A 60,948-nucleotide genomic window follows, 5' to 3' on the forward strand; every position below is an offset into this window, starting at 1 on the left:
CCATTATGACCAACTGGGATAACAGCAATGGCTTAGAAAACCTTAAGCAACCACCTGAGATAGCATAGCAATGACCTAGCAACATCTTAACAACCACTTTAAATACCATAGCAATCCCTTAGCAACCTTCTGGAATGCAAGAGCTTAGCAATAGGTTAAAATATTACCAAGCCAACTTAAAAAGTTTGTTCAAAAACATTTTCATTCTAGTTTAGTTTTAAACATCTGCAGGCCTCCTAGTGGCCATTCTATTGGCATGGAAACTGACTCATTGGATATTTTTATTAATTTATTTAATTATTTTACAATTGTAATTAAAAACACTAATTCATTTCTGAACAGCAGACCTCCAAAACACACTGAAATTGCATTTTTATGGCTATTTTGAAAAGGGTTCATTAACAGGATGTCCAGTCTGAAATCCAGAGAAAAATCCATGCTGTATAACTTACTAGAAAGAGGTGGGGTCAGACTCTTCTTCCTACGAGAGTGTGATGGATCTGCACCACAAACACAAAGTACATGTTCATTTTCACTTTGCTGATATTATGTATCACAACACAACATAATGTACAGCTTTTTTTCCATCAGCCTAAATACATTAGAATATACAGCAACATATAAAACAGGAAATTATTCAACATGTGCCTCAATGCAACATCTGTTAGTGACAGGCAGTACAACTGATGTATATTGCATGTGCAATTTCTGAGCAAACCAAGCTACAACAATAATACTGAGTGTATTATGGTATATTTTGCTGTTGGATGTAATTCATATGCTAAGTGTAAGTGCTGAGAGGGACAGTTCCTTGTATGTACAACATACTTTGCCCAAAAAATGTATTTACATATTATATATTCGGCTCTTTGTCGTTGTTTCTTGAAGCTGCACAACCTGTTACTGTACCTCAGCTCTTTTCACTCATTATTACCTTGCACTGAATTTCAATTTTCATTTTAAATTTTCAGTTTGTCCTCCTGACCACTTTCAACATTATTTTACATCAAGTTCACTGTTACACAAATTAAATCTGCCAGCATTTTCATTCTGTCCTTTTTCACACCAATAGTACAAAGCTGAAATATTTGATTTACCCTCAAGTCTTAAAATGTAACACGTGTGTTAGTCTCAGACTGTATAACACTTTAAAGATTTATTCTAAACCAAGTTGCATAGTTTCACATTTTTCTTATGTTTAAGCTAATTTGGTGTCTGTTAGTATCTAATATTCTGCTAAACACACTGTTTTAAGATTGATGTGGACATCCGCTGAAAAAAATGAAGAGCATACATAATTTAGACTGGAGTCTGAGGCCCATTCCCATTTCACCCCTCGCCCATACCACTTAGCCCTTAGCCCTCTGTTTTGTCCGTTCACGTCTAGGGTCCCGGGTTTTGTTGAGATAGAGGGGTAGGGCGATGTGTTAGGGCTACACGGCCCTCCAAACGGGAGGTTTTTCAGAGGCTCACTCTGAAAGAAAAACCAGCAATATGGTTGCGCAAGTGACCAAAGAACCCCACAAATGTGAGAATTTTCCCCGTTAAAAAACACGATAACTACTGTATTAGCTTAGTTTGATGTTGTTTTAATGTATTGTGGTCATTTTCGTCATAATAAGCATTAAAACATCGCTAAACGTCAAACATTGCTAATGTCTTGGTAGCTAGCTAGCTAACTTTCCCATTCCACCTTAAATAGTCCAGCAGTTCTGACGCCTGAAGCGGCAGAGCGTAACTGCTTAACCGTTTAAGGTGGAACGGGAAAAGTCGAACAAGAAGCTGGTGAACTGACTTCAGCTTCATATAATCAAAGAATTATCGGTGGGTGATCATATATAATTGTCTTATACCCCTCATCGAAAGGATAAGAAATCCGAAATGTAAAGGTTGCTGAACTTTTCCCTTCTTATCCCTGAATTCGGGCCGTGTCGCCTAACAGAGCACTGCTAGCAGCCTGTTAATGAAGTAATTTTTTATTTATTTACTTTTTTTTATTATTTGAGGGTTCTCCCATTTTTTAGGGCAAGACTTCAACTGGAGAACTTGTAGAGAGGAGAATTCCCGCTCTGCAATGTTTTCCGGTTTTCTCAAATGCTATAGAGCGTCTCGAGGGAGCCCAAAAGGAATGTGTTGATATGGAGCATCTGAGAAAAATCATAGGTTATAAACGCTTAAACACTTTTAACATAAAAGACTGCAATCCTTTCCTGAACACTGAACAGCATAAGACATTTTAACACCGCTGTTATGTTTTAAGAGCTTTTAAACTCGAGTTATAGGAGTTTAAAACGGTGCCTTACGTAGGTCCATGACGTCGGTGAGCGCGAACAGCCAATGAGCTGCTCCGCTCGCCCATCAATCATCACGCCCTAGCAGTAAAGCCCGCCTCCTGCTGCCTGAAACCCGTTTGCTGAAGAAAAAAGGAAATAAATAGGCGAGTTTGTAGTGAAACACATCCTTCTACTCTATGAAATTAAAGAAACGTTCTGGGCGAGTGATTAGGAACTATTTTAACTTTTCGTTTTCAGCCGTTGAGCTCCATTCACTCCCATTCATTGGAGACTTTCCCTCCCGCGGAATAGGAAAAGGGAGCGGCCAGGCTCCTCCGCTCTGATTTCAACCACCACCCCAAGTGGTGAGGGTGGCCCTCGAAAACAAGCGGTAGGGTAAAAAGAGGAAATGTTAAAACACACCACAGCAGCAGAGTCTAGCGCCACTTCTGCTTCACTGCCACAAAAGCTATGACTGTATTTGCAAGTTGTTGCTACTGTTTTAGTCCATAACCGTCAAACTACACATCACATTAAACCACGCTTAGTGAACTGTGTGTCGGCTTATAGATGAACGAGTAGTTTGTTTGCGCCGTCAGCAAAACCTGTCGCTCCTCCGTCACCTGTGCGTATTACTGTAACATTTCGACACATCGTTCAATTAAACGGTCGTTTTAACTGGTCTAACGGACACCTTTAGTAATGTAACCGTACAGTAATGTATCCTCACCTATGCACGACGCCATTTCGTGTTGGTAGTCGAATCAAACCGAAACTGAACCACAGGTGTCACCTGAACCCACCTGGACTAAAAGGGCGGGGTCAGCTGATGGACTCCATCACACAGACACACACATCAAATGAGATTCCTGACTGTAGCGTGTAATGCAGGTTCAGCACAGCTTCTGAGGGCTGGTGTTCACTGGCGTGTGAAGCTGAATTCGGCTTCTTATTCGAGTTTTCCGGTCCACCTTAAATGGTGCAGCAGTTCCTTTCTGGCGCATGTGTAGCTGCTGTACACAGAATGGAAGCGCGGCAATATTTAAGGTGGAACGGCAAAGTTTGCTGCAAAGCTGGAGAATAAAATCCCAATTTCTTTTCAGTTTTAATGCCAATATGAAAAAATATTAGATTTTGAGACTAAAGTCAAAAGATTTTAAGCTAGTGGTGAGGTAAGGCATTTGAGTATAAAATGTATTTTTGAGAATAAAGTAGATTTTTTTTTTAGAATAAATTAAAGTTGCAGGAATTAAGTTGCAATTTCAATGACAAAGTAATTTAAGGCGTCTGCCAGTTTAGAGACCCTTACAGAAACTTAAAGTACACAAAGTTGAAGTTATAAACCTTTTGCATGATGTCGCATCAGGGCAACAAACGCTTTACAATGACATTTTACATCTAATGACAATGATTATGGTTAATTAGAAAGAGACGAGTTTGGGTAAGTCAGAGTAAAACATGTAGCTGGTCTCTTACGGGCACATTTAGACCTCTTTTTTACATTCAGTATCAGTTGTTGAGAATTTGCAGAAATATGTTTATTGCCACCGCAACCCTGTTTGGACTAGCGGGCAACGATGATGGTTGGATGGATGTTTATTGCCTAGAAGCAACACTGTGTGACAGTGGACCAGATTTAGCCAGGCACAAGCCAAGTCTTGCCACTTCAAGGAACATGGCTCTGTACCATTTCTTCCCATTGTCACACAATGTTACATCAAGGCAATATACTCCAACAGAAACCCTTGCACACATTATTACTATTATATTTTTTCTGTTTTTTGAATTTAATAAACAGGTCTGAAAAAACGAATCAAGGACCTTTTTATGCGGTAAAAGGTTAAGTAAAGTATATTTCACAAGTATGTTGTAAGTACAGTCATGGCCAAAAGTTTTGAGAATGACAAATATATTTTCACATGATCTGCTGCCCTCTGGTTTTTATGTGTGTTTGTCAGATGTTTATCACATACAGAAATATAATTGCAATCATATTATGAGTAACAAAAGCTTTTATTGACAGTTAGAATGAGTTAATGCAGCAAGTGAATATTTGCAGTGTTGACCCTTCTTATTCAGGACCTCTCCAATTCTCCCTGGCATGCTCTCAATCAACTTCTGGACCAAATCCTGACTGATAGCAGTCCATTCTTGCACAATCAATGCTTGCATTTTGTCAGAATTTGTAGGTTTTTGTTTGTCCACCCGTCTCTTGATTGACCACAAGTTCTCAATGGGACTAAGATCTGGGGAGTTTCCAGGCCATGGACCCAAAATCTCTATGTTTTGTTCCCTGAGCCATTTAGTTATCACCTTTGCTTTATGGCAAGGTGCTCCATCATGCTGGAAAAGGCATTGTTGATCACCAAACTGCTCTTGGGCGGTTGGGAGAAGTTGCTCTCGGAGGACATTCTGGTACCATTCTTTATTCATGGCTGAGTTTTTAGGCAAGACTGTGCGAGAGCCGATTCCCTTGGCTGAGAAGCAACCCCACACATGAATGGTTTCAGGATGCTTTACAGTTGGCATGAGACAAGACTGGTGGTAGCGCTCACCTCGTCTTCTCCGAACAAGCTGTTTTCCAGATGTCCCAAACAATCGGAAAAGGGATTCATCAGAGAAAATGACTTTACCCCAGTCCTCAGCAGTCCACTCCCTTTACCTTTTGCAGAATATCAGTCTGTCCCTGATGTTTTTTCTGGAGAGAAGTGGCTTCTTTGCTGCCCTCCTTGAGACCAGGCCTTGCTCCAAGAGTCTCCGCCTCACAGTGCGTGCAGATGCACTCACAGCTGCCTGCTGCCATTCCTGAGCAAGCTCTGCACTGCTGGTAGCCCGATCCCGTAGCTGAAACACTTTTAAGAGACGGTCCTGGCGCTTGCTGGTCTTTCTTGGGCGCCCTGGAGCCTTTTTGGCAACAATGGAACCTCTCTCCTTGAAGTTCTTGATGATGCGATAGATTGTTGACTGAGGTGCAATCTTTCTAGCTGCGATACTCTTCCCTGTTAGGCCATTTTTGTGCAGTGCAATGATGACTGCACGTGTTTCTTTAGAGATAACCATGGTTAACAGAAGAGAAACAATGATGCCAAGCACCAGCCTCCTTTTAGAGTGTCCAGTGGTGTCATTCTTACTTAATCATGACAGATTGATCTCCAGCCCTGTCCTCATCAACACCCACACCTGTATTAATGGAGCAATCACTGAAACGATGTTAGCTGGTCCTTTTAAGGCAGGGCTGCAATGAAGTTGAAATGTGTTTTGGGGGATAAATTTCATTTTCTAGGCAAATATTGACTTTGCAATTAATTGCTGTTAAGCTGATCACTCTTTATAACATTCCGGAGTATATGCAAATTGCCATTATAAAAACTGAAGCAGTAGACTTTGTAAAAATTAATATTTGTATCATTCTCAAAACTTTTGGCCATGACTGTACACTGAAACCAGTGTATTTATGTTTGAAAATAAAAGTTAAAAAGACGTCCAATAAAGTCACATTAAATACATACTTTTAAAAGTGTTTTAAGGCTGTTTGATCAACGTTAAAATCACATACACAGTACGTTTAATTTGCACTTTAGCTTGTTCAAAAATAAGAACATGTGGCCAAGAGTCACCTAACAAAAATAGTTTTTGAGTTAAGAGACATTGACATGTCATCCAAAATATAATAATAAAATTATATATAAATCTAATATAATAATAAAATCATATAATATAATTATACATATACATAATATAATATACATATACATAATATAATCAATAAAATCATAGTATTTCAGAGAATATTGACTGATTGCTTCCTATCTGCTGCAGTCGTAACAGCCTGCTGATCACAGTAGGTGATTTCAGTGCAGTGTGGTAATGGACTGTAGGTTAGGCTGTCAGTCTGGTTAGCTGTATTACAGTATATGGATAAACAGTGGATTCATGTTAAAGCACAAATTTATATAAAGAGATTTGCAGAATGTTTTTTTTCCTCCAATGTAAACATAAAACAAAACAAACTTGGATAAATGGCCACTTTATTGAAGTGTATATTTCATTATTAATTTCATTGGCAGAGCTCACTTTGTTATTGATATTAATGCTTTTTAATGGAAATCAATTTACTACAAGAAAATAAAATCATGTTTATGTTTCTGAACAAAGAACATAGTTAAAAGTGTCTGGTGTGTCTCCCACAGCTCTCCCAGCGGCATGCTTGAGGTCATCATCCATGCCAACATCCATCTCATGATCTGTGGCTTTGCTGTTTCACTCCAGAACTGCAGCTAATATAAAATACAGGCAAAACTATTTTAATTATAGAATACACAATGCATTAAATCTCAGAACGGCAAAATGCTATTATTACTATTAATCAGTATTCACAGGCCCTCATTGGCCTTATACATATATATATATATATATATATATATATATATATATATATATATTTAACCCCTTTAAATATGAATTATGTTCCAGTGCTGAAAAAAATATGAATGTTATTTTCCTGTCTAAATGTATCAAAAAATGAGGCTCTGTCAAATAATACTAACACTAATAATAATAATAATAATAATAATAATAATAAATGTAAACAATAAAATACAATATATTTATGATTATTCTCAAAAAATAATGTTTATTCCAGTGGATACTGACTGTATTGTATTGTATACTAACAATTGAAGTGTAATGACGACTGTTCTGTCCCAGACACAAGTGAATAGCACCACCTCCTGACAGAAACGAGTACTGCAGCTTTAGTAAAAATGTTGTGCAGTTCATTATTCAGTTCAGCTTGGGCTTGTAAACCATGCAGTTGTGCTACAACACAGATGCTCTGCTTCTTATTTCATTGGACCCCAGGTATTCATGGCTGTAAGTAGTAAAGCAATGCCATATCGACAGCTTACCTTCTTAAAAAGGTGTTTCACTTTGTTAGAGGCTGGACATTTAGGGTTTACCTACTGTTAGCTATATTTGTAGATTTGCCTGTATCTGTGCTATGCTACAAGAAAGCTGGTGTGAAACAGAACACAAACAGATTGATGTATGAGTTATAATAAGTTTTATTTCTGCATCGTATGTCAGTTTACAAAGAGAAAAAAAGGAAAAGAAACGGAGAACCAGTAAAATGACAGAACTCTTTCAAAGGATTGTTCATACGGTCGGCAAAGAATCACAAACATGGGTGAGATGAGAGCAGCATAGTATAAATTAATGAATGGAAATGAGCATTTTAACCTGAAATAATAAATAAAATGTCACAAAAGCGAAAACAATTTAGGTTGGATTATTACACTGAACTGTGCCTTGTATATGACCCAAGATCTGAATGTAAACTATGCTCCCCCACAGTCCAGTAAATCCCTGCTTAAAAAATGAATGCTTATCATGCAGCTCGTTTCATCCGCTGTGGCGACCCCTAAAGGGAGCAGCCGAAAGAAGAACAAGAAGATGCAGCTCATGTCATCTCTGGCATTGTTTGCCAGAAGTTGTCCAGATCTTTTTTCAGACATGTGGGCCATACAAGCATTTTAATATGAGGCCCACTTTTGGCTCACATGCCGTTAGCTAGTGCCGACCATGGGCCAGCAGTGCCATATCTCTGCCAGAAGTGGCCGCACATCCGCACGGGTGGGCAATTTCAGAAAATCGATAGATTATTTGACTACCAAAATAGTCGAAGCCTTAAATCACAGTACCAAGTCTACTTGTCTAGCTTGTGAGTTGGCTAATAACACTGCCTCTCTCACTCCACATAAAAACACAACCACAACATGAAACAAAAGTTGTAAAATGTGTGTAGTACTTTGACTTTGAACTCGCAGATCACGTACCTAATGTAATGAGACGACACTGCTTTAGATTTCACTGCTTTATAACTTATTTTAACTACTTTTAACACTATTTTGGATATCACAGGGTGGAATGTACACTATATATTATAGATTATATAGTTTGTATGAACTATGTAACCTAATTTTTTCAGTAATAAGAAGTAAACACAACCCTGCAACAAACTATTAAAAAGGACTGTTAATGCACACTTTATATTTCGTGAACTAAAACAGAAAAAAGTCAAATGGTACTTGTGTCATTTGCAAATGTCACTAAGTTATTAAGTCAATCCTTAGGAACATCCACTGTGGCAGATATCTGTAACAGATCGATTTAAGCTCAGTGGTTGGATCCAAGGGCAGGTTTAATGGCAAAATAGCTATAATTGAAAATGGCTATAATTGAAACACCAGGAAATACAAGTTCATACAAAAGAAGCCAAATCATATTCCAGAATCACAGACAGATCAGTTGGCTCAGAATTGCAGTTGAAATAACACATGAGACTGCACAGGAAGATACAGATACTGAAGATATTAAATAAAGCTATTACATAAAGCTACTAAATTACTGACATTGGATTACACTTCAGTAGTGGGGACAAGGCGATCTTTGGAGGCATGAATGGCAATCCTCAGGCACAATTGTGACAGAATCTGCTACACCACACAACCCTGGTGCTGCTGCTAGCCGCTGGATCTAGGAGCCAGGTGCCCTAGGCTGGCAAAGTAGACTCAATGAGGGAGCTAAGATGTCCTCAGCAAGAATCCACGACTGTTCCTTGGAACCATACCCCTCTCAGTCTACCAGATCAAACAATCGCACGGCACCTGGAATCCAAATGTGCCCCCAGACAGCATGCGGATGTGGGCCACATCTGGCAGAGATATGGCACTGTTGGCACTGGCAACCTGCATGTAAGCCCATATATTGAAGAGGTGGATTTGGCCCAAAAGTCCCAAAACAGATTTGGTCCACTTTTCTCACAGACATGGCGGTTTCCTACTGGTAACCAGCACGTGAACCCCGTGGCCCCATGCCTCTAGTGGCTATAATAATAATATATTTTCAAACTCCAGTCCTGCTGAATGACAGAATGTGTCATATTGCTTGAGTGGATGCTTTGCCTCTAATAACTAGTTGCATTTCGAAGGTTATTATGACATATTTTTCTCATTAATGATAAATAAATCTATCACCTTCTTCCAGTCCTGCTTATTGTATTATGTAGTGGTGGTTATCTGCCCCATACATGCTCAGATTCATTTGCATATCCTATGAGTCTTCGTGCGGGACCTCTGTCTCTCAGTAAGTGAATGCGTCCAGCACTCAGGTTATTCACTACCAAGTTATATGTGTGGTTTTTAAACTAGCTGAAATGTTGAAATGATTTACCTTTCTGTATGTAAGCCATTTTATCGCCCTTCACTCTAGTTCTCTGGCCTCTTCCTTGAGAATATTATTTTCAGTGTTGAAGCATTCTATCATGACTGTAGCTAGTTGATGAATGTAGACGCTCCTTATTTGAAAGACGAGTTGCTCCTGAAGACATTTCATAGTTTTATGGGGTCAACATAATTGAGAGTTTTGTTGTAGTCAATGAAACAAGTGTTGACGTCATCCAGTGTGTAACAGCAAATATATCCCTTTCCTGAATCCTACTACTGAATCTTGACTATAATTTCAGTTGTGTGTGATATGAAAGAAATCAGATAATACTTTTCACACCCATTCTGGTCTACTATTTTTCTGGTTTCTGAAAAAGCGACATTTTATATGCTAACCAATTCTTTTTTGTCTGTTTCTTTCTTGACCATTAGGTCAAAACTACATGGACACTCAAGTTTAAACCCTATTTTTCTGCAGTGACAACTGTTCTTCTGGCAAAACTTTTCCCTAGATTTTGGAATGTGGCAGCAGGGATTTTGCTGCCTTTCACCCACAAGAGTGAGATCCAAAATGGATGCAGGGCAGTAGGAACTGGCTTAGATTCAACTTGCAAAAGTTTTGGATTTGTCTGAGTTTAGGACTCCTCCATACTAAACTCAATAAACCATTTATTTATAGACTTCACTTTGTGTATATAAATTTGCTTATACTATAACATGAAAGAATCCTTCCCAAACTGCTGCCACAAAGTTGGAAATACATAATTTTCTAGAATCTCACAAAGAGTTCCCTTCGTTGGAACTAAAGCCAGCAGAACTTTAACCGACAAAATAAATTAACAAAATCAAACTACCACTTGTAAATCCAACATATTATTTTGGTTATTTAATAGAGTTGATTTAATCTTACCGAACAGAGGGGTGTGCTATTGCATCATCAACTGAGACAGAGGAGGCTCCACCTAAGAAGAGAGTACCTTCATTTTCCCAACAACAGGTTGAGAAAAAGCTACTATTGAGTTATTTGGTAAGAAAAGCACTGTTTAGCTGTGAAATACTTGAGTAGTTTACATGTTTTAAGTTGTTCATGCAGCAGAATCTACTTGATCTACTTATCCTGCATCTATTGCTAACTCACAAATTCATTTGTTGGCCTAATTTCAGGTTAGAAGGTGAAAAGAAAGTGAGAAGAAAAAAAAAATAGTATGAACTTTGTTTTCTGTGCAAGTTTATTCTTTTTACCAATTGCCTTTTGTGTTGTTAGTTTTTTGTTAACTGTTGAATCCATAATTTTTATGTCGACAGTGCTACCATGGCAAATACACTAGTTTAGCCTACTGAGTACCGAATAAAGGTTTTAAATGTATTCTTGGTCCATCATAGCTACAGTTTCATTTGTGTAGATAAGTTTGTATATAATTGTGGAACTTTGGACTGTTTTTGAAAATGGGAAATCTGTAAGGAGCTAGTATGTGGGGGTACTGCAGTTAGTTGTATACAAATTATTTATTATCACCACCAAGAATTCTTCGGTGAGATTTTTTATTTTTTATTTTTGATCAATTATTTATTTATTTTCATTATTTTCCACTTGTAAGCAATAACATACATTACAGTATAAAATCAAGAATGGGGGTGATTGTGTACACCTCCCACGAACTCCCACCCCCCCTCCCCAAGGCACCCTTCTCCAGTAGCCAGTTAAATCAAAAACAATGTTACATTAAAAACAGTAATCAGAGATACGATTAGACAAGTTCAAAGCAGTGTTGTAAACATGTCAGCAGCATTCTCCCAAGCCATTAGTGTCTTTTCCTTAGCGTCATGAATGCGGGCAGTTGAAAGTTCCAGGTTGACAACGTCAATACAGGAAAGAATCCATTTTCTCCAGTTCAGGGAATGTGGGGGTTGCCAATGCAAAGCCAGTAATTTTTTGGCTGCAGTTGTGCCAGCCATCCAGACTTTCTTTTCTGTGCTGTTCAAATTACAACAGGAGTCATCATTCAGAAGAAAAAGTTGAGGTGACATTGGGATTGTGGTCCCCAAAATTTCTGACAATGTAGAAGAGACTTTAGTCCAAAATTTGTACACCTTGGGGCCATTCCCAGAACATGTGCAGAAAGGTACCATATGCACCATAAGAACAAAATGTACACAAAGGAGAAGGGATAAGGTGCATAAAATAACGCTTACAAGGTGTCAAATAGTATTTAAACACAAAATGATAATGGATTAACTGATGATTTGGATTTTTTGAGGAAGAGATAATATTGTTCCAGACAGTTTGCCAATCAATTTGATCATCAGCAAGTTTGAGTTCTTTTTCCCAGATTGTCTGAATTCCTAATGTTTTGTATGTGGTTTGGAGTAGTGTAATATAGATGGCTGAGACCAAGCCTCGTGTTTCCATATTGCCATAGAAAAAAATGCTGTAAAGGGTGAGGAGACAAAGGAGAATTCCAACGAACCCCATATGTTTTCATGGCGGCACGCAGGCGTAAATAAAGAAAGAAAGAGAAACCAGGTAAATTGTAAAAAGATCGTAAGTCCTGGAATGTCCGGAGACCAGCCTCACCAATGACATCGCCCAGAGTGTTAATTCCATTTTGTTGCCACGCAGGGAAAGAAAAAGGTTTATTGGCGGTAAGGAGTTTATAATTATGAAAAATCGGGGAGTCTTTGTGCCACATGGAGGTGACATTTGTTATTTTTTCTACATCTCTCCACACGGAAAGTAAGTTGCTAATGACTGGTCCATATTTCAATGTACAGTTCTTGAGCGAAATATTAGAGTAAATGAAATCTTGTAGTCTATGGGGAGCGACTATACATTCTTCTACAGGGTGCCATGAAGTCTTTACGTCAGGGTTAAGCCACACCGTTAAAGCTCTGAGGACAAAGGAATAGTAGTATAACTTAAAATTTGGAATTGAGAGGCCACCGTCAGTTTTACAACGTTGTAGATTGAGATATTTGTATCTAGGTCTTTTACCTCTCCACAAATAAAATGAAACAGTAGAATTAAGTTTCTTCCAAAAATTAGTTGGGGGGGTTAAAGGAATCATAGAGGCAATGAAATTAAGTCTGGGAAGAATATTCATTTTAATTACAGAAATACGTGTTTGAAATGTGTCCATTTTTTTAGATCATTACTAACCTGTTCCAATATATGATTGTAATTGAATTGTACAGTCTTATTGAGAGATGGGTAAATTTCTATACCAAGGTATTTGAAATGTTCCACCACAGGGATTGGTGACTGATTATTAAGCTTCCTCATGGGTTCATTCAGAGGGAGAAAAGCAGACTTGGTCTTATTTACTTTGTAGCCAGAATGACTGCCAAATATATCCAAGATAGTTAATAAATGAGGCAGAGTTTGAGGGACATTGTTAACAAAAAGCAAAATATCATCTGCATACAGAGAGATGTAATGCTGGGTATTAAGGATTCCAACAGGAGAGTAGGTGCTGGAGAGGCGAATTTCCTGTGCAAGTGGTTCAAGGGAGAGGGGACAACCCTGCCTAGAGCCTCGTAATATTGGAAAAAATGATGAAAATTTTGCACCAGTTATAACAGTGGCAGAAGGGTTGGAGTACAGAATTTTGATCATGTTTATGATGTTGTGACCAAGGCCCATTATTTCAAGTACACTCCATAGAAAATTCCAATCCAAACGATCAAATGCTTTCTCTGCATTGAGTGAGAGAATAGCACATGGTGTTGCTGAGTTGGGAGTATGGTCCAGCACGTGTAGCAATCGTTGTACATTGTCTGAAGAGAAACGAGATTTAATGAATCCTGTTTGGTCACAATGTATTAATTTAGGCATATAGGCTTCCAGTCTGCCAGCTAATATTTTCGCAAAAAGTTTAACGTCAGCCCCAATTAGCGATAGAGGACGATAACTAGTAGGTAAAGTCAGGTCTTTTCCAGGCTTAAGGAGAAGAGAAATCACAGCTATATTTGCATCCCTATGAAAAGAACCCAATTCAATTGACTTATTAAACATGTCTAATAGAAATGGACCAATTTGTGGGAAAAAGGTTAGATACAATTCTGGGGGGATCCCGTCAAGTCCATGCGCTTTTGATTTTTTCATGGCTTGTAATGTAGTTTTTATTTCCTCCAATGTAAGTGGTTGGCCTAGGGTTTCCGCTTCTTCTGTGGATAAAGAGGGCAAATTTAAATCCCTAAGAAATAATGTGTGATCATCATGATATGGGCCAGGTTGGGAATGGTATAGTTCTTTATAAAACTGTTGGAAGATAAGATTAATTTTGGAAGAATCTGTGATTAAGTCACCCTGTGGAGTTTGTAAAGTATGGATGTCCGAAAAACTTTCATTACTACGTAGTTTAAGAGCAAGTAAATGGCTTGGTCGGCTACTGTGAAAATAATAATACTGTCTTGTTCTATGAATTAAAAATTCAGAGTGTCGTTTAAGAATTGAATTAAGCTCTTTTTTAGCCAGTTCTAATTCAGTTGCAACTGATTTATCAAAATTATGTTGTAAAGAGTGAGATAGGGTAGATATTTTATATTCAAGGTGATTAATTCTAGACAATTTTGTTTTATTTAGGTGAGAAGCAAAAGAAGTAGAATAGCCCCTAATAAAGCCCTTAATCGCTCCCCATAGAAATTGATCATTTTGAACAGAACCATATTTTAAATCTGTAAATTCCTTGAACGAGGCACAAAAATCAGATATAAATTTAGTGTTTTGCAATAATGTAGTGTTAAAACGCCATTTGGTTGCGCGCTGTGATAATTTGAAAAATGTTATCTTTGCAATGTTAGGATGGTGATCTGACAATGAGAGCGGACAAATATCAGCTGAATGTGTCATTTGTAGCAGAGAGGAAGATGTCAAAAGAACATCAATTCTGGAGAATGATTTATGTCTGGCAGAGAAATAAGTATATTCTCTGGAGAATGGATTTAGGGTACGCCATACATCGATCAAAGTGAAATCGGAGATAAGTTCGTTCAGAGCAAGGGTGGATTTGATTTGTATATCAGAGTGATTTGCATTTGAGCGATCTAACGAGTTATTAGGAACAGCATTCATATCTGCACCAATAAGTAACGGAGAATCGAATTTAGAGAGATATTTAGATAGAGCTACAAAAAACTCAGAGTCAAACACAGCTGGGGCATAAACTGAAACAAAAGTGAGTTTTTTACCACCAATAATCACCGTAATGTGAGAAATTCGACCAGATACATAAGCACCTGTGTGAAGGATTGATATATTCAATTTCCTACGTAAGATAATTAATGTGCCGTTATGTTTTTTCTTAGCAGAGGAATGTGCTGCTACCTTAAAATATTTATTTGACATTCTAGCCACATCGGTGTGTAAAAGATGGGATTCTTGTAGTAGAGCGATATCTATTCTTTTCCTCCGCAAAATCTCTAGGCAGGAGACTCTCTTTGAAGGCGAATTCAGGCCCCGTACATTCCAGGACAATACTGTTACTACAGACATAAGTGATTATAAAAACTAGGATGAACAAGACAAAATAAACTAGGAAAAATAGAAAATATAACTGTAATGTTTGGGAGATTACTATTAAATAAATGAGATATTGTCTTAAACATCAAAAGGAACTGGCCGGAGAACAAACAACCCTGGGTGCCATAAAACTATAAATCCCATATTGGAACAGTTTTTAACAAACCCCTCTGGAACGGGGAGAACCCAAGGGAGAACTTTTTTCTCCCCGGCTCCAGACCCAACATATAGATGAGCAGTGACACGTTAGCCGGCTTAAGCCCGGCAGCGAGAAATCGCACCGCACCCCTGACATTACAGATATATCAACCTTATATTGAATATCAAAACGTACAATGGGGAATAATAAAATAAATAAAAAACAGGGTCTCTCCCCAAGAATCAAACTTATAAAATTTCAAAACCAAAGAAGGTAGATATAACAGAGGAGGCGAACACGTGATGTCGGAAAACTTAGGAGTTACATAGGGCTGACGGTGTTCCTAGACAGAAGCTGCAGCCGCTCCTCTGCTTCTTGGGGCGAAGAAAAAATGTGCACCGAATGGGAGATGGGACCGCTGGCCCTGCTTGCCTTCAGGAGACGTTGCCTGTCCTGGTACCGCAGGAGTTTGAAGATGAAGACGCGCGGGGAGTTGCGTAAGTCATTCTGACTTCTGTAGACGCGGTGAGCTCTTTCCACTTCCATCTCAGCGTTGCCCAGTGCTGGAAACCACTCTTTGATAGCCTTTTGAATAAAGCCAGTGGGGTCGCTAACTTCGGTTCCCTCGGGGAGACCCACCAGGCGAACGTTGTTGCGGCGGAATCGGTCCTCTAGGTCAGCCAGCTTCTTCTCCATGGCCTCGAGAAGTGAAGTATGTTCATTCAGCAAACTTTTCTTCTCGCGCTGTTCGCCTAACACCTCGAGTCCACCCTCGATATAAGTGCCAACACTGGTTTCATCTGAGCTGAAAATTCATCCCGAATCATGGAGAGCTGAGCCTTAAAGTTTTCCGCTAGTACCTCGTCTGGAGTAAACTGGCCTGTTTTTCCAATGACTCGGCTAGCAGGTCCGCCATTTTAGCGAATTCGAGTCACTTTGCCTTTGTTTTTTCTTGATTGGGGAGACAAATGGAGAGGGAATTGGTCTTGATTTTGCAGTAGACATCTCAGCCATCCTGTCACCAGCAAAAGAATTCAAGTAGAAATATTAAAACGTCAAAAAAGAACAGAAAACGGGGAAAGATGCGAGAGCTCTAGCTGCGTGCTGCCATCCCGAGAAATCGGTCACGTGATCTCCCAAAAGCCAGCATCTCTGATGGTGTGGGGGTGTGTTAGCGTCCATGGCATGGGTAACCTGCCCATCTGTGAAGGCACCATTAATGCTAAAAGGTACATAGAGGTTTTGGAGCAACATATGCTGCCATCCAAGCAACGTCTTTTTCAGGAACATCCCTGCTTATTTCAGCAATCCAGGACAATGCCAAGCCACATTCTGCACATTTTACAACAGCGTGGCTTCGTAGTAAAAGAGTGTGGGTACTAGACTGGCCTGCCTGCAGTCCAGACCTCTCTCCCATTGAAAATGTGTGGTGCATTATGAAGTGCAAAATACGACAACGGAGACCCCGGACTGTTGATCAACTGAAGTTGTACATCAAGCAAGAATGGGAAAGAATTCCACCTTCAAAGCTTCAAAAATTAGTGTCCTTAGTTCCCAAACGCTTATTAAGTGTTGTTAAAAGGAAAGGTGATGTAACACAGTGGTAAACATGCCCCTGTCCCAACTTCTTTGGAACGTGTTGCAGGCTTCAAATTCAAAATGAGTGAATATTTGCAAAATGCAATAAAGTTTATCTGTTTGAACATTAAATATCTTGTCTTTGTAGTGTATTCAATTGAATATAGGTTGAAAAGGATTTCCAAATCATCGTATTCTGTTTTTATTTGTTTTACACAACGTCCCAACTTCACTGGAATTGGGGTTGTATAAAAAGAGGGCAGCGGGTGTATATGTAGAGCATGTGAGAGAGAGACAGACAGAGAATGAACATCTGACCCCTACCCAATAATGGTACATATACTTGGCCCTTAACAGATGTGGAGGTCAATTTCTTTGTTCCCTGCAGCTTGTGATTATGGATTCTTCATGGCTGCATCTAAAATTAACAATAAAAGTAAACAAAATGAGTAAAACCTTCATCAGATACATTAGTTAGCTTAAGAAAGATTCTTAAAAAAAAAAAAAAAAAAAAAAACAGCAGGCAGTAATACATCTACAGAACAAGCAAAAGGAGACGCACTGTTTTCCATATTCTATTGTTCTTGTGAATAATGTGCTGTGTTTTCCACTACAGCACTCAATGTTCAAAATTCCACTGCATTTATACAACAGCTTTTGCAAACTAAATAATAATGCTATGCAGGTGAGCAATTGTTTTAATTTTGGAAGTTTTGTGCTAAAGGATGCAGGCTGTGTGTGTGTATAGCTCCAGGGGAGCTATGTGAAGATGTTTTTCATTAATTTTAGCTCTGCCTTTAGTACACTCATCCCAGGCAGACTGGTCACTAAGCTCAATGACATAGGACTTTCCCAACCCATCTGACCATCCTTGGAGGAGGTCTACAGGATCCAGTGCCTGAGCAGGGCAGCTAACATGCTGAAAGCCTCTCTCATCCTGGTCATCATCTGTTTGAACTCAGGCAGATGCTAAAGGTCCATCACATCACAAACAGACTTCAGCTTCTGTCCTAGTGCAATAAGAGAACTGAACAATTTCCAATGCTGACATTGTACGTTGCCATCCAGGCCACACAGGAACAGTTTCTACCTACACCCATCCAAGCAAAAGACATTTACTATTAAACTGCACTTTTTTGTTTGTTAATAGAAACACTACCATTCAAATATGTGCAAAACCCTCAGTCACCATGACTTTTACATTCTTTAATATCCAATTTTTTATTTTACTTTACTTTTCAGAATTTTATTTTAAATCATTTCATTGTATTATTTGTTTTACTTTTTAAAATGTCAAATTGTAGTCTTTCCGTTAACATCTTGAATTTTATATTAGCCTATGTTTTTTAATTTTTATATTAGCCTATATTTTTGTTCTATTTCTAGCTTAATCTTTTTTTGTTTATGCACCGTTAGGATTGCTGCCCAATTCCACAGCCCAATCCCTGTGCAATGACAAAGAATCTTGAATTGAAGTCAAAGCTTTATTACAAAACTACCATAAAACAATGTTTCAAGCATCAAGCAGCAAATATCTAAACATTTCAGACAATATTAATTTCTTTGTGTGAGGGAGCTTTCACAGGCATTCAATTCGCCCAACATCTGGTTCTTATCACCACCACTTTGAAAATTTCTGAATCATAGTTTTCTCTGGATCTAGACATTTCACACTCTGATTGACTTTGTCAACATCCCAACCACTTAATTATGCAGAATTTTATAATCGACAGAATTCCAAGTTTTAACTAACCCCTACACCAGTCGCTGACCTCTGATCTCTCCCTCCAAAGATTTCTGCTTCACTTGTGCGAGTCAAGTGCTGAAGCTGGTTTGTGGTGTAAAGCCATTAGCCTGATAAAACAGCAAGCTAACAGCCCCACATACCACAAAACCTGATTAGTTTCTGTTTTGCTGACACTCCAGCACCATTCACTCCACTTGCTCAAATTTGAGTAATTTTTCTTGAAACTAGTCAGTTTAGCATAAACTAGAACTGAACCTGTCTTTCACCAGAGCTGTTAGCTAGGCTGCTAATGTTAGCTAGCTAAACCTGAGCTAATTTAGATAGCAACTCATAGGTTATAAGACTTAGAACATAAGTTCAACAACATTGTTGACCTAGAACTTTTTAAATGAAGTTTATAATGTCGTACATTTTTTAGCAACAGCGAACAAAAAAAAGTACAAAGTGACTCACTGGCTTAGCATCGCAGATTAGCTACCGGTTAGCTAGCTACCTGTTAGCAAGCGATGCTAATTTTTGTGTTATTGTATAAAGAGCTCAACATTAACAGATTGTAGGATTATAAATATCTCAATAAAATGTCTTAAAATGATTAGATTGGAGTAATTGCTGGATTGAAAACAGAATCAAACATTACTCACCAAATGCATTTTGAAGCCTTCCGAAGTTTCCAGAAGTAGCTCAAAACGCTGTTCCCACTCAGTTGAACGGTGGTGACTGTGCTACAGCACAGGTGCACTCGGGCCGGCCTAATACAAGCGCAGTCGGACTGCCTCAATAAAGGTGCACTCGAGCCGCCTCAATGCAAGCGCAGTCAGGCCGCCTCAATACAGGTGCACTTGGGCCGCCTCAATACAGGGGCACTTGGGCCGCCTCAATACAGGGGCACTTGGGCCGCCTCAATACAGGTGCACTTGGGCCGCCTCAATACAAGCGCAGTCGGGACGCCTCAATTCAGGTGCACTCGAGCCGCCTCAATACAAGCGCAGTCGGACTGCCTCAATACAGGTGCACATAACCTGCTGCAGTCCTGGTACTGATTGTCAGTTAAAATAGTTTCCATGCCGTGGCAATGAGCAGCAAGCCAAGAGCTTCCATAAAATTAAATTTTATAGTTACTATTATTGTTGCTGTTGTTCGCTATTGTAATATATATTTAGACTTTTAAAGTGGTCTTATGATCAAAATAAAAATGTCAATAATAATAATACTTATAAGACAGAATGTTTAAGAAATTGTGTTGATTTAAAGTTAAAATTTGAATATTGATTTATAACCTTATCACAACCATTGAACATTAAAAGTTATTTCAACATTTTTTTCAAGATCGAGAAAACAAGAAAGAGTAAAATCCACAATGCAAGACAAAGAGACTGAACAAACACAGGGGTATAAATACTCTTGGGGGAAAGCAAGAAACACCTGGAGCTAATGAGTTACAATCAGGCAGAGCAGATAAGGGGGCAGGACCAGGGAGGAGACACAGAACAAAACCAACAACAAAAGCACATAGCACATGAAAACAAAAGGCACGTGGCTACAACAAAAGGAAAGAAAGACACACTCTGGAAAAAGAGGAAACCTGTGGCAACCCCATCTATTTTGGTCAGCATCCCTGTAGCACTTCTGCAAAAAATCCTGCCACAGCTCATGTTAATTAGCAAGTATGAGTGAAAAATACCAGTGCCAGCAACATGCAGCATTTGAATGTGTTTGACTGTTTTTTTTTTCAGCTTTAGAAAAAAGGTTTTAATATCTGTTTTGTAAACTAAATCTTCTAAGAAAAAACAATTAAGCTCTTAGCTCTTAAAATATCATATTATTTTTAACATAGGAAGTGCTCTAGACCAAAACAATTCTACCTATAAATGAAAAAGTCATTTCTAATATATATGTGAATGTAAAAAAAATGTGGCAGGAACAGACATTTTACGATGTGTTTAGGTCATTTCCACCCCTGGTTGCAACTATTACTTAAATAAACTTCAGAGCATTCTTTTTCGATTACAGTGAAGCCTCAGGCTGTATCCTAGTACGCATGAGAAATGATGTGCTTGGCTTTTGGCTTGCTTTTGTTTTTCTGTATTTGCTGCATTCTTTGATAATGAAAAAAAGATCCCTTTCACATTCATTTGATTTTGATTCATTTTACATTTTAGTACACAGACTTACAGTAACTCTTCAACAGTTGCATCATCAGTATAGCATAATGTATAGTATTAGATTGAGTAATCAATTATTTAGTAAAAAATATCTCACTTCCTAACCACCAAATATGCAGTGTAGTGTCACAGAATATAGATGCAGTGTAACTCACATTGGAGAGGTGAGTCCATACTCTTCTGCTTCCAGCCGTGTGGTAGACCTGTACCAAAAGCATAAAATACTGGTTTTCTTATTTTTTTACTTAACCAATGATGTGTAGCACAATATAACAACAAACTACAAATGGAAATACAATATTGTGGTGTCCCCCTAGATCTTTGCCTTCGTCCTGGGGGAGGTGTCCACTACTGGCTATTTGGCCTAAGTCAGGCAGATGGAGTTTGTGGAAGCAGGAGTGTGATCGGGTATTGTTTGGGAGGCATAGAGCTGTTTTGAGTGTAGAGGCAAGCAAGTAGGTAAACACATGCACCCGTGGATAATTGTGTCTCTCCTTGATAATATGCCCTTCTTTTCTCAGTAGAGAGAGCTGAGAGACGGGAACAGAGGCAGCAGAGATATCCTATGTCTGAATGATGAACTTAGCCTGAATGACAAGACTGACGATTGACTCTTGATTTTGCTATTGATGAGCATTGTATGCTTAAAGCCTGGGGTTATAAAATAAAATATAATAATCATGATATAATAAAATATCTCTGCCTCTCTATGATTACCTCCATCATACTCCTTCTTCACCCACCCAACAGGGTATCACAGCATTTAAAATCAGCTTCAGTTAACTGGGAGTTTTCAAACAGATGAACCCATATTATAATGTACAAACACTTTATCTTAATAAAAATCTCATATATCATGTACACATACCACGTTGTAAAGGACGTCTTGGCATTTTAATCCTTTTGCTCCCCTTTTCTAAGGTTTTTTTTTTCTGCTTTAAGCAATTCATTAGTGTGATAGGTCAGGTATCCTCCTCCATTAAGTGTCACCACCTCTTCTATCTTCTCCAAAAGCTGCAGCACCTGACCTTTATGTTGTTCTTCTGATTTTCTGATGATCAGATGCAAAGGCTTATTGCTTCCTTTCTGAGCTTCAGCAGCAGAATGAGGGCTAACCCCTTCATCTAGAGACAAAATGATAGCGTGCTTCATAAACCAGGGACCGTCCATTATGCTCCTCATTCTCTCCTGATCCTCCCTTTTAAGTGTACCAGACTGCAGCACCAGTAAAAACACATGAGGTCCAGGAGCAGAGAGATACAAACTCTCTTTAAACCACGCTGTGGTCTGATCTACAGAGAGTTCAGGATCAAGCAGGTGAGGAGTGTTGATGACCGTGATGTATCTTCCCTCCACCTTTCCTCTGGCTCTCTCACTGTGCTGCTCTACTGAAGGAGGAGCTTCAGTATCAAACGCATGTCTGTTCAGGATGAAGTTTCCCACTGTGCTGATCTCAGAGCTGCTCTCCCCCAAAAGAACAATCCTCAGCTCTGACACTAGACAATAAATGAAAAAAATAACATCATCTGGTAATTTGTTACAAATTTATATTTTCCTTTTAACAAAAAAAATTCTCTAAGAGAAACAAAATTCTCTTATCTTGCAGCCTTTATCAAACTAATTAATTTTGCCTTTTTGTGTAGAGAATGAGGTTTGATTTAGATTTATTTAGATTTTAGTTCACACTTACAGCAAGTGCATCATCATTAGCATAATGTATAGTATTAGATTTAGTAATCATTTAGTAGTTTCAATTACACAGAATATATATATATGCCGTATAACTTACTATGAGGAGGGGACTTCATGCTGGTCCCCCTCCGAATGCTTGATGGATCTGCACCAGAACCATAGAAGCACATTAGTTTTGCTTAGCTAATTGTATGTACAGTATTCTGGCATTCTAAAATCACAAGATTAGCCTGAACTAAAAATGGAAAGGCAACAATATTGTGGCATCCCACAACTGGTTGCACCGGCATAGAAGTGGCCATGCAGAGAGGCTCTTAGGAAATCCCCCATGTTCCAGTTAAAAAGGTACTCCTGCTATAGTTGCTGTTTTTGTGGATATTGATCATAATTGTGACCTAGGAGGGTTTCCCTCTGGTTCTTCTTCACCAAGACACTACATTAAATTCCATTCAGGACCCTTTATTTTGAGTGGCCCTTTTAGATAAAACAAACTCTTAATGGACTTTCAGTAACATATCAGAAGCATATGAGGGTTAGGATTAGGTTTTGGGTTGAGGTTAAGGTTAGGGTTAGCATTAAGGCCAGGGTTGTTGGGTAACGTTGGGTTTTGCGTAAAGGAAGTAACATATTAATGATGAACTTCTACTACGTACTTACTGTAAATAAATGCATCTACAAGATATTTACTTCAATGTATTCGAATGCTTCACTACTGCTATTTCACTGACATGTTGACGTTACTGATAATGTGTTACGAGTTTAATAATCATCTACAAAGGATGACTCAAAATAAAGTATTACCATTCTATTTTATTTACCTCATAGGATTTTTTCAATTTAACCATGAACATGTTTACTGACTCTGCTACAAATGCTGGACAGCTGAAAATATAATTCTCTGACAAAGTAAGTAAGTGTGCTGGCACATCCTCCACCTGTGAGAAAGCACCTTATATAGAAGAGAAGGAGCCCTTATCAGCATCCAGTGTAATGCTTGTTAGCTCTGTTAGCTCAGTAGCTTATGTAAAGAAGCAGCTTCTGTTACTTATCCAATATGGAAACCTACCAAAGTCCCTTGGCTGTCCTAAACAATAAAACATGTTCCTCTGTGTTATATTTTTCAGTTCATTCACCTAAATAAAGTAAGCCTAATGCGCTACATTATATTCTTATTATTCTTATTCTTTTCCCTGCAGTAAACCAGATACACATTCCTGAAATCATTTGAATACTGAAATATCAGAATTAGCCAGAATACACATCTTTAGATTTAATGGGCTCAGCATTTAGTCCAAAGTACTGATATTTACTAGCAACTTATAAAAGTTTGAGATTTTTCTTTGTTTGTTTTATGTTTCCCACTCAGGAAGAATGACAAATCATGAGAATCAATAGTTACTAAACACTCATTGTAGTGCAAAATATAAACAAGAACACATGTTTATTTTGTGTTTTATTTTCTCGGAGTTTCTAGAGGTGCCAGTAAATCACAGTATGTTTTTTTTAACACATTCTCTATTCTTTGAATAATATTACCTCAATTACAATATGAGAGCGTACAATGAATTTGATAAAAAAGACACAGGCTGACTGATTAGAAATGCAACTGCAGTCAAACATCACTGGAAGGCCTAAAGATTGTAAGCACTTTAAGTTTACAGTATATAACCATGTCTGTGTGCACTAGTTTAGCTTCTTTGTTGTTTCTTTAGTTTTTCCATATAGTATTTTCATTTGATTAAGTTTATTTTGAAATATTCAGGGTTTAGACTCAGTAGAGGACAAATGTGCTTCTGAAGAGGCCACAATAATCATGTGACAGTCTGACTGTAATCAGTGCAATTAGCTTATAAGTCAGAGCTCAAGAATTTAAACCTGTTGGTCTTGTTTAGATAATGGATGGATCACATGAAAACAAAATTGTTTGTTTCATATTCACACTTTACCATACTTCTCCTTACCTAGTTTATGTGTGTGCACAAACATTAATTATGAAGCAGTTGTAAATATTATGTATTATATATTGTGTAAGTACTGGGGTTAAGTAATACCACTTTGTAAGTACATTTTATTTTTAATTCATGTAGTTCACTGGTTGGTTCAGATTTCAGGGGACTTCTGTTTTAAAGGACTTTGGGGGACTGAAAATGGATGTATACGTGTTTTTTAAGAGAGAGTTGTGCTGTGTTTTCCCCTTTTGCTGCATGCCATTTCTGTGAGTTACGCCATTAAATCTGAGGGACGTTGACCCTCTCCCCAGCTAGTTTATTCTGAGAACCCCCTATGCTACAATATTATGAAAGTTAGAATTTTTTTGTTTGAAATGCCTTCAGGTTATAACCATTATATATAACTTTAACTGTGTCAGTTGTGTGAGTAAACATTACTTAATTCAACTACACAAATGTATGCATGTAAGAAAAAGAGCCATTATGTATCAGGGAGCAAGGAGGCGGATGCATATGCAGAGATAAGCGACTTATTGCGGGCAAAACACTGTATTGTTTAAAATGATTCAATCATATCAACTGGTTAAATTATACAAATAATGGTGAAAACAAATATGAAATTATATAAAAAGTAATAGTTTTTTTTATTTTTATTTTTTTATTGAGAAGTAATATCAAATATCACATTCAACAAATCCCATACAGAATTGTGCGAAATACATACATCCAACATTTGTAGAATATTAAAAGAAGAATATACCCCTCAGTTTTGTGTTTATTCTAAACCAAACCAAGACTAACAAAAAAGCAGACAAACAGTACACAAACACACACACTCGGGGGGGGCGGGGTCTAACCAGTCGGCATAAATGGAAGTGCATTAAAATATTCTAGAAATGGATTCCATTTTAAGTAAAATGCTGTAGTATTACCTCTGACAGTAAACCTTATTTTCTCTAATCTTAGAAAATGTAAGACATCTTGGAGCCACAACGTAAAAGATGGTGGGATTGGTGATTTCCATGCTAATAGAATCCGACGTCTTGCCAATAAGGATGTGAAGGCGAGGACAGTCAGTTGAAGTCGGGACAGGGAGGGGAAGCCAGTTGTTAGGCCAAAGATAGCAATAAAGGGACAGGGAGCAATCCGCAGTTTTAAAACTTGAGACATTGTGTCAAAATAACGGGACCAAAAATTAAATAATGATGGGCAAAGAAAAAACATATGACTTAAGTTGCATGGTGAGGTGCCGCATTTGTCACAGCGATCACTGAACGAATTGGGGTAAAACCTCGCCAATTGAGATTTAGATCGGTGAACTCTATGCAAAACCTTAAACTGTATTAACTGGAATTTTGCACAGGGTGCGCAGGTGCGAATTTGTCTTAAGGCTTCGTCCCAATGCTGCTGAGAAAGTGTAATACCCAGCTCCTGTTCCCAGGCGCTTTTGACCTTATCATTGGAGTGATTGTCCAAAGCCATAATGTGGAAGTATATTTTGGAAACAAGACCTTTAGAACTGTGATTTAAATTCAACAGATCGTCCCAAGACTGATCGGTCGGGGGGCAAGTGTGGGTTTGAAACTGAGAGGAAATAAAATGCCTTATTTGAAAATATCTGAACATATGTGAAGAGGGCAGTCCGAACTCTGAAACTAATTGAGCAAAACTGGAAAGAATACCATTTTTATAGAGATCCCTGAGGGATCTAATACCTTTATCATGCCAGATTCTGAAAGCAGCATCATGCAAACTCGGGGGAAATAAATGATTATTCAATATATGCATCCTATGGGATGGAGCTAAGAATTTAAAATATTGCCTAAATTGACCCCAAATTTGGAGAGAAGCGATTACCAGGGGGTTGGAGGAATGATTAACATATCTAATCGGTAGCGGAGAGGTAAGTAATACGAGTAGGGAGGAAGAGGGACAGGAACGAGACTCCAACTCCCACCAACCCCGCCCAGTAGCCTTAAACCAATAAAGCAATTTTTGAATATTTGTTGCCCAGTAGTAAAATAAAAAGTTTGGAAGGGAAAGGCCACCATAAGAAACAAAATTTTGTAACACAGATTTTCTGACCCTGTGTCATGCATTCTGCGAAGGAGCGGGACTTCATCTCCCAGAGTGCTAGGGGAGACCACGTGATCGTTCACGTGATAGGGGACTCAGCCTTTGAAAACTCCAAACCCCAAGATTCTCAGACAGGTCACGTGGTTTCCCCATGCACCTATCAGCGCTCTCAGTCACCGGATTATTAAACTCTTCACCTGATGCTCATCCCCTGCTAATATTTAAGCAGGGATTCCGGTTGAAAACTTCGTGAAGTATTGTTTAGACAATCACTGAGTGTTCTCTGATTCTGCTATTCTGTATATTTTGTGTATCGAACCTTGGACGTATTTTCCGTGTATGATTTGTGTTTTTGCCCCTTGGATACTGTTGCCCTGTTTCGGATGGTTTCTTGTTATCGATTACTGGACTGGATATTATACTGTGAGTTGTGTTTTTCCCTTTGGACTGAGTGGAAGATTAAAGTCACCGCACTTTATCTGCGAGCGTCTGCCAATCTGTCTGACCGTCACAGAATACTTCGCCACTATGCAGACGGCAGAGAAGGACGCTATCCAAAGGGCGCTCTCGGAGCAGGGACAACTCTTGGGACAACATCAGATTGTTCTCTCAGGAGTAACACGGTCTTTGGAATCCCTGAGTAATCAACAGTCGGAACAGCAAGCTCAGCTGGTGCAGCTCGTGAATAGCATCAAAGAAATGTCCAGTCACTTCCGCGCCACAAATCTGACTGATCAGCCGGCGGTGCTCGCACCTACTTCTCCCGCCGCTGCTACTCCACAAACTACATTTCCGGTTAGTAAGCCCGATAAATTTTCAGGCAATCCGGATCAGTGTAGAGGTTTCCTGTTACAATGCTCAGTGTTTTTTGATAATTCACCCGTCGCTACAGACCAAGCAAAAATATCGTTTGTGGTATCAAGACTAGCTGGTAAAGCATTAGACTGGGCTACTGCTAGCTGGTCCTCGTTTAGTAACTGGACCTATGCACGTCTTTTGAAACAATTCAGACTCTTTTTTGATCACCCCATGAGGGAAAAGTGAGTGGAGAACGTTTAGCCCAGTTATGACAGGGATCACATTCTGTGGTAGAATACGCCTTAGAGTTCAGAACTCTCGCTGCCAGCAGTGGCTGGAATGAAGCTGCCCTTTTGGTGACATTCAGGCAAGGATTGAAACCAGAAATCCTTAATGAACTGGCTAGCAGGGATGATTTAAGTTTGGACCAGTTAATATCGTTGGCAATAAAGCTAGATCACTTATTGAACTCCCGTAAGAAGAAAGAAAGTTTCAGGAACCCCAAAAGCACATCTCACCATTTTCAATTGAGAAGGGAACCTACAGAAGGCTCTGAACCCATGCTGTGTGACTCATCCCGATTATCACAAGAGGAGAGACAACATCGTCTCTCCCATCATTTGTGTCTGTTCTGTGGGCAACCCGGTCATCATATAAGAGAGTGTCGCAGGAGGACCTCTCAAAGCAAGGCGCCGACCCCTGGAAAGCACGCGGAGTTTACTTCGCGTGCTAATGTGGTGAGTATACCCACAAAGGGGTTGGTCTCCAAATCTGTTCTACTACCGGTGCGGTTGTGCCTTTACCATAATAATATTATCGTTTCAGGATTGATCGACTCAGGAGCTGAGGGGAATTTCATCAATACTTGGATTGTGAAGAAGCTACAGATCCCTGTACAAAACCTACAACAGACCCTTAAAGTTACTGCTTTGGATGGCGATCCTGTGGGGCCTAGCCCCATCACCCAGGCCACTATCCCCATCAAAACGCAAGTCAGTGCTCTCCATTCTGAAAACCTATCGTTTCTCATATTGGAGCAATCAGATTTTGAAGTGATTTTGGGACTTCCATGGTTGGAGAAACATAATCCTACAATTTCCTGGACAGAGCGTACTGTAACAAAATGGTCAGACTATTGTGTGCAAAATTGTATTGGTATGCCGTCCCTTTCTCTCAGGTCCACAACCATTGAAAGCCCTGATTCGAATTCTACGTTTAGTATTCCCTCTGAATATCTGGATTTAAAGGAAGTGTTCGAATAGAAAAACGCCACCCAACTGCCACCCCACAGACCTTATGATTGTGCCATTGAACTGGTTTCAGAGCCAATACTGCCCAAAGCCCGAATATATCCCCTAACGCAGGAAGAACAAAAAGCCCTGGATGTGTATATCAATGAAGCTCTGGAACAAGGTTTTATCAGGCCTTCCACCTCTCCGATAGCCTCAAGTTTCTTCTTCATCAAGAAGAAAGATGGGGGCTTAAGGCCCTGTATAGACTACCGAGCACTCAATCAGATCCCTAAGGCCTACCCATACCCTTTGCCTTTAGTTCCAGTAGCACTAGAACAGCTCCAAGATGCACAGTACTTTACCAAACTTGACCTCCGCAGCGCGTATAATTTGGTAAGGGTGAAAGAAGGTGATGAATGGAAGACTGCCTTCGTGACCACTAGGGGGCACTATGAATATTTGGTTATGCCTTTCGGACTCTCTGTCGCCCCCTCTGTCTTCCAGGCATTCATAAATGATGTCCTTAGAGACATGTTAGGTAAATTCGTGATAGCATACCTTGATGATATTTTGGTATATTCCCCCTCCTGGGAAACCCATGTATCCCACGTCAGAGAGGTATTGAAAAGATTGTTAAAGAATAACTTGTTCCTAAAAGGAGAGAAGTGTGAATTTCATTTGCGTTCGGTCGCGTTTCTGGGGTATATTATTAGTCCACAAGGAATTGTTATGGACGATCACAAGGTTGAAGCAGTATTGGATTGGCCACAACCCAAGTCTGTAAAGGAGTTGCAGAAGTTTTTGGGATTCTCCAATTTTTATCGTAGGTTTATTAGAAATTATAGTACTATCGCCGCCCCTCTGACCTCTTTGCTAAAAGGAAATCCCAAGAAATTAGCCTGGAATGAGGATGCAGAAAAGGCATTCCAAAACCTTAAAACGGCCTTTACTAATGCCCCGGTTTTAACACATCCGCATCCAGAACAGCCATTTGTGGTAGAAGTAGATGCTTCAGAAACAGGAGTAGGGGCTGTTCTATCGCAGAGGACCGGGTCTCCAATGAAGTTACACCCCATTGCGTTCTATTCCCATAAGATGTCCCCAACGGAGAGAAATTACGGGATCGGGGATCGAGAATTATTAGCCATTAAACTAGCACTGGAAGAATGGCGACACTGGCTAGAAGGTGCCAATCATCCATTCACGGTTTTAACTGACCATAAGAATTTAGAGTATCTTAGGACAGCCAAGAGATTGAATGCACGACAGGCTAGGTGGTCTTTGTTTTTCTCGCGCTTCCGATTTAGCATAACCTATAGACCGGGGACCCGCAACACAAAAGCCGATGCTCTGTCTCAGAAGTTTTCCACTGGAGGTATTCTGGACCCTGAAAAACGGTCACATCTGATTCTTCCCCCAGAAGTTAGAATCTCATCCATTCGTTGGAGGATAGATGAAGAGATTGAGGAGGCCCTATCACAGGTTACTATCCCTGAGCAGTGTCCCCCAGAGAAGCTATATGTTCCCCCATCTTTCCGAGCAGAGCTCATCACATGGGCACACTCCTCTTTGACATCAGGGCACCCAGGTGAGACTCGGACACAGCAACTCTTGGTCAATAGATATTGGTGGGAAGCCATGCTCCAAGACATTCACTCCTTTGTGGCATCGTGCTCCGTTTGTGCTCAATGTAAAACGCCAAAGATGTTACCAGCGGGGAAACTGTTACCCCTACCGATCCCTAACAGACCATGGTCGCACATAGCTCTGGATTTTGTGACGGACTTGCCCAGATCGCAGAATTTTACCACTATTATGACAGTGGTAGACCGATTTTCTAAAGGAGTAAGGTTTATACCCTTTGAAGCCCTTCCTAGTGCCTTTCAAACTGCTGAAACTTTATTTCAGTTAGTGTTCCGGTTTTACGGGATTCCTGAAAACATAGTCTCCGATAGAGGACCACAGTTCACGTCTAAGGTATGGACTGCATTCTTTGAACACTTGGGGGTTTCACTTAATCTATCCTCGGGTTACCATCCGGAATCCAACGGACAATGTGAACGGGTCAACCAGGAGCTGGGGAAATTCCTAAGGCTGTTCTGTCTAGACAACCCAGTAGACTGGTCAAAGTATTTGCTCTGGGCGGAAATGGCACAGAACTCCTTAATCAGTTCTGCTACAGGTTTAACGCCTTTCCAGTGTATTTTAGGCTATCAGCCACCGGTCGCACCATGGACCGGAAGCCGAACGGATGTTCCAGCAGTGGACGAGTGGATGAAGAGAAGTGAACAAGTCTGGGAGCAGACACATCAGAGAATAGAAGGAGCCATCCGCCGACACAAGGAACAATCAGACAAGCATCGAGGGCCAACTCCTACATACGAACCAGGGGATCGGGTGTGGTTGGCCACCAAGAACTTGCGACTAACTGAGGGAAGTTGTCGCAAGCTGTCTCCCAAATATATAGGTCCTTATAAAGTAGTCAAGAAGATTAATGAAGTTACCAACAAATTAGATCTACCCCCACTGTCTCGTATGTCTAACTCCTTCCATGTATCTCTTCTCAAGCCCGTGGTTACAGGTCCGTTAGACGAGGAGACGCCAGACGCCACACCCCCGCCACCGGAGTGGATAGGAGAGCCAGTGTACGCGGTTCGGAGACTGCTGGATTCACGCAGGCGTGGCGGACTTTTACAGTACCTCGTTGACTGGGAGGGCTATGGCCCAGAAGAAAGGACCTGGGTGCCGGCCCGAGACGTGCTGGACCCGGGCCTCGTCAGGGACTTTCACAATCGGCGTCCAGATAGGCCGGCACCCCGTCCACGAGGTCGCCCACGCAGGGGGGTTCTCTTGCTCACTGCCTGCCCGTCTGCGGTCCAGGAGGGATGGTTCGGGGTTACCCCGACGCTCCGGCGATTCTGGTTTGGCTCCTGTTCCGGGGTCCGGTGGTGGTGGGAATGGTCGTCCTGGTCGTCCCCGTCTTCGGGTCCGCCCGGACTCTTTGGGGGGGGTACTGTCATGCATTCTGCGAAGGAGCGGGACTTCATCTCCCAGAGTGCTAGGGGAGACCACGTGATCGATCACGTGATAGGGGACTCAGCCTTTGAAAACTCCAAACCCCAAGATTCTCAGACAGGTCACGTGGTTTCCCCATGCACCTATCAGCACTCTCAGTCACCGGATTATTGAACTCTTCACCTGATGCTCATCCCCTGCTAATATTTAAGCAGGGATTCCGGTTGAAAACTTCGCGAAGTATGCGAAGTATTGTTTAAACAATCACTGAGCGTTCTCTGATTCTGCTATTCTGTATATTTTGTGTATCGAACCTTGGACGTATTTTCCGTGTATGATTTGTGTTTTTGCCCCTTGGATACTGTTGCCCTGTTTCGGATGGTTTCTTGTTATCGATTACTGGACTGGATATTATACTGTGAGTTGTGTTTTTCCCTTTGGACTGAGTGGAAGATTAAAGTCACCGCACTTTATCTGCGAGCGTCTGCCAATCTGTCTGACCGTCACACCCTGGGGGGATTTCCATCCCAAATAAATGATGCAATTAACTGGTCGAGCGCTTTGAAAAATTTTTTAGGTAAAAATAGTGGGATATTCTGGAATAGAAAAAGAAAGCGAGGTAATACATTCACTTTAATTACATTGATTTTAGCTAGGGCGGCACGGTGGCGTGGTGGGTAGCGCTGTCGCCTCACAGCGAGGAGGGCCTGGGTTCGATTCCCCGGCCGGGCGGCCAGGGTCCTCTCTGTGTGGAGTTTGCATGTTCTCCCCGTGTCTGCGTGGGTTTCCTCCGGGTTCTCTGGTTTCCTCCCACAGTCCAAAGACATGCAGTCAGGCCATTTGGACATGCTGAATTGCCCCTGTGTGTGAGTGACTGTCTGTGTCTGTCTGTCTGTCTGCCCTGCAATGGACTGGCGACCTGTCCAGGGTGTATCCTGCCTTCCGCCCGAAGACTGCTGGGATAGGCTCCAGCATCCCCCCGCGACCCTGACGGAGAAGCGGCTTAGAAAATGGATGGATGGATGGATGGGATGATTTTAGCTATTAATGTCAAGGGGAGAGCTCTCCATCTTTGAAAGTCCAACTTAAGCTTATCCATGAGCAGGGAGTAGTTAGCATCAAAGAGGGAGGGAAAAGTACGAGTTATATTTACACCAAGATACTTGAACCCGGAAGGAGAAAGTTTAAAGGGTGTGGAGGCCTGTGAAAGAGACCTTGCTGCTGGGGAAGCATTCGCTTTTCTGCAGATTCAATTTGTATCCAGAAAAAGAGCTAAATCTGTTAAGCAATGCCAGGATGGAAGGAAAACAACTCTCTGGATCTGTGACATATAGTAATAAATCATCCGCATATAAGGATAATTTAATTTCGGAACCAAAACGGGAAATTCCCCGGAAAGAATTAAGAGAGTTCAGTGCAATGGAGAGGGGCTCTATAGCAAGTGCAAAAAGTAGAGGAGACAGAGGACAGCCCTGTCTCGTTCCACGAAACAGAGGGAAAAAATCTGACCTGACCCCGTTAGTACACACGCTAGCTTTAGGAGAGGAGTATAACAATTTTATCCAGGATATGAAATTGTCCTTGAATCCGAATTTATACAACACATTGAATAAGTAATTCCATTCCACTCTATCAAATGCCTTTTCAGCATCCAAAGAGACAAGTACCTCAGAAGTAAGGGTTGATCCCTTTGTGAAAATAACATTAAGAAGTGTTCGTGTGTTAAAGAAAAGCTGTCGCCCTTTAATGAAGCCATTTTGAGCTGAAGATATTATATTGGGGAGAACAGCTTCCAAACGTAGAGCCAGAGCTTTAGCTAAAATTTTAATGTCTGTGTTTAATAGCGACAGAGGCCTGTAGGAAGCACAAGATGTAGGGTCCTTGTCTTTTTTCAATAACAAAGATATTGAAGCTTGTGTCATAGACTGTGGCAGTGACCCAACCCCCAGCGACTCCTCAAAAACTGCCAGAAGGAGAGGCCCAAGCTTTTTCTCAAATTTTTTGAAAAATTCGAGCGGAAATCCATCCGGGCCTGGTGCCTTGTTAGTTTGCATAGTTTTAATGGCCGCTCGGATTTCATCCAAAGTTAAAGGAGACTCAAGCTCCTGTGCCAATGCGTGGTCAACTGTTGGAAACTCAAGCTCATTAAAGAATGCTGACATTACTGAATCATCCGAAAGAGATTCAGATTTATCTAGGTCTGAATAATATGCTTTGAAAACTTGGTTGATTGACAGAGAATCTGAGGAAGGTGTACCTCCTGAATCCATCACTTTAGGAATTATACGAGAGGCTGCTCGTCTCCTTAGTTGATGTCCTAAAAGCCTGGAAGGTTTATCACCGTTTTCGTAGTAGTTACTACGAGCATGAAGTATTAAGCGCCCTGCTTCTGTAGTTGTTATTAGGTCGTATTCAGTTTGTAGAGCAACTCTGTTTTTAAACAAAGCGGGCGATGGGGAGAGAGCGTTAAGCCTGTCCAACTCGGCAATCTCCAACATCAGGGCCTGAAGTTTTAGTCTCTGTTGTTTTTTAGAAAAGGCGGTGTAGGAAATAATTTGTCCATGTAAGTATGCTTTGAGAGTCTCCCAAAGAAGCGAAGGCGAGGTTGTACTTTTCTCATTGTTAAGTAAAAATTCATCAATGGTGGAAAAGATGAATGTATTAAAAGTCTCATCTGATAGGAGTAAGGAATCGAATTTCCAAGCTGGCAAAACAGTTGGGCGGCTGGAAAACTTTAAATTTAGAGTGAGCGGAGAATGGTCTGAGATTACGATGGGGTGATATTCTGTGGAGTCTATTTGTGGAGTAAAAAAGTTATCAATAAAAAAATAATCAATACGTGAATAGGTCTGGTGCAGGTGTGAGTAAAAGGAAAATTGTTTGATTTTTGGATTGAGATATCGCCAGGGATCTATAACATTATTTTTTGTAATGAAGTCTGAGATTGACTGTGAGGATAGAGACTGGGAGAGAACTCTGGGATTAGAATGATCCAAGATAGGTTCCATAATACAGTTGAAGTCCCCACCCATAATCAGATAGTAGGTGTTAATGGAGGGGATAGAGCTAAACAGACCATTCATAAAGCTTGGGTCGTCGTAGTTGGGGGCATAAATATTTACTAAAAGCACAGGAGTGTTGTATAACGAACCCAGGACAATCACATATCTACCGTTAGCATCCGAAATAGTTTTATCAATACTAAGTTGGATCCCGTTTTTAATCAGTATTGCGACCCCTCTAGCCCTAGAATTATATTTGGAATGAAAAACCTCTGAAACCCAGGGAAAGTTTAATTTAGGATGGTCAGAGTTATCCATGTGTGTTTCTGCATTTAAACGTTTCAGATGAGTGAAAACTTTTAAACGTTTAACTGGCTTATTCAACCCTCTAACGTTCCAACTCAGAAATCTGACAGAGGTACCGTTTTCATTCGTTTTGCGTATCATTTAACTAAGAACAGATAGAAAATAAACGTTTGAATAGAATAAAACCGGCCGGCTGGGGAAGGGGAAAGGACACATAACAGGACCAACACACAGACACACACACAAACACAGAGAATAAATCCGCCCACAAATAGGACCCACCCAATGTCCTCGACCCAAACAAAACAGAGGACCAGCAAGACTCCACCAGGAGCCAACCCTGAACAAGCCACGCCCCTGACTGCGAGACATGGTATGGAACAACAGGCAGTATCCGCGGAACTGTAGTAATAGTTACTGCACCCAGTATAAAATAACGAACAGACAAAAATTATGGTGCACAACAGTAATAGAATTAAACTAACCACAAATATTGAAGATGAATTCTAGCTAAACACTAGCAAAACCATAAACAAGAATGAAACATAGAAAGTCACCAAAACAGGATGTTATACTAATGCCACATCGACTTTACTTCTTTAGTTTGGAGATGAACTTCATGGCCTCGTCAGGAGAAGTGAAGTCGTGATGCCTCCCATCGCTTGTTATCCAGAGACGTGCAGGATAGAACAGTCCGTACCGAACTCCCTCGATGCCCTGAAGCTGTTTACGAGCTTCATTGAAAGCTGCGCGAGCCCTCGCAGTTTTTTGTGTAAAATCCGGAAAAACAGAGAATTCAATGTTATTGGCTGCAGCTCGCTGTTGACCCCTCCTGGCTTTCGAAAGGATGTCGGCACTGTTATGTTGCTCCCTTATAGTGTAACTAAGTAAACATTATTACTCAACACACAGAGCACGACGGACAACTTCTTGCTGGATCACTCACTGGTTTATTGGACTATATGGTGGCTATGGTTACATTTAGAATCCCTATACCCTAGTGGCGGTCCGCCCCCCTGGTGGTAAGTATTGGTAGGACATCTCTCAGGTTCATACATAACATATCTCCTCCCCACTAAGATTCGCTGTCCATAACAAAAACATTCTTCTGAAACTTACAGTATATTTCCTTTAAACTACCTGAGATTATTCCTTTCTTTACTTCTCAATAACATTAACAAGAAATAGATGAGTATATTACGGCTTATAATCACTACAGTCCCAAAACTCAACCATTAAACAACATTCTGCAAAGGCAAACATTCTTGAACATTCTTTCAACATTTTTTTTTTTTTTTTTTACAGTTCACTGATCTCCGTAACGTACTGGCGGACGTGTGATCCTCACAGGATATCGCTGTACAGTCCCTGTTGTCTCAGAATGACCTGTGTGTGTCATTTCTGTGGACTGTGGTGTCTTGGGTAGTGTATGTGTTGCGTGTGGAACTGTATCAGTATCCTCCTTCTGTTGAGGTGTACTTGGGTCAGGTGTGGTACCAGGTGTGGTTGTCTGTGGTAGTGACAGTGGACAACTCACAGTCTCTGGTGGGTCTGACTCGGGCCGAGTCAGCAACTGGTCCACATGACGCTTCCAGACCCCTTGTGTTCCCACATTTACCTTGTAGGACACTGGTCCGGTCTTCTCGATCACCACAGCTGGCATCCACTTATCCTCCCCCTTCCTATAATCACGCACGAGCACTGGCTCGCCAACTGCAAACTGTCTCTGTTTGGAGTGCAGCCAGCGTCGCTGCTGTTGATCCTCCTGCGACTGGTGCACTGCTCTAGCCACACTGGGTTTCAGGAAATCCAGTCGAGAACGCAGCTTGCGTCCAATGAATAGCATTGCAGGGCTTTCTCTGGTTGTTGCATGAGGGGTGTTGCAGTAGGTCAGGAGGAACGTATCTAGACGCTGTTGCAGTGGTGTAGTTCCTCTGGAAGATTTCAGAGCGTGCTTGAAGGTTTGCACAAAGCGCTCTGCCAAGCCATTGGAGGTAGGATGGTACGGTGCTGAGCGAATGTGTTTGACTCCATTGGCTTTCAGAAACGTGCTGAATTCTTCAGAGCAGAACTGAGGGCCGTTGTCGCTTACAAGGCTGTGTGGAATGCCATAGCGACTAAAAAGTCCCCTAAGCACTTGAATGGTTTTGCTGGATGTGGTGCTATCCATGATGTGTATCTTGGGCCATTTGGAGTGGGCGTCCACTATGACCAGGTACATGTGCCCTTCAAATGGACCGGCAAAGTCCACATGTATCCGTTCCCAGGGACTGGATGGCCACATCCAAGGATGTAAGGGTGCTAGGCCATGGTCTTTCTGTACTCGTTGACATGAGTGGCATGACTTTGCTTGGTGTTCGATCTGGGAGTCGATGCCAGGCCACCAAACGTAGCTACGAGCTAAGCTCTTCATCCTCACTACACCTGGGTGTGCTGAGTGTAGCTCTGTCAGCACCCGGGGGCGCAGTTTGGGTGGCACAATCACTCTCAAACCCCACATGAGGCATCCGTGCTGCACAGTGAGCTCATGGCGGCACTGGAGGTAGTGTGACAGCTCGTCTCCTGCGTCCTTTGCAGTGGGAAAACGTCCAGTGGTGACCATTTCCATGACACAGGACAGGGTGGAGTCAGACATGGTATGACGCTTGATCTCAGCGTTGCTGACTGGCAAAGTGTCCAACTGTGACGTGTAGAACACCTCCACTGCACCTTGTTTCCCACTGGGAGCATGAGGGAGCGGTAACCTCGACAGTCCATCAGCGTTGGCATGTAGGGCCCCTTTCCTGTACTCGATGGTGTAATTGTGAGCGGAGAGCAGGAGCGCCCAGCGTTGCATGCGAGCTGCAGCCATGGATGGTGTGCTTTTCACTGGACTGAGGATGGTTGTGAGCGGGCGATGGTCAGTGAGCAGAGTGAATGTATTGCCGTAAAGATACTGGTGGAACTTTCGTACTCCAAAGACTATTGCTAATGCCTCCCTCTCGATCTGAGCATAGTTTTGTTCTGCTTTGCTGAGCGTTCTGGATGCATAGGCGATGGGTTTTTCTTCACCATCTGGCATGACATGAGAGAGAACAGCTCCGACCCCATAGGGTGAAGCGTCGCAAGCAAGGCGGAGAGGCAGCTCAGGGTTGAAGTGTGTGAGCACCTCTTGTGCCACCAGGAGTGCTTTGGCTTTCTGGAACGCTGATGCACATGCTGACGTCCACTGCCATTTTCTCTCTTTGTTCAGCAGTTCGTTCAACGGCTTAATCACAGTGGCCAGGTCAGGGATGAAGCGTCCATAGTAGTTAAGCATTCCTAGGAAAGATCGCAGTTGACTCACATCGCCTGGTGCCGGTGCGTCTATGATGGCGCGTACCTTCTCCGGTGACTTGTGGAGCCCAGCAGCGTCGATGATGTGACCCAGGTATTCCACGGACTCCTGGAAGAAGAGACATTTCTCTTGCTTGAGGTGCAAGCCATATTCCTCTAGCCTGCTGAGTACTGCATCCAGGGTTTTCAGGTGTGTCTGCTTGTCAGGACCACTCACAAGTATGTCGTCCAGGTAGCAGTGACTGTGTGGCAGCCCGAGGAGTACCTGGTCCATGGCCTTCTGGAACAAGGCGGGCGATGACGCTACCCCAAACGGCAAACGATTAAAACAGAAGAGTCCTTTCTGTGTTGAGATGGTCAGCAACTTCTTGGAGCTCTCTTCTACTTCCATCTGCAGATATGCATTGGAAAGATCCAGCTTACTGAAGTGTTGACCTCCAGCGAGGGAAGCAAACAAGTCCTCAATACGTGGAATTGGGTACTTGTCGATGCAGAGAGCTGGGTTGAGGGTGACTTTGAAGTCCCCGCAGAGTCTCACGGTGCCGTCCTTCTTGTTCACAGGCACCACTGGCGTCGCCCAGTCACTATGCGCCACAGGTGAGATGACACCAAGCTCTGTGAGGCGTTTCAGCTCTGCTTCCACTCGCGGTCGGAGAGCATATGGCACGTTGCGTGGTGGGCAGAATTTGGGGACGCTGTTTGGTCTGAGAGTGAGCCGGGCTTTCACTCCCTTCATGGTGCCTAACTGATCGGAGAAAACAGCAGAGTGTCTCTTTAACACGGTCTCTAAGCTGTTTGTCTGTGTGTGCTCAATTACATGTACAGTCTTTACGTCTCTCCAATTCAGTTGAATGGCTCTCAGCCATTCCCTGCCAAACAATGGTGGAGCATCCACCTTCACCACATACAGTGGCAAGACAGCCTGTTGCTTGTCCAATGCCACTTGTACCTTAATGACTCCTTCTGGTGCCAAAGCCTCTCCTGTGTATGTCTTTAGCATGATATCAGTAGGTTGCAGAGGAAGTTTGTGCAGCTTTCGCTGGTACAGTTCAAAAGGAATCAATGACACTGCTGCCCCTGTATCCAATTCCATCTCCATTTTCTTTCCATTGACTTTTGGCACTACTGATATGCGTGAATATTTCCCTTTCTGAGACATTGCATACAGTCCCAAGTCACTGTCACTATCTGATTTCGTCCCTTCACTTTCACTTTCATTCGCGTCGACGTGATGAATATTTTTCTTCCTATCTTTCATGCTGCGTTTGTGTGTATGGCTTTTCTGTTCAGGCTTTCCCTCTTTGTGTTTACGTTCTCTTTCGTGACTGCATTTTGATTTACTCCTGCACATTCGTTTCGTGTGGCCCTTCCTCCCGCACTGGTGACACTCGCGATCTTTGTACCAGCAGTCATCATCACTATGATTCCCCTTCCCACAGCGGCGGCATGTTTCACCTTGCGAAAACACAGCGTTCACTTTCAGGGAATGACTTAACTGCTGTACGTCGCGTGCTGCTGTTTCTGCTGACACTGCATGTTCCACTGCTTTCTTGAACGTGAGCTTGTCCTCAGTCAGAAGGCGTTTCTGCACAGCTTCGCACTTTAATCCGCAAACAAATCTGTCTCTCAGAGCGTCCTCTAGGTAAGCTCCGAACTCGCAGTGTTCTGATAGCTTTTTGAGCACTGCTACATACTGCGCTACCGTTTCTCCTTCCCCCTGGTTACGCTTGTGGAACCTGAACCTTTCGGCTATAACAAGCGGTTTCGGCGTGAAGTGATCTCTAAGCACAGTCACAACCTGTTCGTAAGTCTTAGTGCCAGGTGCCACGGGAGCTACTAAACTACGAAGCAGTCCATACGTTTTAGGTCCCATAACACTAAAGAGTATTGAAACCTTCTTAGCCTCAGGAATGTCATTAGCCACCACATCCTCTCTGGCTCTCAACGAAGGCGGTCGCACTTTCCTCCTCTCCTCTCCCTTATCTCTCCTGCTTTGCTTCTGTGTCTAGTCTGAGCTCTTTACTGAGAGACTCTCTCCGCGCTGTTCTTCAAACCTAAAATATGGATTTGATTAAATGGTCTCTCGGCGCAATTGACACCATCTTCTCGACGAGAAGTTCTGGTTCGGGGGAACCAGCCTGTCCTGCCGGAACGTTTGCAGCTGGCTACACGATGGACGCATGGGAGAGCTGGCGTGTCGTGTGTCTGGCGGCTCTATCCGTGGAGGATATTGAGGACGTCTACCTATTCGGAACCATGATCGCAGGTGCTTTGCTGATTGGATTGGGCATTGCCCTGGTGTATCGCAAAATTCACAAAATGGGGGCAGCTGTCCACGGCCCCTTGAAGCTGCCCGACATGATTGATGTGGTGGGCAGAGCTGTCAACACTCAGACTTTGACTGTAAGTCGTACCCTGGATAACATCGTGGAGAAGTTGGCGGCTTTGCAAAGGAAAATGGATCGTTGGAGTGACCATAATGGACTTGGTGAGCTACCGTAAAAAAATACGGCTACTCGCTCGAAGCCTGCAAACCTTCTTATCTGCTTTCGGCTCCCCGTATCAGCGCGGGCCTTGGCCTTGGCTGGTACATCATATCTCCTCCAGAGGAACACTGCTGCGAGACCCTCTCTTATCCTCCTCCCCCTCTTCCCTGGATCTGCTGATTGTTGACTCTGCCTGGGCCCGATCAAGGTTGTCTCCATGGCGTTTGCTGTGTTATCGCCATTCCACCCTGCGAACTGTGAGATACCTGGACTGGGATGCCGAGCAGGGCGCCTTCTTCAGGCCCTTATCCCCCCCCCTCCACTCCCCCCTCCCCCCTCCCCTCCCTCCTACCCCCTCCCCCTTCCAACGCCTTCGCCGCTTTACCCCCCTGGTATGGTATGACGGGTCTGTTGATCAGCGCCGGATGGCTGCAGATCCGGATGGCCGCTTACTACGCTGGATTTGTCTGCACCCCCCGCCCCCATCCCCGTAGCAAGTTATGGACTTTGTGTGTGTGGAACTGTGTGCTAATGCTGAGGTGTTTTTTTCTCTGTTCCTAGACTGAGTTCCCTTAGGAACTCAGTCTGGGGGGGGGTTTTGTCTCCTCCCTTACCCAATGTATTCTGTTTCTCTGTTTCTCATGCCGTCTTCCTGTCCTGTCTCCCCCCTTGTCATATTGTGTGTGCTCGGACGGGTTGATCATAATTTCGCTGGTTACTTTGGTGACTATGTGACAATAAAGGCTTCATTCATTCATTCATTCATTCATAATGCTCAAAACGTTCAATATACGTTGCCCATTGCTCACCAGACTCATCGAAAACATCCATATGTCCATATATTCCAGCCATCATGCGTCTTTCTGTGATTACTTGTACTGTAGATGAACTTGAAGCCCTTGATATCGTTGAATCCATTGACGTAGCACTAGCTGTTTTCGAGGCATCCGATAATGGTTGGCTCATAGTTGATTAGCACATTAGCTATCCAAGAACGCTGGTGTTCATTCCGGTCTAAAACTCACTCAAAGCTGACTAAACGTTCACTGCCAGTCGATGAGAACTATTCCGAAATACACAACTCGTCGCCAATTTATGTTATGTTGCTCCCTTTTAGTGTAACTAAGTAAACATTATTACTTGACACACAGAGCACGAAGGACAACTTCTTGCTGGATCACTCACTGGTTTATTGGACTATATGGTGGCTATGGTTACATTTAGAATCCCTATACCCTAGTGGCGGTCCGCCCCCCTGGTGGTAAGTATTGGTAGGACATCTCTCAGGTTCATACATAACAGGCACAGTCTGCATAGTTGTGAAGCCTCGTGATGATGGGCCACGGCGCTCCACCAGGTTTTGGTTTGGGTGCCAGAGAACGGTGGGCTCTTTCCACAAGAGGAGTTTTTTCCAACTTAAACGCTTCCATAAGAAGCTTAGAAACTGCCGCGTTGGTCAGTGAAAAAGAGCCGTCCTCCGGGATTCCCATAATCCGAGTGTTTTGGCGGCGGGACCTGGCTTCCAAATCCTCACATCTATCCTCGAGCCGGGTCACATCCTTGGTCAGGGTCTCGACTGTAGTCCGAAGCGCAGACGTTTCGTCGGTGCATGCGGACAGAGCATGCTCAATGCCCGACACTGTATTTTTAATGCCGCCGAATTCCGTTTTTAATGCTGCAAAGTCCCGCATTATTTCAGCTTTCATAACCGTAAGCTCAGATCTGAGCTTAGAGTGGTGGTCATCTAGAATTGTCTTTATTTCGGTGATGACAGCCCGAATCAGCTCGGATTTCGGAGCTGAAATGTCCACAGAGGCAGTACCTGCCGAAGCAGACGCACCCGCCATAGGTGGTGCAGCATGTGCTGGAGACGATGCAGCGCTCGCCACAGGCCGAATAAGCGACTGCGTGGAGGTTGTCAATTTGCTCGACTTAGGAGGCATTTCGGAGTTTGCACTCATTGAAAAATAAAGTCACGTAAATATTCAGTATAGTAGGAAAGAAAAAGGTGCAGTAAGGATAGAAATGTAAAAATCTCTCCGCGGAGGCTACCAAACACCCAACTACTCCATACCACGCCGGAACCGGAAGCAAAACTAATAGTTAAAATAATTAAAATAGATTAAACATTTAAGTCCATGTAAACATCAACCTTTAGTTTTGATGGCCTGTTCCAAACCAGAAAAGCCCGTTTATGTTTTGAGCTTTGTCCGGGTATATGTTTGTTAAAACCCTAATCCAACACCCTTACTGTTCAGCATCACATGAATGATTTGTTGAGCAAACTCAATATATTTTTGTTGATTTATTTAATTTTGTGTAACTTTTAACCTAAAGCTGATCTGTACTTAACTTTATTTGATTAAAATGATGACTTAATGGAGTTAATGAACTTAATATTTTTAATATTGGAACTTTCATGAATGCATAATACAGATCTGCATGTGAACCTTGAATTTTATAGTTGTAATAAATATGTAAAAGGTAAAGAAATAAATAAATTAGCTGAATGCTGAAGTGTCTCAGCGTTCTCCATGGCTCTGGACAGAAAAGTGGCACTCCAGGTGAGTCAATCACACCCACACACAAACTCACAGAACTGAAAGTAGAAGGAATTGAAATATGAGCATAGGTGGAGTAAACACATCAATGCAAAGCAGACACTCAACCATGCAGAATTTCCTACACTGATCTCCACCTGATCCTTTAAAGATTTTTAAGATCTGAATATAAAAATTAAATGTTAGATTAAGAGCGGATCAAATGTATGTTTAGTTTCATTAAAATAAATATTACATATAAGGATGAATTCTCAAAATAAAACATAGGGATGGGAACATTATCCAAGAAATAACGTAACAGAAATTATAAATTTGTTTCCATTTCTGCACAATTTGCATGCAAGTAAATGAAAATGCTTTTTAAAAAGAGTGTGTTTTTGTGGTTGCTGGTTTCCATCAGACTGACTTTTGTAAGTTTACTTTACATAAGGCTATAATTTGAACGTGGCATGGTTGTTGATGGCAGTCTGAGTGAGTGATGGTAGGAATGCAGGTTTTATTTTATTTCATATTATCTTGTTGAATTTTATATTTATTTTATCTTATTCCCTACATGTGAATGTCTGTCTGATTCTAATTCTGAGCCGGTCCTGAGACGACCCCTCCTGAGGTCAGCCCCTGACTCCAATGTAAGGTTGTTCCTTCAATTTGCAGTCAGGGCCCTGATGCCAATTTATTTAATAAGAAAACTTTTAATAGCTACATCCAGCCATATTGAATTCTCAAGAGGCTCTTTCAAGTCTGAGTTTCGAGCTGCTTCCCAAGAACCACAATGCCCCATAACATTTAACTGTGGATCACTTTATGCAAGCTATTTTGTCCTTTTGACTTTTATTATCATAATTTTCTTTTGTGTTTGTTTTATTTTCTGTTGTCTGTCATTTAACGTAGTCCAAAAGTAGTTTGATGTTTAGCAAATAAATTCCCTTTTATTGAAGCATCCTTGCCCTGGTCTGTAGACTTCAAACAAATACAGGTTACCCTACACCCTCATTTAAGGTTCTAACAATGATAACATTAAAATGGCAAAACCCATTACAATAGTTTAGCTTAATTTTGAATGTCCTTGTAATTTGTGGACATTTGAAAAATGAAGCACACTCAGTTTGTTACAGCAAAGTAACATGAAAGAGTAAATACTACACTAACTGTATTTCACCTGCAGCTTTTAACTGCCATGCCATTAGTACAGTTACAGATGGATTTAAATCATAGTAGCAGTTAAACCAAACCATAAGGAAAGATGTGCAGTTCCATCCAAATTTAACAACCCACACCAACTCCCTCTTGCTGCCCCTTCTGTAGGACAATACAGCTTAGAAAGTACTGAAATGAAGGGTGTTACAGGGATTCACAGATAATTAAAAACTTTTTTTTTACTTTAATAAAAGGTTTAATGGTTAAGAATGGATAAAAAATTCATGTTTCTTCCCTGTCCCTGTCCAAAAATTCCTGCTAGAATTCCTGAAGGAAGGCCATTTCAGTCACATATATGACCATATTGCAAAACTGCATTTTTTGGAGACACAATCAGAATCTTTATCACTTCATGTCACCAAGTATGTTACTTACACATACAACACATTTGTCTTGGTGAGTGATCACATGTATGACATGTAACATACTAAACAGACCAGATGAGCTCACAGACAGTTAATGATGCAAAGAACCCTTTAAGGATGCAAATGCTTTTTTGAGAGAATTTTTTTATAAAGAACCATTGTCTTTACTAAAAACTCCTTGAAGACCCTTTTTTTAGAGTGCACCTGGGACACAGCTGATGCCACCACTGTGTCAAAAGAGGTCCTCAGGAGTGGCCTCTGCACTCCAAATGAGTCTGCTCTGTCCTGTCCTGTAAAGTGCAGCAGTGTTGTCTGACCAGTCCAGTTTATAGTTAAGATGCACATCCAGGTACCTATAAGAGTCCACTCTTTCAATGTCCGTTCCCTGGATGTTCACTGCTGGAGGGGGAAGTGGGCGCCTGCAGAAATCCACCACCAGTTCTTTGGTCTTCCAAATCAAGTGAGATGAGGCACTAAACACTTTACATAAAGGTCAGGACCTTATTTCTACAGTATCTGAGTAGCTTCTTGATTGTTCATGTTTACCTTTCTCAGTGTATTGATTGATTCATTTACTGATTTTTTTTAGTTTATGTGCTCATAATGTGAACATGAGCTTTTCAACTCAATATCATTTTTTATCAGAACTTAAGTGTCTAATTCTTCTTTGGTAATTCTTCCCAAACTGTAAGGTGCAGGTGCTGACAGTGAGCTACACTTCACTATTTATTCTGTCACTGTTACAGCAGATGGCTTCCCCTAAACTTCACCAACTTCTTTCTGTTATCCAAAGCACAAATGATATTATAAAAAGTGCTTCTAGATGTTCCATCCAATTACGCAAGTCCACCAAAGAGGTCTTTAAATTCCCCAAACTTTCTCTGTATGACTGTATCCTAACTTAGCAGAGTTATTCATTCAATGTATTTTAATTACCAGCCTTTATTTGTTGAGTAGTCATGCTAAACAGTTAATTTACTGAAAGCTGTAGGAAACGGGTGTCTGGTTTATTTGGTAGCTTTTTGTCTTCATGCTATTGGATTTTGGAGCAGACAGACAGACCTACAAACAGGACAGATAGTCCGATTAAAAGAAGAGGCATGCAGATAACAACCAGACTGCTCTCTCTCTCTCTCTCTTTCTCTCTCTCTTGCTCTCTCTCTCTCTCTCGCTCTCTCTCTCTCTCTCTCTCTCTTTTTTTCTTTTTAAAAGAGAAAGTTATCTACTCAATACTATTAAAGAACCACTTTTGGTTCCCCTTAATAACCTTTCAATGGACGGTTCTTTGGAGAACTATTTTTATTATTACTTACTATTACTATTACTTAACTTAACTTATTTTTAGAAACGACATATATGACTGAAGAACTTCCATATAAACTAAAGATTCTAGAAGAAAACCTTAAATTAGTGAGGAACTTCTACATTATGTGAAATTCTTTAAAGCTTTGAAAGCTTTTTTCACATGCACAAATCTTTTACCATCTTTTTTTAAGAAACTCATAGCGGTTCTTCAGTGATCTCACTCCAAGAACACCCTTTTAATAGTATATCCACATACGATAATCCAGTGGAACTACAGAATTATTGTATTGTGTCCTAGAATAGCCGAATAAAATGCATACAAAAGAATACCTTAACATTTTGGTTCACTGAAACTTGCTGATGGCGGCAGCAGCCTCGATGGGTCCGACAAATGGTGCTATTTCTGTTTTAGTAGTTTGAGTTTCATGTTCTTTCCAACGCAAGTACATGGAAACCACCGTAACTTTTGCTTACCACAGTCAGGCCCCAATAACTTGTAGATCTGACTACTTGCGTTTTGCACATTTTATTTCCTCAGCAGTATCTGACTTTGCATTTTTGCACATTTCACTTTAATATTGTTAGCTGCTAGAATTATTGTATCAACCAAATACTGTATTCCATTGCTGTTCTGGTTGCTACTTTAGTGACTGCTATGCTTCTATATGCTAGGCTATCTGTTAATATATCATAGTATGTTACAGCCTCCTTTACACAACTCCACAAATTTTTATTAAAAAATTACATTATTGCCCAGTAGTTAGGAGATGTTGTAAACGATAACTTACTACATTCTGTGGTAAAGCAGTCTCATACTTTGTATTAATCAGGTGTGCTTTTTGCACTATAGCTGCTGTCATTGTATTTTCAGTGTCCACCCTGATTTGTAGAGTTTTCAGTTAAAAATTATAATTTCATATTTCTTATAATGCCTTCCTCCACTGATTATACCCACTCACTCACTGAAATGTGAGTCATTTGAAAGACAGGAGAAAACAAAACAGCTCAATACATAAAACCAGAAATTAAAAGAATTCTAATTTAAGAAGTAGCTTAAAGGTTAAGAATGTAAGAAAATATCCCACAGTAAGTATGTTCATAGTCACAGATCAGGACAAAATAGTAGTTTTCTAGTTTGCTGTTTTTGCAAATCATGTAAATAATGCCCACCAATTATATGTGCAATCTACTACATTGCACATGTATTAGTTATGCAAGGAAACAACAGAAATAAACATAGATTCACTTTATTAAGAAATATTTGTTACACCATTTTGAATCATACTTCATTAAACAGATTAACTTATAGAATATTGAATATTGACAGTCAGTGATTATTAAGCATAAAATGTTTTGATTCATGCTGTTGTAATAAAACAAAATATTTTCAGGAATGAGCAAAGTTGTTGAAGTTAAAAACTGTACATTTTTCTAGACATTGTATCATTTAACAGCTTATGATGTTTGAAACTAATTGGAATACATGGTACAGAATTTACATTTATAGTGACAGTTAACAACAAAATGCACAAAGTAATGTTACCTAAAAAGAGACATGAATAGGAAAACAAGCTAAATTGATTCCAGAATAACATTTGGACTAAATTAAATCTTATTAAGGGTCCTTACCTGCAGAATCATGAAAATCATTAACTTTTCATACAAACGTAAAACTGAGAAAGAAAAAAAATAATGCAAGTAATGCAACTGATTAAAAGTTCAAGAAGTCCTTATTTATATGTTTTCATTGTCTACTTATTTGTCTTTTGATTACTATTGCTGATATTGCACAGATATTTTCCTGTGAATGTCTTCATTTCTAAGAATAATACTATATAATAATCTTTTCTTCTTACTTAAATGTAACTGTTCAAACTCTCAATAGCATCCTCCTTAGTATACGTCTTCCATTCACCAGGAATCTCCCCCAGCCCCTGGAAATTTTTACCGTAGAAGTTTTCCAGCTCCTTCTGGAATTTGCACACAAACCACTTCCAATATGGTAAAAAAGGAACATTGTGCTCTCCATCATGGCCTTTCATTGTTCCAGTGCAGATGGCTTTACAGAAAGGACACTGTTCCCAGCAGCACTGAGACAGATGTTCAGTCAAAATCTCAACTGACCTTTTCTGGAATGCTTCCATTTTAATGTCTGCACTATGTAACTCTACAGTCTTTGAAAGAGCTTCATTTAAAATTTCACTAAGAAAATCAAAGTCTGTAACTTCCAAATGATCAACACGCAATATTTCAGTGAAGTTCAGCTCATCTATTAGATTAGAAGAGAAGCTTTTCAGCCACATGCTGGTATTTCCATGACTGTTCTTGACCTCCTCTGTTGCTACATGCACTGCATTGGTTATTCTCATTTTTTATTTTTCAGATTGTTTTTAAAAATGATCTGAACCTTTTTGTTTTCACGGTTGAGGTATTTGGCAGTCTGATCTGCTATAAATGTCCTGAAGTATTGTTTGGGACTGTGAATGTACTCCTTGTACTTCTCAAAGTCCTCCTCTTCTGCAAGGGATTTCAGGATACGCTTCTCCAAGTTGGATCGGTTACTGCTAAATGCACGGCTTGAATCTTTCATATCTGCTGCCACATCAATAGCAGTTTGATTGTAGACTGCTTGCAGGATTGGTTGTTCAAGTTTGCTGCAGATAAGATCACCAAATATGGTTGCTGTTGTAGCATCTTGGCAGAAGTTCCTGTAGACCTTATAGTACTGCAGTTTCTGACTCTCCAGATAATGTTTTGGATCATTTGTTTTTGTGAATTGTTTGTGGCATTCGACAAATGTGGACTCTGCATGTTGGCATACATACAGACACAGATCCACTGTGAACTCCTTCTTTAACACAAATCTGTGATTCTCAATTTGAAATGACTTTACATCATTTTGGACAAAGCCTGTTATTTCCTGACTTTGGCCACTGTTGTAACCCAGATGTAAACTTTCTATTACCTTGAGTAAGTCAGATGTTTGCTCACCAATGTCATTGACCAGATTCCTTATTGACATGTTGTCTTCTGCACATAAATCATTTTCAAGTTGTTCGGTCTGTTTGCCTGTTATACGTACAGGTAGTCTATTATACAGTGAAGAGGCAACATATTTGTGAAGAAACTTCTGAATTCTTGTCATTTTTGTTCAAAATAATATAATCAGTGAAATTTCCAACACTGTCTGGTTTTTTATAGGTTTTCTGACTAAAATGCTCTTGCAAAAAATACAGTTCACAGCTTTCAGACAGGATTTGTGTAACATCCTCCCAGAAATGAATGTCTTTCATCATTGGTGTGTTTTGCGTGAGCTTAGTGACTCATTTTTCCCAAACACTGTCAAATTCTCTCTTGAGTGCATGTTCATCTGTTTCTTCCTTTTTTAGCCTCAAAGCGAGTTCTTTACTCAGATTAAAAAGCTTGTTTTCATACTCTTTCTTTCTTTTCTCCAGCTTCTCTTTAGTTTTCCTTTGTTGAAGAACTTCATCTAACTTTTTTTTTGCTTCCCTGACAAGTTCATCATGAAGTTCCTCAATTTTGTTAATGAATCTGCTTCGCCATTGAATCAGAGTTTCTTTGTCCTTGTCCTCTTCAAAGTATTGTTTCATTAATTCCATCACTTCCTCTTTTTTCTTCTTCATATTTTCTATGAGGTCTTTTTCAGCTACTTGAGGGTCTCCATTCAATATTCTATTGAGTAATTTGTCTTCAGTACTCAACATGGTGCTTCTCAGATTCCAGGTCCATTTCCCAAATTCAGTTTCCAGTTTCCTGTACACTGCAATCTCCAGAGTGTTTCTGAAGCTAAACACAAAGTTTTCATGAAGAAGTGCATTCCATAAATCATTTAAACTTGTTTTAAATTCTGACAGTGTCATTATACGAGATTTAGATGTTTTTCTGAGAATAGCATTCTTCAACTCCTGAACACATTCACTGTATGATGGGTTTGGTGGAGCCATGGGTGGGCTGCCCTCCCAGAGCTGTGCAAAGTACCTCACATCACTCTGCACGTCAAATGTAATGATATCACTGAAACATTCTGCATCACATGCTTCTTCTTTAGCTGCCAGCTTTGTCATTTCATTCAGTTTCTCCTGCAAACGTCTCCTTCCTTCCATGTTTTTCTCCCCAGCTGTGATGTCTCCAACATTCTGATGCACAAACATACAGCTGGGATTTAGTCTGACCTTCTTCATCCTCAGGAAGGCCTGAACAACAATCTGAAGGATGTCCTGCATCTCTGTTGGATTTTCTCCAAATATGTTGATCAATGTCATGTTTCCAAGTCCTAAGACAAATGTTGCCAATTCATTATCATGATGTCTTGTTGACATTCCAGCCAGTTCAGGAGCACGAAGCCCCTCTGTGTCAATAACCAGAATGTAATCAAACTTCAGTTCTACCTTCATTTCTTCTGACACTTTGACCAGCTGCATGAAGGCTCCTCTTGTGCATCTTCCTGCATTGACTGAAAACTGGAGTCCAAACATAGCATTGAGCATGGTAGATTTCCCAGAGCTTTGAATTCCCAGAACTGACAGGACAAAAACTCTCTGGTCTCCCAGTTTATTTCTGACTTCATCTAGAACAGCAGAAACCCATATTTGAGGTACATGAGCTGTATCTCCATCCATCAGCTCCAGTGGAAATCCAGATATCATCAAGTCTGCTACAAGCCTTGGTAAGGAAGATACATTAAATTTTCCTATTTCTTTTTTATTTTTTTGTACACATGTATTTGATTCATATATCTGACCAATCTCTCTCAAGATGTGCTCCAAACCAAAGGCTGCAGCATTAATTTTTTCTAAAATCTTCTCCAGTTCTGCCTGTTCTGTCTCCAGTTGCCCAGATTTGTCATGACTTTTTTTAAGGTTCAAGATCTTTGACCACTTTTCATAATACTCATTATGAAAGGATGATATATTTGCAGTGTAGTTGTCCAGAAAAATTGTGATCCATTTAAGAACAAACACCATCTCATCAGTAGTTTGTGAATTCAGTTTTTCTATAAACATCTTCATGAATTCTCTGAGGCCACATGCTTTCTGCTGCTCACGCAATTTCTTCATTTCCATTTGTTTTCTACTCTTTTTGAGCTCAATGTAGGAGCCTTGTGGTTTGTGCAGTTCTTTATTCATTTGACACCATTTTTTCCACAGTCGTCCTTGACAGGGAAGGTGTGTTTCTTTGTTTCTGGATAAGTCTTTTCCTTCTAGTAAGTTTGTAAGGTGCTTTGCTGCTTCTCTTCCTCTTTTGCAGTCCTCAAATTCCTCATCCATTTGGATCCCTGAGTGTTTTGCTACATTTTCAAGTTTGAAAGTAACTGAAGGTTTAGAGATGAGTTCTCTAATTGTTGTTGTAAGTTCTTTAGATATGGCTGACTGATTTCTGTCTTTAAGACCAATTCTGTATTTCCCAGCCCTCATCTGAGTGACATGTGAAGATTCCTCAGAAAGCAGACAAATCATTGGTTTGGAGAGCTTATAGAGCTTCTGCAACTTTGCCATTCTTTTGTCATTTTTATTAAGATTGGGTAGAAATACAACATTCACAGATGACATTTCACTCAGAATCTCCACTTGCTTCTCCAATTGCTGGGCTCCTGCATCACCATGCAGATTACAGAATGCCACACAATCGGTGAAGTGATCCATACTTTTCCCTGATGGGAGATACCAGGCAATCTCCACCACACCATCCATCAGTAGACGATTTGTGTTACTGCCAGTGCAGTGCCGATGGAAGAATGTACTGTGTTTTTTATTGATTACACTGTCTATCAGCTGAGATTTTGATGATGACACATCACCAAGCCTGAAGAATGCCACCATTGGAGTGTCTGCAGTGGCAATAGCCTTTTCATTGTACATGATTTTGGTTAAACCTTCATCGTCTGTAGTAACTGTAGTTTTTTCTTTGCTAATGACATTGGATGTTTTATCAGTGGTTTTCCAGCTTTTCTTGATTTGGCGAAACGTCCACAGCGGGAACTCAATCTCTCTGGTAAAGGGATTAGGGACCAGTAAAGGAACTGCGTATTGACACTGTGATAGTTTTGTGACCATCAACTGCCTTAGGAAATGATCTGAGCAGTGGAACAGAGCCATCTGAACATCCATAGGATGAACAAGACTGATCTGGACTGCTTCTTCATTTTCCTGTGTAAAGATATCATTATAAATATCATTCTCATCAGCATTTTCAGCAACTGGGTGAGTTTGATTAATCATCCCGTCTGAGTGTGTTTGATTGATTTTACTGCCTTCTCCACATCTTGCTGTGTAGTTCATCAGCAGCAGTCTTTGTAGAAAAGTGTGAACTAAATCATTCTCTGAAGAGGGTTTAGTTATTTGAAGAACATCTTCCATTTTCATTTTTTGTTCTAATTTTCCTGTAAGATTAAGTTTAATGAATAGCTCTGTTTTCTGTTTTTCTTCAAATTGCTGTGATCTGTCTTCTGCTGTTCCATGCTCTGGATTTTCCTCCTGTGCAATAAAATTTCAGATGAGACGAAGAAAAAAAAATTATTTGTAAAATTTACGTTGACTTCATTGCGGACAGTATGAACAAAATATATTTAATATTTTGTCGGATCAACTTGATTTCAAATGTAAATATACATCCATTCTTGCCCTTTATACATCCTTTGTGCCCTGCAACACATTCCAAAAACAAGTTGGGACAAGGGCAATTTAACACAGAAGCCCTGAAGGTTATATGTGTTCCTGAGCAGAAGTTCTACATTTTTTTTTTTTATTTGTAAAACATACCCAAAATACTTAAAACAAATATTTCTAGGATCACTTGGGAATATTTCTGCAGGGAAGTTTGTAATGAATTGCTAAGGGTACATGCAAATGAGAGAATATAGTGTCACATCACACAAACAGTAAAACAAGCTGATATTCTCATTTATACAACCCAAATTCCAATGAAGTTTGAAGTTGGGACATTGTGTAAAACATAAATAAAAACAGAATACGATGATCTGCAAATCCTTTTCAACCTATATTCAATTGAATACACTACAATGACAAGATATTTAATGTTCAAACTTTATTGTTTTTTGCAAATATTCACTCATTTTGAATTGATGCCTGCAACACGTTCCAAAGAAGTTGGGACGGGGGCAATAAAAGTTGAGGAATGCTCAAAAAACACCTGTGTTGAACATTCCACAGCTGAACAAGTTATTTGGAAACAGGTGAGTGTTGTGATTGGGTATAAAGGGAGCATCCCTGAAAGGCTCAGTCTTTCACAAGCAAGGATGGGGCGAGGTTCACCACTTTGTGAACAACTGCGTGAGCAAATAGTCCAACAGTTTAAGATGCAATGTGCAATTGCAAGGAATTTAGGGATTTCATCATCTACAATCCATAATATCATCAAAAGATTCAGAGAATCTGGAGAAATCTCTGCAAATAAGCGGCAAGGCAGAAAACCAACATTGAATGCCCGTGACCTTCGATCCCTCAGGCGGCACTGCATTAAAAAACGACATCATTCTGTAACGGATATTACCACATGGGCTCAGGAACACTTCAGAAAACCACTGTCAGTGAACACAGTTTGTCGCTCCATCTACAAGTGCAAGTTAAAACTCTGCCATGCAAAGCGAAAGCCATATATCAACAACACCCAGAAACACTGCCGGCTTCTCTGGGCCCGAGCTCATCTGAGATGGACTGATGCAAAGCAGAAGTGTCCTGTGGTCTGACGAGTCCACATTTCAACTTCACTGGAATTTGGTTTGTAATGAGAAAATGTGTCACCATAATGTTCTTTATCCTTAACATCATGATTTATCTAACACTGTGTTTTATGAATCTGACAGTGTTGCTGACAGCACCAAACAGCTATTTCTGAAGGAGCTGCAGAACCGTCAGTGAATAAGTTTTTAACTGTATTACATTTAACACACATATGTTCTGCAGAGATTAGCTACTAAGCATCTGATTTATCTACAAACAGAACAATTTCATATTCTCATTTATGTTACTAATTGGTGGAGCAGCAGTTGATGGATAATTTGTTTCTGAATTTTTCTCTGTCAGAGCTTGTCTCAGTTTAAGCCCAGAGCTAATCTGGTCTGCAGCATTCTATCATTTGGGTTATATGTTATGAAAAATGTGTGTGTATATATATATATATATATATAATGTTTGTTTCCATCCTTTTTTGATATCTTTTACTCCTTATAGTCAATATTTACCTTGTCCCCTTCTATTATTTTGGTTTGCTCTTCAGTCTTTGCTTCGCTGGAGTTATCTACAGTTAGATTTGCACCTGCAGCTTCATCTTCTGAAAGGAAGGACAGAAACACTTTGTTAAATGTAATATATTTAGTGAAATCCTAATGAAAGAATAAAAGTATTACATTAGACTGTTATTCATATTTAATTCAAATTGGCGTCTTAAGAAATTCACAAACATTTGAATACAAATGTGTAGATGTGTAGACAATCTCTGCTACTGCTTGATACAATGAATTTTCCATTGCCATAACCAATTATAGACTGATACAACACAAAAACCGAACATACAAAGTCACATACAAATGAAATTTTGTATTAAAATTTACCACATACTATTGTTATTCCTGTGAAAACAGAAAAAAGTTTGATTTAAATTTTCAAATAGTTCAAAAGATTCAAATACTTGCTGACTCACACTTTAAAAGAAATGATTAATGTCCACCAAATTAACATTAATTAATTAATTAATTAATGTCCACCATTAATTAATAATGTCCACCAAACCCCAAATTGCCACAACTGCTGAACCCTAGCTCCAGCTCCACAGCACATATCTCTTTCTCAAGCATACAGAACAAAACTTCCTGATGGCAGCCATTCTGTATGTATGCATTAAAAACTCAAAGCTAATCACTTACCAGTTTGCTGAGTCTTGCTGTCTTGTAGCTGTTCCTTTTGTGTTGACGTTGTATTATATATCTCTGCAGTGTAGCAGCGCTGGTTGTTCTCAGAAACCATGTGGTCAATCTTCTCCAGCAGTGTTTTCATCTCTGATTGGTTGTTCATGCTCTTGCTGCAGGTGTGGTATCTGTCTCCACACTTCTGAAGCAGCTGCTCTAGAACAGGATTTTTCTTCAGGTCGTCTATGATGGTGTCACTGTCCTCCTCGCTTTCATAAGTGAAGAGAATCATCACAAAAGGCAGCACACTTTCACCAAATGTTTTTTGTAGCCATTCTATTCCCAGCTTATCAGCATCTGTAAAAAACCTCTGTTGCAGAACAAAGATGAAAGAATGGATATTATTTTCATTGAGTAGCTGACCGGTGATGTACTCCACTGGGTCCAGGTACATTTCACCTTCATACAAGTCAAGTATATTAATCACTGAAACATCACGTCCTGATATTTCTCTTCTTCTGGGGAACTTGTCCTGCTCTGGATGAACATGCTCTTTTCCTAATAAGATGTTCTCGTCTCCAAAGCAGACTGCAGAGCTGTTTCCAAACAGCACAACATTGACTGTTGATTCACTGGAGGATGGCATGTTACAAATGGATGATTTAGGTGCCACTTCAGTTTCTGGATGGCTGTCCACTGGTTCAAGTGTTGCGCTGGAGTTTTCTCTAAATAATTCTGCTTGTGAGGATTCCAATTTTATATTAAATAAATGCTCTTCAGCTTGGGTTTTCTTCTGAGTAGTTTTGGGGGGCATCCTGGTCATTTCTTCACATTCATTATTGTGGACTATTGATGTGTTGGTCTTCTCTGCGCATCCATTTCTTTTGGTAATTACTGGAAGCTCACCCACTTGAAATTGTTGTGATGAGCTGGTATTTTGGGGACAGTGATGATCTTGTGATGGTTTGGAGGTGATGTTGTTTATTTCTATGTCCTGCTTTAAATCACCTTGGAATGCTGTCCCTACCGCTTGGGACTGTATGGACGCTGTGTTTATTTCAGCTTGAGACGTAAGATCATCCTCTTTCTCTCTTCATTATCCTAAAACGAAGACCATTTTAAATTTATTATTTGCTTCATTTTATCTTTAGATTTGTAAAGTAAATTCTAAAACTGATAAAATGTAAACAAAAGTGAAAGAATGAACTTGGCACTTTCTTCAGTGGATAAAACCGTTTGATCTTCTATTTCATGTAATCCATTCTGCTGTCATTTTAAACTAAATCTTTCAAGTTCAATTAAAAACTTCTGGAAAGGTTAAACAAAGAAGAAAACTGTCACAGACTCCAAGGACAGTTAAAGATCTGCTGAAACTTATTCTACTGTGAAATTAAATCAGTCTTGTTATACATTTGACTGTGTATCCAATTAAAAGTCCAGTAGGCTAGCCAAATTATGTGAATACATTTCACATTCTGCAAGTGCTGTCTTAATGTTTCTCAGTTTTTTTCTGTATTTTTCTTTGGAAAATACAAATTGAACCTTGCAAATCTTTCTCAAGCGCTGACGTTTATTTTCATAATCTGGGAAACTGTCACCTGATTGCAAAGTGTGCTAAGGTATAAGAAATACACTAAACAAATACATAAATTAATAATAATAATAATACTTGTTATTATGTTTATTATTATTATCATTATTATTATTATTATTATTATTATTATTATTATTACTCTGGGATCTTGGTCTGAATCAATTATGCACTGTGTTCAGGATAAATTCTTTGTGTCTCTTTGGAGTTTGTTGTTATTTTTCTCATGTTATTGCTGATTTTATCTTCATCAGAGAGCTCACCTGTTCCTGGTGGGATGTCCATTAAACTTATTTATAAGTTTAATCCTCCATATTTTCCCTCAGCCTCCTGCACCATAGCCTACATAAAATAATGCAACATTTTAGGCTTAAAACATAAAAATATGGGTTTCTAAGTGATTGTAGAATGTTTGTTCTCTGTAAAGTGGAACCATAAATGCTCCAGAGTAGTATTAAAATGAGCTCTTTAGGGGTTTGTGCACTATTGACTTTACATACTGTTTTGTGCACCACTGGGTGGCAGTGTAGCAAAAGATTAATGCATAAGTCTGGCTAAAGAACAGTGTAGTCCTGTGCAGTGTGGTGTTGCATGGGTGAAATGCATCCTCTCAGGTATAGACATGTTAACCTGTACATCATCGCATATTAAAGAAGAATTATTTATGATTGTGTAAAATCTTCAATGCTTAGCACTGCCAACCTGCTAAAATAAAAATAGGATTCAAGTATCCTGAGTTTACACTGCTCTATGCTGAACAGTAAAAGTAAAATAAAAATAAAAATGACTTTTCCTATATTTTTCATATGACTGCTGAATTTGCAACTACTAAGTACTGACTTGAGTGAATACTTATGCAATCAGTTACTTTGTGTTTTATATTTCTAATTATTTTAAATCACTTTTCATAGATCTGACTTCACTTGGACATTAAAAAGTTTATGTTGATCAGTGTTAAATATCAAATAAATCCACTGTGATTAAGTTTTTTTGTGACAAAAAACATGAAAACTTATAAAGGGTAAATACTTGTTTGTTTACTCATATAAAGAAGTAAAATGAGAATTTTCTTGTGCGTGTCAAAGTCCTGTTCATTATCTGTTACATCTATGCTATTAGCATGAGCTAATACTTGCACAAAACAACTTCATTGGAATTGGGGTTGTACTTTGTTGTGAATAAACACGTAAATAAATTTACCATGTAATAAGCAGCAGAAAGTACATAGTTAATGAGTAAAAAGAAATATACAAATTAATGGCAGGCTTAACCCTTTATTTGGATAGAAAAAACAACCCAGCAAGTTTAAAGACCAGCTGCATTGCACAAACTGAATAAATACCGTTGCTTTCTTCAAAATATACATACTCTACTTTTCTGTCATATCAACTTTCTTGAACTAGTTTCAGATCTTCAAAAAGAAATGATTTCAAAGAAGTCTACCCACATAAACACACCACCAAGCACTGGGTTTCATTTCAAAGGGCAGCAAATTCATAACAAAAAGATCTGTGATGGGTATTTTTCCTGTCTAGTCACAAAACATTTAAGGTTAAAAAGGACAAAAATACATGGCCTGTTACTGATGAATGTTACCAAGATGTTTGTCAAATAAATAAAATTGTCATCATATTTTTTTTTTGCATGCGCAGTTCCCTTAAATTATTATATCAAGCATAGGACAATGTTACCTAAAAATGTTTTAGCCAAAAGTACATTTCCTCAATGTGACTCAAATAAATATTCCATATGTAACATGCTATAAATACCATAAATTTATCTTCTTTTTGTCTATTCTGTATTATTATTGACTATTATGAACAAATAACTGATGCTTTTCCTAAAAGCTTAAATAGGTAAAGATGAGTTAAATGAATGAAACCCAACCTGAGTGAGGACACAGCTCTTGTCATCTGCTTTCTGCTGTTATTGTAAATTTGCTGCTTCAGTAACTAAGAAACAGAGCTGGGGTGTTTATGTAGGGCAGCAGGGAGACTTCTCTGAAATCACATGACTTACTGGTTATAACAGGAACTGGTTATGAATGCCTGAATCTTTATATCATCTAGGTCAGTAAAATATGTATGTTTGAGAAAAAGACATTATCGAGATAGCAGCATATGTTGCTCCAAAATGTTTAAATATCTTTCAGTATGTATGGTACCTTTAAAGTTGTGGAAGTTACTAATGCCATGAGCACTAATACACCTCCATACCATGACAGTCCCATTGCTTTTGAATTTTAAGCTGAAAACAATCTGAATTGTAACATTGTTGCTTAGTCTATAGCTTTGAAGGAACTTCAACTGAATCAGGGAATGCAACGTCCATTATTTTCTACAATCTGAAAGGCTGATCCATCAGACCACATTCTGATGAAATGAAGCCCAGAGAAGTCAGCAGCATTTCTAGACATTTTATTGTTTGGCTTGTATTTGTGGATGCAGAGATGAACAGTCCATATGGTGATATTCATCACAGAAATGTGGTAATTTCTAATGCAGTGTCATCTGAGAGGCAAAAGGACATGTATATTCAGTTGTAATTTCTGGTCTTGCCCTTTACACTCAGATATTTCTCAAGATATTGATGAATATTTTGATGACATTATGCACTGAAAGGAGTGAAATAACTAAAATATTTGCAATTGCTTGTTAATGAAAATTAATCTTAAATGGTTTTGTAGTTTTACTCAAACAATTCACATGGAGTTCTAATATTTTAAATAATATTTTAAAACAATGGAGCAGTGGAGAGATGAAAGGGTGGAGGAGCCCAGACTTAATCCACGTTTCTGTCATATACATGACCAGGGGACACATACAGGGTTCCTTAATGTAAAGTATTGCCTTCAGGAGATGGTAAGTTTCAATCCTGGCAATTCAATGAACAAGACGATTCTAATTTTTCATACATAAATCAGTGTATAAAATGTATATATTAGTGTATATATTAAATATATAGTGTATTAGTGTGTATAAGTGTGCTAGTGTGGACCTTCGTACAAACCTTTGTATATATATTGAAAGTATTTTTTCCCGAAATGGTTTTGTGCAGCATACTGAAAGTAAAAGGACTGAAGGTGTGAGTAAAAACTTCACTTAATATGTTTCATTCATCTGGCCTTTAGGACTTGCCTATTAAAAAACAGAATGTAGGCTACACTGATTTATTTGTGCATTTAGCAGTACTTCCAAAAACCAAATAACAGACACATTAATATTTCTTGACTTCTGCACTGAAACATATATTAGACATTAATGGCTGTATATTGAGTTATTTTGAGGGAAGAATAAATTCACACTGTTATATAAGCTGCACACAGACTACTTTTCATTGTGTCAAAGTGTCATTTTGTCAGTGTTGTCCCATGAAAACATATACTTAAATATCTGCAGAAATGTGAGGGGTGTACTCACTTTTGTGATACACTGTAGGCAGCAGTGTTCTTTCTGGAAAGCAGTGGCTTTCTACTTGCAACCCTGCCATGCACACCACTGTTGTTCAATGTTCAACAACTGTTCTTCTAAGGTCCTCAGAAATTTCCTTTGCTCATGCCATGATACACTTCCACAAACATGTGTTGTGAAGATTAGACTGTGATAGATCTCTGTACTTTAACAAAACACAATGGTCACTCACACCTGATTGTCATTCCATTGATTGAAAACACCTGACTCTAATTTCAGCTTTAAATTATCTGCTAATCCTAAAGGTTCACATACTTTTGCTGCTCACAGATCTGTAATATTGGATCATTTTCCTTAATAAATAAGTGACCAACTAATATTTTTGTCTCATTTGTTTCTGTGAAAATCTGATGAAGTATTACATCAAATGTATGCAGAAGTATGAAAAATTCTAAACGGTTCATAAATTTTCAACCACCACTGTAACTTCTTGGAGGGACATTTGAAACACAAACAGCCACATCTTCTACCCCTGAGTCAGGGTTGCTACTGATTTTCTACATTGAGCAGCTTACAGCTTTTGCCACTTTACAGCTTGTTGCAACCCTACATTAGTCTCCCAGGTCTGCTCACTCCATTTCATCCTGTCATCCACTGCAGGCACATAACTGGGTTCTCCAGCCCAGGGGAATAAGGCAGACTAGAAACCTAGGATGCAATGAAGGGGTCAGTTCAGTGGAAGCACTTCTCAACAAAGTCTGTGCATACTCAACTCATGACAGATAGTGATCTACTTCATTCATTCAGCAACCTACAACAGTATAAATGGAGAACTCTTCCAATCTCTTGGTTTAGATGCTCAATGTGTCCATTTGATTGAGTGTGGCAGACAGATGTTAAACACATGTTTATGTTCAAACAGGGAAAAAAGACCCTCCATATATGGGAGGTAAATCAGGTACTGCAGTCAGAGACTATGTCTTCAAGTAGTCCATAATATTAAACATATTGAGGAAGACAGCTTCAGTGGTTTCCCAGGCTGAGTGGAGTTTATCACAGGAATAAGAGAGCATGTTGTGGAAAAATCTATCAATGAGAATTTAGATGGTTGTACACCCTTAAGA

The 60,948-nt window shown here is 40.0% G+C and overlaps 3 protein-coding genes and 1 pseudogene across 3 annotated transcripts in view; all 4 read right to left on the minus strand.

The window, feature by feature from the left end:
* The window catches only part of LOC108438287 (GTPase IMAP family member 8-like), a 7,964-nt gene extending 4,927 nt beyond the window's left edge, over window positions 1–3,037 (minus strand). The window contains exons 1-2 of the mRNA XM_017716016.1: window positions 3,004–3,037; window positions 453–500 (exon numbers count right to left, since the gene is read on the minus strand). Of these exons, the coding sequence (XP_017571505.1) occupies window positions 453–500; window positions 3,004–3,019 (64 nt within the window). The 5' untranslated portion in view covers window positions 3,020–3,037. The remainder of the gene's footprint in view (window positions 1–452; window positions 501–3,003) is intronic.
* An 18,497-nt stretch (window positions 3,038–21,534) lies between these two features.
* LOC108438314 (GTPase IMAP family member 6-like) lies at window positions 21,535–22,448 on the minus strand. Its single transcript, XM_017716044.1, has 2 exons — window positions 22,430–22,448; window positions 21,535–22,136 (listed from the first exon to the last, which is right to left on the minus strand). The coding sequence occupies exons 1-2, from the start codon at window positions 22,446–22,448 to the stop codon at window positions 21,535–21,537; spliced, it is 621 nt and encodes a 206-aa protein (XP_017571533.1).
* A 13,568-nt stretch (window positions 22,449–36,016) lies between these two features.
* LOC108438313 (uncharacterized protein K02A2.6-like) lies at window positions 36,017–39,898 on the minus strand. Its single transcript, XM_037542290.1, has one exon. It carries the CDS (start codon window positions 39,896–39,898, stop codon window positions 36,017–36,019), a length of 3,882 nt encoding a protein of 1,293 aa, XP_037398187.1.
* A 7,272-nt stretch (window positions 39,899–47,170) lies between these two features.
* On the minus strand, window positions 47,171–58,351 carry LOC108438284 (annotated as a pseudogene).
* Window positions 58,352–60,948: the final 2,597 nt, after the last annotated feature.

Source organism: Pygocentrus nattereri, chromosome 1, assembly GCF_015220715.1.
Source record: "Pygocentrus nattereri isolate fPygNat1 chromosome 1, fPygNat1.pri, whole genome shotgun sequence".
NCBI lineage: Eukaryota > Metazoa > Chordata > Actinopteri > Characiformes > Serrasalmidae > Pygocentrus > Pygocentrus nattereri.

Bases quoted from the DNA above. Each gene is read 5' to 3' on its own strand.
- LOC108438313 (XM_037542290.1), bottom strand. From the start codon at position 39,898: ATGGGACCTAAAACGTATGGACTGCTTCGTAGTTTAGTAGCTCCCGTG.